The sequence below is a fragment of the Trachurus japonicus genome, chromosome 20 (assembly GCF_045865225.1).
Source record: "Trachurus japonicus isolate A0001 chromosome 20, Traja_1.0".
NCBI lineage: Eukaryota > Metazoa > Chordata > Actinopteri > Carangiformes > Carangidae > Trachurus > Trachurus japonicus.
Genome location: NC_140926.1, coordinates 26807455 through 26879543, shown reverse-complemented (window position 1 = coordinate 26879543; position 72089 = coordinate 26807455). Strand labels below are relative to the sequence as shown.

At 42.6% G+C, this 72089-nt stretch overlaps 2 protein-coding genes across 7 annotated transcripts in view; both read right to left on the bottom strand.

Annotated features, from left to right (window-relative positions):
• Positions 1–9005, bottom strand: part of LOC146967037 (sodium channel protein type 5 subunit alpha-like) — a 468832-nt gene extending 459827 nt beyond the window's left edge. Inside the window, exon 1 of the mRNA XM_085763726.1 lies at positions 8352–9005. The gene's annotated coding sequence lies outside the window, so the exon portion shown is untranslated. The remainder of the gene's footprint in view (positions 1–8351) is intronic.
• Positions 9006–20809: 11804 nt separating this feature from the next.
• Positions 20810–48853, bottom strand: LOC146967036 (NACHT, LRR and PYD domains-containing protein 1a allele 5-like). Of its 6 annotated transcripts, none has more exons than XM_085763937.1 (16): positions 48723–48853; positions 46554–46783; positions 44484–46368; positions 41584–41757; positions 41279–41452; positions 38037–38210; positions 35174–35347; positions 32231–32404; positions 32084–32124; positions 30926–31005; positions 30330–30385; positions 29990–30204; positions 27242–27513; positions 25111–25227; positions 24341–24482; positions 20811–21165 (listed from the first exon to the last, which is right to left on the bottom strand). In XM_085763937.1, the coding sequence occupies exons 2-16, from the start codon at positions 46735–46737 to the stop codon at positions 20849–20851; spliced, it is 4179 nt and encodes a 1392-aa protein (XP_085620063.1). In that variant the 5' UTR covers positions 46738–46783; positions 48723–48853; the 3' UTR covers positions 20811–20848. The 6 variants fall into 6 exon arrangements, with proteins under 6 accessions (XP_085620065.1, XP_085620069.1, XP_085620063.1 ...); XM_085763938.1 differs by having other exon boundaries at positions 44484–46365; XM_085763939.1 differs by lacking the exon at positions 41279–41452 and having other exon boundaries at positions 20810–21165.
• Between the last annotated feature and the right edge of the window lie 23236 nt (positions 48854–72089).

The following is a 72089-nucleotide window of genomic DNA, read 5'->3' as shown; positions in this document are numbered from 1 at the left end:
ATTTTGATCCATTGCTCTGACCCACAGTAGACAGTCATACACTAAATTATCATTATTGTATTATTCTGACAATACAACAAGGTTTGCAGGGAAGGCAGTTGATTTCCAACCAAATATTATCTTAAAATTATTACAAACACACACACACACACACACACACACACACACACACACACACACTGAAAGATCAATGAATTCACCATGACAGATTCCACCCTCATATTTTCCAACTGTCAATTTCGAATTCAGGATTAAAAAATGACTGTGGTTCCTTCACTTGTATCATGACGAGGTTGAATGTGAAAAACAGCTGTGTTGACATCTCCACAGATTCGGACAGTAAAATGGTGGCGAGTGGGAGCAAAAGCGTCACTTTGAAGAGTCGGTGCTGCTCGAACAGAGGAATAACAGATAATTAAGCTGTCAGCGCTCTGGGCTCAGCACTGAGAGGAGCAGAGGATCACTGAGATTAAAGCAGCAGAGCAGCACATCCGTCCATCCTGACTCAGCTGCTGGGTGACACTGCTGAGCCACCACCTCCACTCTGAACCTTCAGCTCAGGTGATCTACCAGCAGAACTGGGCCAAGCCAGGAGAACCAAAGCTAAACACAACCACTCACCCATTGGTTCTTCACTTACTACAAGAGGTTTATATGTTGCAAGAGTTCTCTGTCCAACAGAAACAATCTGATCTGACCCAACAACCTCAGATTATCACTTTACAGCAACAGGTAGGGGGTAAATTATGACCATGCCCTCACCCTAAAGATTTATTTCAATTGAAATATTCCTTTGACAAGTGGAGCTCTGCTCTCATGTGTCATGTGTTGTATTAATCTGGAAAACACATGGTCTTTAATTAATTAATTTAATTAAAATCACAATTTATATATCACAATGAATTTTTTGAAAAACAAAAAACATTTAGCCATAAACCAGTTTAATTAAGCCAGGTACAGTATTATCGGGTTCAGGACTTGGGTCCAAGGTTTAAGCTTTGGTAAATAATTCAGGAACTAACTTCCATTTTGTGTATTTCTGATGTGTATTATATTTGTGTATTGTGTATTTTAAGAGAGAAAAATAATCACATTGTCAATGCTGATGTTTAAAAGTTTGTGGGAAAGCCCCAACCACCAGCAGGAGTCCCAGACCTTGGTTTATTGCAAAGAAAGCAGCATAGCTACCATCATCACTTTGTGAATCAGACAGACAGTCTACAGTCAGTCTACAGACAGTCTACAGACAGTCTACAGTCTACAGATAGTCCACAGACAGCCTACAGACAGACTACAGACAGTCTACAGACAGTCCACAGTCTACAGATAGTCCACAGACAGTCTACAGACAGTCCACAGGCAGCCCACAGTCTACAGACAGACACAGTCTACAGACAGTCCACAGTCCACAGACAGTCTACAGACAGTCTACAGACAGTCCACAGGCAGCCCACAGTCTACAGACAGTCTGACTCTACAGTCTACAGACAGTCCACAGTCCACAGACAGTCTACAGACAGTCTACAGACAGTCTACAGACAGACACGGTCTACAGGCAGTCTACACAGACAGCCCACAGTCTACAGACAGACACAGTCTACAGACAGCCCACAGTCTACAGACAGTCTACAGACAGACACAGTCTACAGACAGTCTACAGGCAGTCTACAGACAGTCCACAGTCTACAGATAGTCCACAGACAGTCTATAGGCAGTCTACAGACAGTCCACAGTCTACAGACAGTCCACAGACAGCCTACAGACAGCCTAAAGTCTACAGATAGTCCACAGACAGCCTAGAGACAGCCTAAAATCTACAGATAGTCCACAGACAGTCTACAGACAGATCACAGACAGTCTACAGTCAGTCTACAGACAGTCTACAGTCAGTCTACAGTCCGTCTACAGTCAGTCTACATGCAGTCTACAGACAGTCTACATACAGTCTATAGACAGTCTACAGACAGTCTATAGTCAGTCTACAGGCAGTTTACACTCAGTCTACAGCCAGTCTACAGTCTACAGACAGTCTACAGTCAGTCTACACTCTACAGGCAGTCTACAGACAGTCTATAGTCAGTCTACAGTCAGTCTACACTCTACAGGCAGTCTACAGACAGTCTACAGGCAGTCTACAGACAGTCTATAGTCAGTCTACAGTCTATAGGCAGTCTACACTCAGTCTACAGACAGTCTACAGTAGGGCTGTCAATCTTCCCCCCAAATCAGGTTTGAATTTCTAACCCATCTTATGTTAAATATTCAAATAATATTTGAATATTTAATATTAATATATTCATATATAATATTCACGACACAGCAGAACGATCCTGCATAGGAGCTGTCCATGGTTACTTAACCAAAAGTCTCTTGAAGTGTTAAACAAAGAGAACTATGGAAAAATACATAAGTTATCTTAACGTGAACCATATGTTGCTGTAAAAAAAAAAAAAAAAAAAAAGGATCGTTGATTCGGTGGAAACCCGACTTCACAGGCGGGGGCGCCCCCCGCCTCGCAGGGGCTGCGGGGTAGACTATACAGCCCAGAGTAGTGGTGCAACATCCATGATCAGCACACAAGTGGTCCGCGGATCGATCAATTAAAAAAAAAAAAGGTGTGCGTGTGGGGACACATACGCGCACCGTGGCAGCCGAATGAACGGGCAATTAAAAAAACTGCTCATATATTTGAAGCTGCAGCTTTACCTTGTGCACAACAACAACTGCATTTTGTTTTATCAACATGTGTACTACTCTGAACTTCGCGACGCACTACGTTAATTTGCCTCGTTAAAAACGTTCGAACGTCAGTTTCCACCTTCGAATGTTCTCATTTTGACTAACATTCGAATTGTATTTGAATAGCGAAGTTCGTTCTAGTCTAGTCTACAGTCTACAGACAGTCTACAGGCAGTCTACAGACAGACTACAGTCAGTCTACAGACAGTCTACAGGCAGTCTACAGGCAGTCTACTCGGGGTGTCACGATTCTCCAAATCCTCGATTCGATTTGATTTTCGATTTTAGGGTCACGATTCAATTCGATTCTCGATTTTTTTTCTTTTTCTTACAGCACAGACGCCTATGCTATTTTCAGACTAGTCTAGTCTACGATCATTGGTTTTATTCATCAAATTTTGTACAGTAAATCTTATTTCAAAAGATGGGATACATATAAGTGATGCAATTTCCATAATGTATCACATTAGGCACTAATGGTCACATTTAAATAATTTATTTACAATATAAAGGTAACATGCCCCCAAAAATCATGATCCAGGTGCCAAAATTGCCCCCAAGGTTTTGAAACAAATATATTTATATCTGTACAGTGTACATTATCATAATTTTATTTTCATTAATTTACCGTCATGTCTCATTATTCTCCTGATGTATAATATAATGTAAACGAGATTGCGCTGATACACGAGAGTCATGTGACAGACAGCGGGGCAGAGCTGCAGCTGCTGTGCTGCCATGGACCTGATGATCAGGTCCGATCAGACTGGCGGTGGCCCACAGTCAATCAGTCCCGGATCCTCCGCCATCGATCCCCCAAAGCCCCCGCAAATAATACATCGACAAAAAGTGGCAAGTTGCACCTTTTCGTCGGCTTATTATTTGCGGGTTTTTTTTTTTTTAATCTTATAACGTCACTGCAACATGCGGCTCTCAGTGCTTGTGTAGTTAGAGCTGTGTCTCCCTCCTGTTCCCCAGGTAGGAGGGGGACAGTAGCCCACCAGGGCTGGGTGATAAAACGCTATAAATTGTGAAATAACTTTTCTTCGATAGAAATATGAGACGTGGTCGATAGTTTTCATTCATCCATGTTTTGGCAAATAGCCAATGATATTGAGAGTTCCGCTGCGCCGAACCAATCATGTGGCTGGAATAGAGCCATGTGCATTTGTTTGGGTTGCTGCAGACGTGCACATCAGCTGACACCGCCGTAATTTCGATCGATTTCGATAAAAAATCGAAATCGTGACACTCCTACAGTCTACAGACAATCTATAGTCAGTCTACAGTCTATAGGCAGTCTACACTCAGTCTACAGTCTATAGGCAGTCTACAGTACACTCAGTCTACAGACAATCTACAGTCAGTCTACGAGCAGTTTACAGACAGTCTACAATCAGTTTACAGTCTACAGTCAGTCTACAGGCAGTCTACAGGCAGTCTACAGACAGTCTACAGTCTACAGACAATTTACAGTTAGTCTACAGTCAGTCTACAGTCTACACTCAGTCTGCAGACGATCTACAGTCAGTCTACGAGCAGTTTACAGACAGTCTACAATCAGTTTACAGTCTACAGTCAGTCTACAGACAGTCTACAGTCAGTCTACAGTCTACAGGCAGTCTACAGATAGTCTACAGTCTACAGACAATTTACAGTTAGTCTACAGTCAGTTTACAGTCTACACTCAGTCTACAGACAATCTACAGTCAGTCTACGAGCAGTTTACAGACAGTCTACAATCAGTTTACAGTCTACACTCAGTCTACAGACAATCTACACTCAGTCTACGAGCAGTTTACAGTCTACAATCAGTTTACAGTCTACAGTCAGTCTACAGACAGTCTACAGGCAGTCTACAGACAGTCTACAGTTAGTCTACAGTCAGTCTACAGTCTACAGACAGTCTACAGTCAGTCTACAGACAGTCTACAGGCAGTCTACAGTCAGTCTACACTCTACAGGCAGTCTGCAGACACTCTACAGACAGTCTACAGTATTTAGACAATCTACAGACTGTCTACAGTCAGTCTACAGACAGTCTACAGGCAGTCTGCAGACAGTCTACAGTCAGTCTACAGTCTAAAGACAGTTTACAGACAGTCTATAGATACTCTACAGACAGTCTACAGGCAGTGTACAGACAGTCTATAGTCAGTCTACAGACAGTCTATAGATACTCTACAGACAGTCTACAGTTAGTCTACAGAGAGTCTACAGGCAGTCTATAGATACTCTACAGACAGTCTACAGGCAGTCTACAGACAGTCTATAGATACTCTACAGACAGTCTACAGGCAGTCTACAGACAGTCTATAGATACTCTACAGACAGTCTACAGGCAGTCTACAGACAGTCATGGCTTGGTTAGGTTTAGGAAAAGCTGGTGATTGGGATTCTTTGTTGTTTCACTTTAATTTAATAATTATATGAAAAGAGTTAACTTTGTGAAATGTTAACAGATTATAGAACAATGAACTAAAACTTTCTAAAACATGGACTTTGGTTCTGTCATAATTACAACAAGGTTACTTCTGTAACCTGCTGCACAGACCACCTGTGAGTTCAGTCTCAAACTTTCTTTTCTTGTTTAAGTGATGGTCTCTTTTCATGTAAACCTTTGTTATAAATACAGATGATATTACTCAGTATCTGGAAAGATTCCTGTTGTGGTTCATGCTCGACTCAGTTCTCCTATCTATATATTCCCTTTTGATCTTCTGAGAATCAGGACTCTCCCATCTGACAGGATACAACATGGAGTTTTGTCTTTCATGGGAGTCAATGGCCATGAACACACAGCAGAAACACAAAACAGAGATGAATGCAAAGCAAACGCTGAGAATTGATTGTCAGGGCTCGGGCGGATTTTTTAAGCTAAAGAATAAAAGCCTTGGAGCCGTTCTCAGGTTTCATATCGTGCCTTTACTGCACAAAGGACGCTGGTTTCAGCTGCAGGACTGATGTCAGAGCTGAAAGCCGCGGTGCTTCTCCGTCAAACAGCAGCTCGTGTTGTCTCAGTGCCCGACACAGGAAAGGTCAGGCCTGCTGCTCCGACACTGAACAAACAGCACAACACCATGAGGGGCTTTTCGGCTGCGCGGACACACACACACACACACACACACACACAGAAACACACTTCGAGAAGCATCCAGGCACACATATATCACCGACACTCAAATGGACACACAAACACACCAAATGCGGGTTTGGACACCCATGGGCTCACGTAGGCACACACGCCCACACACACACGCACACACACTGTTCCTACTCACGCACACTCACACAAATGTAATGCATGTGAGGCAGGCGGTGCAGCGCTGGGACACCTGTTGTTGGGCTGTATCAGAACGGTGTTGAGGTGTTGACACAGCAGCTACAGGCCGTTTGTTGGAGCACTGAAGACCATTTCACCATCTCCTTTACTGCACCTGGAACCTGGAACCACACCCAGTGCACCAACCATTCCATTAGTACACCCTCACATTTCTGCAGCAAGGGAGGAGCTTGACCTCCAGATTCTAGATCCTCGCTGGTGCTCAATACGGTCTCAATACAACTCTCAGTACAACAAAGTGTGTGTGTGTGTGTGTGTGTGTGTGTGTGTGTGTGTGTGTGTGTGTGTGTGTGTGTGTGTGTGTGATTGCATTGTTTAGCGCATCACGGACAGTTTTTGCCAAATGAATCACACATATATTTCGAGGTAGAATCTTTATCCAAACCTTGCACTCCTCTTCTGCATCACTGGATTCTTAAACATCATCTCAGGATTAACAAAGTGTCTTTCTATCTATCTATCTATCTATCTATCTATCTATCTATCTATCTATCTATCTATCTATCTATCTATCTATCTATCTATCTATCTATCTATCTATCTATCTTTTGGATTTTTATATTTGAAGCCATGTTGTTGTCAACATGTCATGAGCAGCAGCAGCAGCTCATTATCATAATTTTGATGATTTCATTTTAAATGATAAAATTTAAATTAAGTGAAAGCAGCACTACTTCCTTTTCTACCTAGTTTCCTTCTGTTTTCTTTCTTCCTTCCTACCCATCTTACCTCCAGCCTGTGGAGCTGTACAGGTGTTAATACAACTTTAAAACATGATTACTGCTTAATACTCCCACCAGAAGAGGGGTCAGAGGTCACAACATAAGCTACAAGACTGTCATCTTCAAGCTTGCTCAAGGACACTTCTCTGAGGTGGGGGAGGGGTGGAGGCCCAGATGTAGCTACCATGTTCTCTGTCAAGCCAACTCATCTCACCTCATCTGGCGTATAATTTACAGAGCTAATGTTTCCTTAGTACAACTTGGTCCATTTCTGTTCTCCATCTCATCTTCATCAGGTTTGTTGTTTAACAAGTATCCATCACGTGATGGTCGTTTGGTTTCTACCTGTAAAACAGCAATCATCTAAACACAGCACTGATATCTATGTTCCAAAAGGATGAAGGGTGGCAGGTCATCAGGCAACTCCAGTGATCACAGCCACAGGTCTGACTGACTTCATATTGAGCTCAAACCCACAGAAATTCTGAATCGATCAGCAAGAAATAAGACAACTCCCAAATTAACGGCTTCTTTTGTTGTAATTAAAATAAAAAATGTACATCTACAAATACAAGAATTAATTAAAAAATAAACAAATGACATGACACAAAATGAACACTTATTGTGCTATTTCCCTATGTGGATGATATAGTTTTATAGGAGATTACTCAGTGAGGCAGTGAGAATCTTTTGTGGATTATGACACATGGTCACTTCATTATCCTATAGTGGAAAGAATAAAACGTCCCTAAAACCCCCCTAAAAAAAAGTCTTGCCGCGACTCCAGCTGTTGCAAAAGCACCATGGGGGCCCAAAAGCACCATGAGAATATAATAACAAATAAAGAGTGAAAATAACTATGGTAAATAAATTATTGATTAAATTCAGACACCTGACATAAGTAAGAATGTTCTAACTGTGATTTCTGGTAATAATGTGATATGAAAGTACTGAGGCTCCACTGACGCACTTCAGCTCCCAGCAGAAATATTTCTGATAAACTGGAGGAATATTACTGTTGTTGCAAAAATATTTGCACAACCAGCAGCTTCAGCCCCAAATGTGTCTTCACTCACAGAAACAGACCCACACGGTTAATTAATGTAAAGTGATGGCACTGCTCGGTTTGGCACGCATGAGAAGGAGCGCCGTTACAAAGAAACAGAGGAAATCGAGCCTCTGGAGGACGAAGCGACTTTAAACAGGGACGGAGAGGAGAGGAGGCTCCGAAGCCCTTTAGATTTATCTTAAGAACGGGACTCAAGTCAAGAGAATCTACTGTTGTTGTTGTTGTTGTTGTTTTTCTCACTGTTTTCATTTATAGATAATGTGCATAAATAAGAGTTTTATTCACTTTTCGTGAATTTGCTGAAGTCATAATTTCCTATGGTGTTTAACTTCAAAGTTCTGTCGGGATATTTGAGTAATCTGATTTTTCTGGTTGACAGAGGATTTGTGCTCGGTGTCAGACTCCAAAGGTCAAAGTTCACTAATGAGCATATGATATTTTTCAAACATCCACAACAAAAAGAAGCTCATGGACTCACATGTGAAACTCCTGCGTTAAAAGCTGCGGGTCTGGATGTCGCTGTGCCGGTCACACCATCACCGCTGCGCCGCGTGCCGTTCACAGCTGCCAAATCCCATCCGAAGAGGAGGCGCAAAGTGGCCGATCCATGAGCGCACACCTCTTACTAAGAACAAACCTCTCCGTGGTCAAAGGAATAATAGGATGTGGTTGTTTAAATCCAGAGAGTTATGGTGAGTGTGAAATGAATGCGCAGCCAGTGTCCCCCCCAGCAGGGAGCAGGCTGTAGCGCTTCTGCCGAGCTAGGGAGGGGGAAGTGCGCACTGGGCTGCCTCACTCCGTCTGCTCCGCTTCCTCCGGCATCTTCACAACTTCAGCCGCTTTAATCCATGTGACAGCGGCTCCACTATTCCCTGTCTCCATCTGAGATCCCGGGAAACAGACTCCTCACCTAGGGAACAAGCTTTTAATTTCTCCAACCTTTCAGGTGAGATGATTAACAGGACCGCGCGCCCCCCCTAAAAAAAAGTCTTGCCGCGACTCCAGCTGTTGCTTTTTAATGTTTTGTTTAGTTTTTTTCTGTTTGAGAGATGAAGTAAAGGCGGGAATGAGCGAAGTTTTCCCGTCAGGCTGGAGTGTTTCGCTGCGTTTGTGAGTGTGGGTAGGTCGGTAGGCTGACCGGCCCAACTCCCATCATCCTCCGCTTGATCTCACTGCACGCGGACACGGAGAGAGAGAGAGAGAGAGAGAGGAGCGCGCGGACGGGGGGGGGTTCTATCGCGAGGTTGCGGCCAAAGTCCCGTTTGTCTCGGAAACACGCGCACAAATAGTCTATCTTTGCATGTATTCCCGCAAATATGAGTTACATGTGCTCACGCACGCGCACGCACACATTACATGGCCAAAAGTATGTGGACACCTTTCATCCACTTTCTTCTGTCTGTCTTTCCTGGTTTGGGAAACTTAACATTCCAAACTTCCCTTACTGATAAAGAAAATGTGTTTCTGACTCTGTGACTGTATTACAGTGAGAGTGTTGAGCCTGTGAAGAGAAAAAATAAGATACCGTAGGACAACAATAACCAAACCAACATGACAGGAATAAACCCCATCATCTGCATTAGGCCTAGCCCACACAGACTGAACTGTGTGTAGTTATTTGTCCTGGTCAACCATTGTCCTGATCCAGATCCACCTTTATTATTTATTCATTCATTCATTTTGGTTTGGTGTAGTTTAATTTTTTTTTTTTTTTTTAATTTGACAAACAGGGCAGTCATAAAGAAATTCCCAAACTGACATCTAACAACGTGAAGGTCCAGGGCTCTGGCCTAATGGGGACATAAGGATTTGGCCACAACATCTCTGCTGAGACACAGTGACAGAAATCATTTCCCAGCATGCAGCTGCTTCTAGTGAAGGAGGTGTATGAGAGTCTCCCCCTTGTGTCTGATATGAATAACTGGATAACCTGAAACACTAAAGCTGTTCTTTGTTTTGCAGGGGCATACTGTAATATTACATATACACAAGTATACATATACCTTATTTCATCAACAGTCATTAGTGTTTTGAGTTTTTGTTTGTAAGAACAATTCAGACTTAATCTGATTTTTAAGAGGCATCTCTCAGAATGTGTGTGTGTGTGTGTGTGTGTGTGTTTGTTAAATGGGTTAATGCATAATCACAGCAGGCATGTGACACTTGATCTTTATCGGCAAACTGTGTTCCTGCTATGTGCGTGCGTGCATGTGAGTGTAATTTATATGGGCAAGTGTACATGCCATTTTGTGTCTGACCAGAGTGTGTGTGTGTGTGTGTGTGTGTGTGTGTGTGTGTGTGTGTGTGTGTGTGTGTGTGTGTGTGTGCTCTGTAAACTTGACCACTTGTCAGTCTGGCCGTAAATCTTCCCTCCACCATCTGAACTCAAATTTTCAGCAGTGGGAACAACAAAAGCAACTGTAAGTTCTCATGCTCCTGACTGTTCATAAGACAACACATTTGACAGCATGTGCTTTTCGTGTATTCACACCATGTAGTATTTATAAATACAGAATTCAGGCGGCATTCCTCAAACACGAACTTCATCAGCTCATGTGCAATGTCATGTCAAAGTAATTTTACCTTTATTTAACCAGGATAATCACTCACTGAGATTAAAAATCTCTTTTACAAGAGTGTCAGGCCAAGGAAGCAGAAAAACTGCAGCTGTTTACATCCACACTAAAAACAAACTCAGACAAAACTAATTTAGGACAACTGTCTTCAGCCGTGGTTCACAGCATAGAGGGAAACAACTAACATGAACAGTGAGTGGTAGATGAAGAAGTATCTTAAAGGCACTGTTTTATATATTGTGCATCCTGTTAGATGGTCCAATAATGAAACCCAGGACAAAACTATCAGAGGTTCATATAGAATACAGAGTGTTTTGTAATCCAATAGGATGTGGGTTCATTTGTGACCTCTGTTGGTGAGGCTGTGAGTTTTTAACCCCTGTAAGTTAGGGTTAGAGTTAGGTAAGTAAAATGTTGTTTCCAATCACTGCAGCATACAAGGAGCTGAATGATATTTTTCCCCGACTCCCACTCTGCCAAATGTTATAGCCTACTACACTACAGTATAGTGTTACCGGTAGCCTACCGGTAACATACTGTATATAAAAGAAAAGCAATCCCTCTGCACTAAAGGTGCAGCACAGTGGCTACTAGCACCGTCACCTCTCAGCAATTAGGTTCTGGGTTTGATTCGGTGGGCTGGGGCTTGATGTTTTGCTTCAATGCCCTTTAAAGCAGTACTAAAGAACTTTCAGTTTTGGTTGAGTTTGGCGGCGCCAGTGGCCCAAAGCGGTAGTGTTTTGCCTGAAAGAAGACTCCATTCCCCATGAGCATTAGTGCGTAGCGCCGTAAACATCCTGATCTCCTGGTGCATGGAAATTAACAGAAGACGTCCAAACTAAGTTTCTGTTACCAGCGGATCATTTCTCAGTAAACACACATACACAATCCGACGGAAAGGTGCCGCATTGCTGCTCCCTCCTCGTCGTGACTCGCGAAAGTGAAAGTGAAACTTAAGTGAGAGCCGGTTTCCCACCATGCTCCTCGCTGCTTAGTGTTATGATTAGATGTTATTACATGTTTGACCGCTAGGCGGCAGTACTGGTTAGTAGTCAGCTTACCGTACCATATAACAGAGTAGAGCAAGACTGCATGAAGCCACATGTATGTTGTTGAGAACGGGAGACATTAAACTAAGTTACTTGCTATCAACACGGCCTCATCCTTCGAACACGAACATGACATGGTACCAGGAGTAAACTCGAATGGGCGACATGGATTTAAAACCACCAGAAAGTTTGAAACTGACGGGGAATGTCGACGAGAACTGGCGCACCTTCAAACAGCGGTTTCACCTTTATGTTGCTGCTACGGGACTCGAGGCAAAGCCGGAGGCAAGAAAGGTAGCGCTGCTGCTAACGATAGCAGGGCCACAGGCCATAGAAGTATTTAACACGTTCGTGTTTGACAGTCCTGAAGATAATGAAAAGTTGGATGTAGTGCTTAGCAAGTTTGATGCTCACTGTTCTCCGAAGAAGAACGAGACGTACGAGAGGTACGTGTTTCGGTCTCGTACACAGCTGCACCATGAGCCTTTTGATAGCTTCCTGACGGACTTGCGGCTAAAGGCGCAGTCCTGCAACTTCGGAACGCTGAGTGACTCCATGGTCCGGGACCAGATCGTCTACGGCGTAGAGGATAAAAAGGTCAGAGAGAGGCTACTACGGGAGATGGAGCTGACGCTGGCAGGAGCCATTAAGATCTGCCAGGCCAGTGAGCTGTCCCAAAGGCACGTGAGGACGTTCAGCGAGATGTCTGCAGTCGCCTCGGCGCAGAGCGACAGCGCGGCAGCGGTTGGAGCAGTGTCGTATCAGCGGAGACGACGCACACAGACCCGGCCTGCACAGCAGGAGGACGTGATGAAAAACTGCAAGCGCTGCGGCTCACAGCACAAGCCCAGACAGTGTCCAGCGTTTGGTAAGCAATGCTCCACTTGCCAAGGCAAGAATCATTTTGCTAAACAATGCTTCTCCAAACGGAAAGAGTGGAAAAAAGAAAAAACTGTAAACTTAATAGACGAGCCTGATCTCAGTGACACGTTCTTTGTTGGAATGGTAAATTGTGAAAGTGAACAAATAAATAAGCCAGACAATGTAAATGATGTCACTACAGAAGATAAGTGGATAGCTCCTCTAATGATAAATGGGACTGTAGTCACCATGAGATTGGACACTGGTGCCAAAGCAAATCTCATAAGCATGTGTGATGTGAAGGCAATGAAAGATAAGCCACAAATAAAAAGAAAAGAATCTGGACTGAAAGACTACAATGGGCGGCCAATCAAATGTTTGGGCACATGCAGGTTGAGTGTCACAGTTAAAGGAAAAGTGCACCACCTATTCTTCTTTGTTGTGAATGAGGGACGTGAATCACTTCTTGGTGACAGAGCCTGTGAAGAACTGGGGCTTGTGAAAAGAGTGCATCGCATCGTTCCAACCATAAACCCAACAACTGACTGTATGGACACAATTGTTCAGAACTTTTCAGATGTTTTCAAGGGTTTTGGTGTTTTGCCCTTCACATATAAAATACAGTTGAAAGAAGGAGCCCAACCAGTTGTGCATGCAGCACGCAGAGTTCCGGCGCCACTGAAAGACTGCCTAAAGAAAGAACTCGACAGAATGATCATGCTAGGAGTGATCAAAAAGGTTAATGAGCCTACAGACTGGGTCAACTCACTGGTCATCACAAAGAAAAAGAATGGTGAGTTGAGAATATGTATGGACCCTAAAGACTTAAATGAGAGCATAAAGCGTGAACATTATCAAATACCTACACGTGAAGAGATCATCAGTGAAATGTCAGGTGCCAAATACTTCACAAAGCTTGACGCCTCACAAGGCTTCTGGCAGCTGAAACTGGATGAAAGCAGCACCAAGTACTGTACCTTTAATACGCCCTTCGGCAGATACTGCTTTCTCAGACTGCCTTTTGGAATCAAGTCAGCACCTGAAATATTTCACAGAGCGATGGAGCAGATCATCGAGGGCTTGGATGGAGTTCGAGTCTACATTGATGACATCATCATATGGGGGTCCACAGCCCAAGAGCACAACGAGAGGCTGAACAGAGTTATGGAACGCATACAAAAGTATGGACTGAAACTCAACAAGAGTAAATGTGAGTTTGGCGTTCAAGAGATCCTCTTCCTGGGAGACAAGCTGTCTGCACGTGGTGTCGAGCCAGATAAAGACAAAATACATGCAATACAGAACATGCCAAGGCCCACAGACAAGACAGGGGTGCTACGCATCATGGGGATGGTGAATTTCATAGGTAAATTCATTCCCAATCTGACAGCAAAGACATCATGCATACGAGAGCTTCTGCACAGGGACTGTGAGTTTAAATGGACAGTGAAACATGAGCATGAGTGGCAAAAACTCAAGGACACACTGAGCACAGCACCTGTGTTGGCATTTTATGACCACACGAAGAGGATAAAAGTGTCTACAGATGCTTCCAAAGATGGTATTGGTGCCGTTCTACTCCAGGCTGAGGGTGAGCACTGGAAACCGGTAGCCTATGCATCTCGGGCTATGACAAAAACTGAATGCCGATACGCTCAGATCGAAAAAGAATGTTTGGGACTGGCGTATGGTTTGGAGCGGTTTCATAGCTACGTGTACGGCCTGCCATCTTTCACAGTCGAAACTGATCATCGACCGCTGGTCGCCATCATCAAAAAGAATCTGAATGAAATGTCTCCACGGATTCAGCGGTTAATGATGAAGATGCAAAGGTATGATTTTGAACTGATATATACTCCAGGTAAACACCTAGTCCTTGCTGATGCCCTATCCAGAGCAACTACAGGCGACAGTGTGAGTGCAACAGACGAGGACATACAGTGTCACGTGAACATGGTGTCGGCTACACTGCCTGTGTCGGACACAAAGTCAAGACAAATAGCGGAGGCTACAGCAACGGATGCTGAGCTACAGCATGTCATGAAGAACATGGATGAGGGATGGCCAGCTGGTTCGTGTCCACAATTTTACCATGTCAGAGGTGAGCTTAGTACGGTGGATGGTCTGCTGTTGAAAAAGGGCAGGATTGTTATTCCACGGGCTTTGAGAATGGACATGTTGCACAGGATACATGAAGGCCATCTCGGCATCGAAAAGTGCAAAAGGAGGGCGAGAGACACGGTTTTCTGGCCCGGACTGAACAAAGACATTGAAACACTTGTAAGTAAATGTGAAACATGCCAGAAACACAGGAACAAGCAGAGCAAAGAGCCTATGGTGGTAGCTGAGGTGCCAACAGCACCATGGCACAAAGTAGGAATGGACTTGTTTCATCTCAGAGGTAAAGACTATTTAGTGGTAATGGATTACTACTCAAACTTCCCTGAGATGGCGCTACTAGCAAGCTCAACGTCAACTTGTGTCATAACACATGCTAAATCTATCTTCGCCAGGCATGGCATCCCACACATCGTGGTGAGCGACAATGGCCCCTGCTTCAGCAGCAAAGAATGGCAGAAGTTTGCAGAGCAATATGATTTCAAGCATGTGACGTCAAGCCCACACTATGCACAGTCAAACGGGCAAGCTGAAAAAGGAGTTCACATTCTCAAGCAACTCCTAAAGAAAGCAGCTGACAGTGACTCGGATCCGTATCTGGCTTTATTGAGCTACAGAGCATCACCTCTTCAGTGCGGCCTGTCACCAGCTGAACTGCTGATGAAGAGGAAGCTACGAACAACGTTGCCGAGTCATCAAAACGACAAATTAAAGCAAAAGAATCACTCAAAGATTGAACATAAGCTACAACAACAGAAAATGATGCAAAAGTCATTCTATGACAGAACAACCAAGCATCTCCCTCCACTGACTACCAATGACACAGTCAGGATTGAGGATGCTGATGGATGGAGTACAAAAGCAACTGTCCTGCAAGAAGTTGCTCCACGATCGTACACAGTGAAAACTGATGATGGACAAATCCTCAGACGCAATCGTCGCAGTCTGCTAAAGACTCCTCAAGGGACTGTTGGAGAGCTCAGTGTAACCTGTGGTGAATCTCAGGTAACTCCCACACCCGCTATGGACTGTAACACTGACTCTCACACACCTACTCCAAGCGAACCTGAGTTAAGAAGGTCCACAAGAGAAATCAGAAAGCCTGATAGACTGAACTTATAAACAAAGAAAATTCAATATGCATGTTAAAGATGTTGAACAAAATGTATATTGATTGATGTTGTGAATGTGTTCTAAATGGTCTAGTAGTGGCTTAGATATGAGTTATGCAATCTGATAAACTGTTTATACTGCTTATGTGTTGCAGAGTTATGCTGAATGAGAAATGGTTGAAATAACTGACACAGCTAATGTGATAATGCATTTTACCTTAGAAAAGGGGGGATGTTATGATTAGATGTTATTACATGTTTGACCGCTAGGCGGCAGTACTGGTTAGTAGTCAGCTTACCGTACCATATAACAGAGTAGAGCAAGACTGCATGAAGCCACATGTATGTTGTTGAGAACGGGAGACATTAAACTAAGTTACTTGCTATCAACACGGCCTCATCCTTCGAACACGAACATGACACTTAGTGCCAGTTAAGGCGATACAGACCCCCTCAGGCCATGACAGAGGTGTCATTCAACATGTTGTAAGTCGATGTACCATCACAAAAGTTATGAAAATATTATATGAAGGTTGAAAAGTTCCTTAGTGTTGGTTTAAGTGAGCCTTTTGTAGGTAGGTATTTATCAGTTTTAGACTAGCTGAAATGCATCAACTCTTCAACCAGAGCTCCCAGCTTTGATAGGCTCCACTCAGGTGGAGTCAGATATGCTATGCAATCAGGAAGTAACTACAACAAAACAGGATGGACTGCTTCTTGCTCATTACACACACAGAGATAGCTATAACATCATTTACTCACCCAGACAACTTTGCTGTCATTACAAGTCGTTCAGACGAAATTAGAGCCGCATATATCCGTATGCCTCTATACAACACATTATCTGCAGTGAAACTCCTTCATTTCACCAATATTTAGTTATGATAGGCTAGTGCTATTCCCCTCTGAGTCCGGGGTTAGCTGTTATCAACATCCGTGGTCTGTAGGTTGACCTACTAACCTCCAACCGACCTGAAAGTTGCTACTGCTAATACTATAGTTCGTTTCTGCGCGTTTCCGAATTGTCAGAACAAACCAGATTAGGTCTGATGACTTTGTGATCATCCGTGCAGGGTATTCCAGAAAGGAAGTTCAACAAACTCTCAGTCTATCCCTGAACTCTGAGTTGACTTACTCTGTGAAGTGAGGTTTCAGTTCCAGAACAGCTGATCTAAGTTAGGTAAGTCCACTCTGAGTATGTTGAGCTCGCGCCTGACTACTAGTAAAAAGCCATCATCAATGGAGTTCCGATATTGTGATTCACCATGGCAACAGGGGAGAAAACAGGAAGCAGACATGTTCTGAAAAAGAAAAAAAAAAAGTAACATGGCTGCTGCCGTAGAAAGAACCACTGAGTTTTTCATTTTAAATTTAACATCACTTTCTTTTAATATTGAGGAAGAGGTTGGGTGTTGCTCAATGTTTTGTTTTATTTTATTTTATTTAAAGGATCATAGGGCAGGATGGGGGGGGGGGGGGGGTTTACTGTAGGTTCTCTCTCTCTCTCTCTCTCTCTCTCACACACACAGACACACACACACACACACACACCTGCTTCTTAACTGTGCTGCAGCAGGGGGCTGCTTGTCTGTTCCTCTGAGCTCCTATGCATGGATCTGTATGGGCTCCTACATGCCGGTACTGAGAATTAACGCGCCGGGTCCGGGTGTCGGACCGCATCTGTCAGGGTCCGCGGTCCCATGAAAACCAATAAACACCGGACATATTCATGATTTCATATAAAAAATTTTTAAAAACGGACGCGTCGCGGACACGCCAGCCAGGACGTGAAAAGTTGACGTGTCCGGGCAAAAGAGGACGTTTGTCCACCTGCCTGATAACGTTGTTGAAGTTATAACGTCGGCTTTTAACCGCTAGCTGCAGCTAACGGCTAATAATAAGACAGTAGTGATGAGGGAGAGGGTGTGTTAGTGACCTGCCTGCTGCTGTGTGCATGTGTGAAGGGAGGGGGAGAGAGAGTGGCGGCGGGGGGGGAGAGGGGGTGGGGGGGGTAACAGGGCTTTCAGTTGTGCTGGGTCGTTTGCTGGCAGTAACAGTAGGCCTAATTTGGATCCACCGTGGTTCAGAGCGATTGAACAGGGAGTGTCGCCACTCTGTTCAATGGCTCTGCCGCGGTTGCCCTCTTCATGTATCCATTCCATTGATCCATTCAAAGGCAGTCGTGGACGCGCTGACGTCAGGTCCGCCGGCCAGCGCGCGAAATTCACCCCCTGAATTGCAGCGCATTTTGCATCACAGACCCCGTTCAGAGCAATGGAGAGATATGTGGGTGGGCTCGTTCTTTTTGGTTTTGAACGCTTCCTTACCCATTATTATTTAAAAAACGTAAAACGCATGGGTATTTTCTCACAAATCCTGCCCTATGATCCTTTAAATGCAGTCACGTTACCTCTCTTCCTGGAACTGAAAACTCAGAGTTTCCCTCATCACAGGGTTCACGTACTCTGAGTTTTCACATAACCTGCTTTCTGGAATAGCTCCCATGCTCATCCACACCCATGGTCATGTTTGCCTGCAGTCCTCTCTTGTGGAGGACACTCTTAAAGCAGAAGTAAGTGGAATGTTTGTGTTAATATAAGTCTTAAATAGTTCTATCTTCCGACAGCAATCACTTCTATACAGTGTTTGGTCTGAAACACGGGTCTGTCAGTCACTCTGCTCTGCTGTAAGCCGAGGAGAAAACTTTCCTTGTATCTAGAGCACAGGAAAAGAGAGTAACGACACCACCATTGACTCCCGTGGTAAGGGTTTTGCGCCCCTAGTGGCAGGATATGGGTATTGCAAAAGCGCCCAGAAAACTCATTCACTCCAATGTATGTGTGTTGCCCACTTGCTTGTAAATTGATGAAAACGGCCGTGTTTTTAGGTGTCTTGGTCATATCAAATTATACTTATAATTTGTTTATTACAAAATGTAGATTGAAACATTAAAGGACAATTCCAGGCGAATTCAACTCGGGGGTGTATTTTCATATCATTTTAGGTCTAAAAGAATGAATCTGAAGATTTTCAGTTTAATCGCTCCTGTTTTGCGGTAGTTGCGTCTGTCCCCGCATCGCCACGGCAGCAATGAATGGGAGTGGATGTAAGTTCCGCTGTTTACAGCCCTCAAAGCCGCAATTTTTTTCCACAGACAGCGTCAGATGGCTACTCAAACATGCACCGAGAAGTTTATTTACTTCAAGCAAGCCGACATGTTTGTAAAACTAGATCTAATTCAAAGTCTCCCGGAGTCTCGCACGAGACCCAGTTGCCGTGCTCGGTGTGTTCACATGCAGTGGGAAAAGCTACCGTTTGTGTCATAAACACAGGAATATCAACTCTTTACTTGCTTCAAGTAAAAAAAGCTTCTTGGCGCATCTTTGAGTAGCAATCTGACGCTGTCTGTGGAAAAAAATGTACACTTCAAGCAAGTAAAGAGTTGATATTCCTGTGTTTATGACACAAGCGGTAGCTCCTACTGCGCCTGAATACACCAGCACTGCAACTTCGGGCTCGCGCGAGACTCCGGGAGACTTTGAATTAGATCGACTTTTACAAACATGTCGGCTTGCTTGAAGTAAATAAACTTCTCGGTGCATGTTTGAGTAGCCATCTGATGCTGTCTGTGGAAAAAAATTGCGGCTTTGAGGGCTGGAAACAGCCTAAACAGCGGAACTTACATCCACTCCCATTCATTTCTGCCGTGGCGATGCGGGGACAGACGCAACTACCGCAAAACAGGAGCGATAAAACTGAAAATCTTCAGATTCATTCTTTTAGACCTAAAATGATATGAAAATACACCCCCGAGTTGAATTCGCCTGGAATTGTCCTTTAATGTAGACAACTTTTTTTTTTTCCTCGCCTACAGTATGTGTTAATGTTTATCTGTAAAGGGTCCTCAATGATGCTATTAACGTGGGTGATCTATTGAAAATACCACACTTGCTCATTCACCAACAATGCAGAGATGTCAGTTCTTGGGCGCTTTTGCAATTCCCATATTCCACCATCAGGAGGCTCTTCCATTGAACCAATGCGTGTCGTTACTCTCTTTTCCAGTGCTCTACTTGTATCCTACAACCTTTCAGTGAGGAGAGAGAACGGCATAAAGGGGCGGTCCTCTCTGTGTGTGCAGCCAAGGGATGTGCGTGAATGTGGTGACGTAGGGACGAGGGCGGGGACTGCTAACTCCATCCTTTTATAAGTCTGTAGTGGCAAGTGCTCTTTTCTTTTGTGTGGTGTGTTGGGGGGCCGGAGCCCGTACTTCTGACCGGAATCGGCTGAACAAGCTCATCAAAAAGGCCAGCTCCACCATTGGCACCCCCCAGGACAGCGTGGAGCAGGTTGCAAACATGAGGATGTTGAGGAAATTGAACTCCATCCTGAACAACGACAGGCACCCACTCCACGCCCTTGAGGCCTTCAGACTGAGCTCACACAGCAACAGGCTAATCCCTCCCAAATGTAGAACTGAGAGGAACCTCAAGTCTTTCTTACCAGCTGCCATTAGGCTTTTTAACTCACAGTAATCATGTGCATATGCCATCTAGCTTTTCTTAATCATGTGACAGCGTCTCTCCCTCCTTTTTAAAAATCTTATTTTAGACTCTGCCACTTTTACTTCTTTTTAAATAGCATTTAAATAGCATTTTAGACTTTGCTGCTCTTATTCTCTGACATAAGTGTGTAACGGGTTGTGCAATATTGTTGTTATTGTATTATTGTTATTCTTTTGTGCATGATGATGCGTGCTTGTGGTCTTGTGTTGTCTTCTGCTGCTGGTAACATTGTAATTTCCTGCAAAGGATTAATAAAGTATCTTTAACTTAACTTAATCAGCTGACAGGAAGTTAGCCAAAACCACCGGATCGCTTACTTCTGCTTTAAGGTCCTTTATCACAGTCTGAATGAGCTGTTTTAGGCAACACTTAAAATGCTCATCATTTTTATTTTTGTTCTCTGATTTTAAATTGTGTGTTAAGGTGCTGTATCTATCTTTATTCTGTGTAATATTACCCTCTACAAATTATTACATTTGTTACATTTGTGTTAATTTTCAATCTCTACACCACACAATTTCACAAACATTTATACTTATGTAATCACATACACAAAATGGTGAACACTAAATAAACTTTACAAACAAATCACTTTCAGAATCGAAGTTCAATTACAAACGTATACGTAAGTGTTGGCCTTTAAAGATTACAGCAGGTAATGAGAGAAACTCACTTCACAGCTCCTGGTTTTGCCTCATCTTAAAGTGAGCACTCTGGAGAGGCACTGGTCCACCTCGTAGAGAGCAGTGATCAGAGCTGAGCTGGCTTCAGTCCCTTTCCTTCTCACAGTGTCGATCACATCTCGTGCCTTCTCTGCTCTTGTTTTTGTCCTGGCGGACTGCATTTCTTCATCAGTTACCACACCACGCTCTAGAAGTTTATCCAGAAGCTGGTTTAGAACAGCTTCAGACACTCTGTTGATGAACTGCGTCCGAACCAGGAGTAGACTCTCCTCTGCCAAGAGGTTGTCATCTAGTAGGAGACTGGACGTAACTGTTTCCCTTTTTGGACCTGAGAAGAATGCAGAGAAAGCTGTTAAATATCTTCAATTATTGATGACATCTATGTTGTAATTGTGTTTTTGTGTTCTTTAGTGTTTTAAGGGGTTTGATTGTAACAGTGGCTGCTGTAAACCCAACTGCCCCTCGGGGACTTTAATTTCAATTCAATTCAAAGACTTGTTTCATAATTGTCATGATCACTTCCCCATCATGATCTAACAAAATGAGAGTGGCATTTTTTGTCTACTGCAGTATAGATCAATGGTGAGAAATGTATGTTTTATATTTTCTGGTCTGTCTTTTGTTCTCTGCAGTGACAAGCTGCCAGCTACCTAAGCTAGCTGAGACAAAAAGCAGCGTTGTCATTGTCATTATTCCTTTTAGGCTCTGTCTCTTGATGCACTTTTAGACATTGCAACAATTACATGTACATTCATGTCACGTAATACTGTGAAACTGGTTTTAAATATTGGTCTGACTCAGTTTCCCTGTGGCTGACAGATTCTGTGAATTTTGCCTCTACAATTCAAAACTGATTATACACCTGACCAGTGAACCCTGAATCACTTTATGAGTGGTCGGTTTACTGATGTGGTACAAAGCAACCACACACTGAAAAGATTTGTCTTTAAATTTCCAACTCTTGACCGAGGGGCCATTTGTACCACATAGAAAAACAACAACAAACTGAACAATCCCTTTAATATGGTAATTTTGATTAAAGTTAACTTAATTATTAATCAAGGCTCCAAATCCGGTGCCCCAAGTTGGATTTAATGTAAATTAAATTCTATTAGTAAATCTAGTAATTGTAGATATATATACAGTCAATAGTATATTGCTTGCCAACTGTGAATACACTTGAATTGTCTGTATGTTTTTTTTTTTATTATAATGATTTTCATTTTTTTTTATATGTAGACATGAAAAATTAATAAAAAACTGTTCAAAGGAAACTTCGTTTTTTTGCAACCTGGGCCCTGTTTTCATATGTTTCTCTGTATATGTGAGTGATGGATAATACTTTTATTGAGGTGGCTCCAGTATGGAGCAGGGCAGGCGGCCTGCAGCCCAGCTAACGCTCTTCAACCGGGCAAGTGGCTCCCGTCAAAGTTCACCCTATAAACCTGCATTTTTTTCACACTGACAGACTCAGATAGTGAGTGTCCGACAACATACTAGAAAGGAGAAATGAACGTACGTCTCTCTCTATATATACAGTATAGTATATCCTATATATCCTCATGAGGATATATGCCCATATATGAAACCTATATGCAGTTTATCTGTGCATATATGCACAATATATATATTAGCATATGCGTATATATGGAAACAGCCAATTTTATGTATGTCACATATATTCAAACCTATATTAAAACCTATAGGTTCTGTCCATGTGGGAACCCACCCTTTCATAGGCAAGATTCTTAACAACTATGATAGCTTCCGACCAAGATTCTAGTGTTTTATCCTTTGCCCCATGAGACCGTGCAACAGAAAGCTCTAGTTGTAGAATATCAATCACAATCCTAACAGGTGCGACATTTGAGTATTTCTGGATGTGGCAAGACTCAGAGTTATTTTTAAAGTCAGTCATATAGAGGGGGGACAGGAACAGACCAGTCCCCCGAGGAGCCTCACTGTTGTTCTTTGCTGTGCCTGAGACAGAGTTACCACCTAGTGGTCATCTTGTCACATACAGTAATCTACAGTCCAGGACGTAAAGCAGGATCCACCCCCATCCCTTTGAGCTTTTCTCTAAGAGTGGGGGGTTGCATGGTTTAAAGGCATTTCAAAGAAAGAACACAATCAAAGAACATTATTCTCATGCAACTGCCTGGCTGGTCGAAGAAAGAATGGGCCCAGTGGAGCATATAAAGGATGACATCATCCACTCCAATGTGCTCCTTGTAGGCAAACTGTTTATGTTCAACCTGTAGCTTCAGAAGATGAAGAATGAGCAGCTCCGGGGTCTTGTGTGTGTGTGATGTGAAGGATCTTCTGTCCTCTCCAGGCTTTGAGCTGCACCAGTGCGCCTTCAAGGAGCAAACCATCCTGAGCCACTGGACATGTAGTCAAATTCATCACAGTGTTGACGGATGCATCAAATCAGCTAATATGAACGTTAGAGAGGAACTATGCAGGATTTGTATCTTAATTAAGCTTTGGAGTAATTGTGATGGTTTAATAAATGGCTTAACTAGTTCCAGGGAGAATGGAGGCTCTCCTTCCACCGAGCGTCTCTTGGCTGAAAACCAACCTTGTAAGATCAGAGCCTCCGACCTGGTGTTCCAGCTCTCGTCTCTGTGGCACAGCCACACAAACGCATCCCGTAACCAGTAATCTCTTGTTTATGGCAGATTAAACTACGCAAATATACACATGGTAACATCGTATATGATAGATAATCTACCGCTCTATTGATTGCTTTCTCGCCAGCTTCATTGTAAACAAATGCACATGGCCGGGAGGAGGGTTAGCAACACAGCAGAAAAGCAACCGGACTTGCATAGTTCCTCTTTAACACTAAAAGATTAAAAGAGTCTCTATTTTAATTCAAAATGTTTTTTAAATAAATCACACAAAAGGCAAAGAACATATGGTCACTTTTACCTATTTCGGCCTTATGATCATTCTGGCCATATGGCCATTCTGACCGCACAGATTTTCCCACGGTTAATGTTGCAATTTTGGTTGCTCGGCAACTACCATTGTTTATGTCAAGTGCTGGTCTCGAGTGATTGTATTTATCAACATTGGAGTGACTTCAGACAATGGCTGCAAATAAATAGGAGAAGAGAAATATGACGGCTGCACTGCAAACCAGGTGAGCTCCGCTGTCCTGTCCTGATCACCAGCTGAGCTGCACAATGTCCCACTGATAGATTCTGTCCTGTGCTGAGTAGGGCTGTAGTCCTAGTCGACTGGTCGATTTATTGGTCGATATTTGTGGCTCATCTTCATCTTCCTCACATGCTGTCCTTGCTGTGCTGTCGGACCTGGGTCTCAGTCTCCGTTGCCGGGCTGTAGCGCTTCATGTCAATCAGAGCATTTTTGCTGACACAAACATTCCGCTTACTTCTGCTTTAAGGCTCCATTATCAGATAAAAATCAATGCAGAGCAAAACATTGACAAATAATATTCTAAGGACATTGCCACTTCAAGTGGCTGATGCTTTTACCTGGAAGAGGAACAGTACGTTTCCAGACTTCTGTCTTCTCTTGATCTTGGACAGACACAGTCACTTTCTTTGCGGTGGTAGTCAGGAAAATTTCAAATGTAGGAAAGAAATTTGGCCCACACTTTGAGCGAAACTCTGCATGCTGTAAACCAGGGGACAAAAGGGACAAAACTTAGGCTATTAATTGTAAATCTAGGTTCAACATGAAACCCAAACCAAAGGGTTTTCTATGGAGTTTTTCCTCAGTCGATGTGAGGGTCTAAGGACAGAGGATGTTGTTATGATGCCATGTAAAGCCCTTTGAGACAAACTGTTTGTAAAAACGGGCTATACAAATAAAATTGCCTTGCCTTGCCTTGCCTTGCCTTGCCTTGCCTTGCCTTGCCTTGCCTTGCCTTGCCTTGCCTTGCCTTGCCTTGCCTTGCCTTGCCTTGCGTCTGTCTGAGTACTATTTTTCAGAACAGCTCGGACACTACAGTGACTCAATATCAGAAAGTGACTAGATGGCACTACCTGATTATAATGTTAACTTCTGTAGAAGAAAAGTAGTGGTAGGAGTAGGGATGTAAACAATTAATCGATTAATCGACAAGCGAATTTAATCGATTAAATTAAATTAATTGCAATCACTACCGGAGCAAAATTAAAAAAAATTAAATAAGTGCTCGTGGCGGTGCAGCTGCGAACAGCGGAGTTTCCTCTGCTGCAGCTGAACAGCTGACATGTGGTCAAGACGAAGCTACAGACCAAGAGTGTTAGACATGATTTACCCCAGGCTGTATTTCCACATCCTCAGGTTCACAGTGGACGTTGTAATTTTGACCAATGCTCAGTGTACAGTCAGAGGAGCTTTTGATGTATACAGCATCTCCTTGTTGGGCGGCAACCTGCAGCAACAGGACATACTTATCTTTTTGCCCAAAGATTTAAGTCAATTTTGTTTATTCAGTACTTTTGAAAACAACACAGTTTTAAAGATATCAGAATCTAAAATGTATTAATTCTATTCAGTGAAGTATGTCTGTTTGTCTGCCCACCCGCCTGTCTGAAAAAAAATGACAATATTCTGGAGTCATGGTTGATGAAGTTTGGCAAATATCTGAATTTTAATTCAAAAACTGAATTTTCTAGAACATTTTGAATTCTGCTCTCACGGGAACAACTGCAGCCAATGTGAGTGTGGAATTTTTAAACATCATATTTTCTCTTATGAAGCAAAACACTTATCATTAAAAACAAATCACCAACATTTCCATGCTGTCAAGATGCAATTTATGTATTATCAGATTTTTGTTTAGATGACTGAATTATTGACATTTTGACCATTTCATCACAACAGCTGCCCGGGCACTGGCTCACCTGAGTGGATAAATGAGGCTACACAGCAGGTTTCACTACCAGCTAATTAGCTCAGCGAGTTAGGAGCTGGTTCTTGCTGTCAGAGATTGTGAGTTCGAGACCCAGCGCGGGTGATGATGATCAAAATGTCAAATGTCCTCAAGCTATTTTGCTGTCTAAATGCAATTTATGTATTAACAGATTTTTGTTTAGATAACAGAAATCTGCGTTCACAACTGCTGCCCGGACACTGACTCCCTGAGTCTATTTGAGAAGACACACACCATGTTTCACTTCCAGATAATTAGCTCACTGAGTTAGGCGCTGGTTCTTGGTGTCAGAGGTTGTGAGTTCGAGACCCAGCCAGGGTGATGATGATGACAGATCAAAATGTCAAATGTCCTCAACACAAAACACAAGACAATTGTCCTAATGGTGGCATCACAGCAAGCCTCTAAATTTAAAAATCCAAATAGCTTGGACTGGACCATGTGCGAAGGCTCCTAACATCTTAGACTCATAGTAGATGTTTGACAAATACATATCATTATTTTACCTCAAAAACTGATTTTTCTTTTTCTGCCTACATGACACTGAATGGCTTACTCAATTTGTGAAGCCACTGTTGAACTGCCACTTGTCAATTAGCTGCGATTAGTGCGATAGACACTGGTCTTTAGTTCCCGAGGTTGTAGGTTCAATCCTCAACTGATGCAAATTGGACATTATAAGGACAACTGTCTTGTCTTCCTATTCTCCTGTTTGTTGCTCAGAATTGCCTAAATTTGCCCAAAAGTTGCCCGGACCCGACCCATCGCTGCGCAGCAGCTATAATCTTCTTCTTCTTCTTCTTCCGAGGAAATCCTTTGCACAAAGGTCCAAAGTCCCCCCCCCACAATAAATGTTTAAATTTAAAAACTTTTACAGTTTTGAAACCTCACCACAATGTAGCCCCAATACTGCTGAAACTTGTGTCCACTTAAACTCATTACAAATTGTGAAGTCCATCACTCTGTTTTTTTCAATAACTGTAAAACTTTTAAAATGTATCTCCTCCCACAATTTTTGCTCAATTGGCACCAAACTTGCTACAGAGCATCTCCAGACAGTCCTCCACAAAACTTGTTTCTCAGATTTTTGATTTATCAAAAATTGAGCCTACAGTGCATGAAAATGTATGACTGTAAACACTACTGTAAAAATATACCATCCAATTCCTGCTAAATACATTTTCAATCTTCCTGAAAAAAATAGAGAATATTTTGCCTATCCTCCTGTTTGTTGCTCAGAATTTGCCTAAATTTTCCAAAAAATAGCCCGGACCTGACCCATCGCTGCGCAGCTACTGTATAATTAAATTTGGATTTGGCTACTTTTTAAACTGCCTGGCAGAAATAACACATATGATACTAGCAGTCAGAAATTGATAGTGGCAGAGAAACCAAACCCAGAAAAACAAATAAAATACAGTGAGCAACTTTTGCAGGTTTACAGTTCAGATGTTCAATTTTAAAGATTCCCAGCATGAGAAAGTTTGATAGAATAAGAATTTGATAGCTTTACCTCAGTCAGAGGGATGTTGCTTGGCAGGAGAAAAAGATCAAGAACCTGAAGCCCTCTATTTGGAGGTCGAAGGAAGAGTAGAACTACACCAGTAACTGGTTTGATGTTGTTCCATATCCTCCCTAAGATCTCTAAAGCCCAGACGAGGCCATAGGCAGAGAGGTGAGGCACTCTGACAATCACATGAGTGTCTGTGATCTCCAGGGGTTGGACGACACTCATTCCATCATCAGTGATGTGGACGACAGACAGCAGGCCTTCAGCGAGCAGAGCTGTGGACAGATAACAACACAGGAAAAACTTCAGTTGAAACTGACAGCGATGGAGGCCTACTCGAGAAGGGAGACACTCAGACTGTACGGGGTCCCGGAGGGAGCCGAGTCGGGGTCACAATCTATGATCCATTTTGTGGAGAAGCTACTCCGGGAGAATTTAAACATCCCTTCGTCAACAGCACTACAGATCCAGAGGGCGCATAGAGCGTTACCCCCCCCCCCCCCCCTCCCGGCTCTCAGCCCAGATCCATCCTGGTAAAGTTTCTGTGCTTCACTGTTAAAGAAGAAGTGCTCAGGCTGGCCTGGCAGAAGAAAGGCTACACATGGAACAACAAGAAGATAAACCTGGACCACGACTACCCTCCAGAGATCATGGCCATGATACACGGAGACGCGGAGGATCCTGAAGGAGAAGAACCTGCGGTTCTGAACTCAAACAAACACTGTGAGCAGCTTCGATACCTTGTGGGACAAGCATGGCTTAGCATGGATCGAATTCCACAGATGCCTTCAACTACGCTCCTATATTGACCATGAATGTAATTTCTCAAATGTTGAATTAGAATTTTACCACATTCTGAAAAATGCTATGACCATGATCCCTTCTAAATCAATTTCAAAGCTATACATAGCTCTCTCCAATGCTAACAATAATAACACTCAATACATTAAAAATAAATGGGAAGCAGAATAGGGGATTGAGATTTCTGAGGAGGCTTGGGATAATATCTGGTCCTTTCAGTGGACAACATCCAGCTCTATGGACTGGAGAGAACATTGCTGGAAGAATATTATTAGATTTTTGAAAACACCGTATCAGGAAAGGTATAAATGTGCAACTATGCCGTGCTGGAGGCAATGTGGCTCGGCTGCTTCTAACCACTACCATATCGTCTGGGATTGTCCCAAGTTAAAAGCCTTCTGGAGGGATATCCAGGTTTCTTTAAGCACAGTCTTTAACACTCAAATACCCCTGAGCTTTGATGTCCTGTACCTGGGTCATGTTCCTTTTTTCCAATGTGGGAGAGAGATAAAGCTGCTGCAAATTCTCTTGGTGACAAGTAAGAAATCAGTTACAAGAAGATGGTTAAGCCCGATTCCGCCTACTCAAGATGACTGGATTGGAATTATTCTGGAGATATATAGAATGGAAAAATTGACTTACCAAATAAGACTTCAAAAGGACAAATTTTACCAAATCTGGAACAACTGGATTTCATTCATTGCCCCCACGAGAGCAGACTTTATTTGATCTCACTGGTAATATTGCTTTGCAATTCGCTCATTTAGTTTTTGACAAATATTTATATGAAGGCGGCGGCAGGGGTCCCCCCCATGGGTTCTGTGTATAGTTACCTGTTCTACTCTTTATTAAATTGTACGAGAATTTTCCCTTAGTGATCTAGTCTGGGCAACGTGACAACATGGGCCTAAAGAAGATAACTGTGCTCCCACTGATGTGACTATAACACCAATCTCACATAGTTTATGTTACTACAGGAGAGTGGGATCTGCAAAGTTCAAACAGGGTCTGACCCCCGATTTGTGCTTGTACATTCTTTGGACTTATAAGCCCTGATGACTGATGTTGCACATTTTCTGTATATAAAACAAAAAACTGGAATGGCATTTATTTCTGCTTTACTGTTGATGCCATGTGGATGTACTTTTCTGTCCATTCCAAATAAAGATACAGTTAAAAAAAGCAAAAAAAAAAAAGTGTTTAACTCTTCTTTTTAGATTTGTTTTAGGTCCTTTATCTACAGAGCTGTTTTGCCACCCAGGTAAAGTTGTCTGACATGTCTGTTAATTAATCAGTTTTGTGAATAACAAATCCAACAAAGTTTGAGAATTTTTTTTATTCTTGTTGGGTCTGTAGTTGATAAAGTGAGATGGACATCATTTGAAGTGTTCTTTAGTTTCTTGCAACATGTTTTATTAAGCCAATTTAGGCTGGCATCACTGACTAGAAGTGTCTTTTTGTTACAGCAGGCCTTCAGAGCCTCAGTCATATGATCTAAATAATCTTGGACAGTAACTCAGACAGTAACTCTTCATGTTGTTTTGTTTTAGATATGATATATCTAACATTAATGTGTCCACAACAGGCTCTTTCATGTTTAATTGGGTATAGTTGTTATTGTTTCTTGGGCCTGTATTTCTCTTCAAGTTAAATGTAGGAAAGACACTTATAGGGCCAATGTCTATATTTCTCAGGTACCTTTGGTTTCTATAGGAAAACCTAACCCTAACCCTAACAAGTTCAGTAACTACGTTCGTATGAACTAAGGACCAGTATAATGATTCGTTTTTGTGACATCCCTACAGGAGACCCCCATGTGACATATGAATTACACCATTCCTCGCAGTTCTGAATGATTGATACTTGATCAACTCTGTGGAAATTAAGAAAACTAACAAAGATATCTGATCATGTGATCACTGTCTAAATAAAGCCTAATAATTTGCTTACCGGTCTTTGTTTCACAGTGTGGGAGGTGGAGTTCACTGACAGCATCCTCACCACACTGGATACTGAACAGTGGCCCTGCGGGGGTCTTTCCAGCTGATTGGAGGAGGCTCTCATCCCATTGGACAATCTTGTAGAGCAGCTCCGCCTCCTGATCCATCACAAACACCAGTCCAGTCGAAGTACACCTGAACCCACCTGGACCAGGACACCTGAACCTGCAGGACACAGAAAGCTGAATGTTAAACTCCTCCCAGGTCAGACCACTAAATGACTTCAATTTTGTTTTTCTGGAAAACTCTGACATTTTGAAAGAGTCAAGTGGTTTTATATTTATGATTACCTGTATGAAACATGTGTAGATTCAGTTTGGTGTTCAGGCATGAAGTTTGATGGAGGCTGTGATTCAGAAATGAACAGCAGTTTGACTTGGAATAACCAGTGTATGCTCAGTGAAGGGAATGTTTACTCACACAGGCCACACTATACTGAAACAAAGTGTGTACATCAAAGAGCAAATTATGTCTGAAAGGACTGACTAGTATGGCACAAGTGTATGTTGCCATTGTAATTTTTTACATGAATGTTTTTTAGCAACCTTTTCTGTAGTCTTTGGAGATAAGCTACAGTAAGGAATTTCAACACCTGGAAAAGGAACAAAAGACATCAAATAACTGACCCTAACCCTAACTGGGACATGGAAACATGGAAAAGAAAAAGTGTCTGAGGATAAGGAGATAGGAAAGGTCCAACTGTGAGAAAGTAGTTGGAGTGTCATAATGGAAAGGATACATGGTAATAGCTAAAATTAGTCAGAAACTAGCTCAGTTGCATGCAGAGATCCAAAGATAAAGACTGGTGGAAGAAATGATGCATGCTGGGAACACCGTGACTAAGACATTTTTCCAGAATGTCAGGACACCACGTTTGTTCTCTTACCTTTATCAGCTTTGTGCCATCCACAGATACATGCAGCTTTGTGTCTGCTGTGTTTGGGCCTAGTTTGATATCAGAGTCACCTGATGGGAGAAGAGACACAGCTGTGTCACATCGGTAACTGGTGTGTATGGTTCCTATCATCATCGTCAGATCTGACCCCAACTGTGGCAGTTCAAAGCATCCTGTCATGATTTTGATCTCAGATGATCCTGGTTTTCTATAATAGCTGTTTGCTAAAGCTTTTAAACAGGGGGGAAATCACTTTGTCTCTCAAGTAGCACTGCATGATCCACTTGGGTTGGGTGGCAGCAGGTTAAGGACACATCCTTATCAGATGCCCATATACTTGTATAGCTATACTTTAAAGGTACATTGTGTAAGAATTACTCCCATCTAGCGGTGCAGTTGTATATCACAAGCAACTCAGTCGTATTTTTCATGCTGCATTCACGTGAAATTGGGCAGACGGCAGACAGACAACAGCCGCTGCACGTAACGGCATAAACAAGCCTCTATGTAAACAAGTGGTTCGTCAGGACGAAGCAAAACAATACACGTGACAATATGTTGTCATGGCGATGTGGTATTGTTGACCTGACCCACGTTTTACCGGCTTTCTCTGGACTTCTGTGACTAAAATGACATCTGGTTTGTTAGCGACGGCCGTCTGCCGGACTGCAGGTGAATGCAGCATCAGTGTAACGCTCCATTCCTCCTCACTGCGTTACCGCGGTGACTTTTCACAGACGCCACCTCCACCTGAGCCGACAGCTCCGGTGTCTCCGCTGAGTTTCCGTGGTTTCCTACCGTCACGCTGCCACTGAACGTAAAAACATGGCGACACCACATGGCAGCCAGCACCGAGCTTACCCGCTCCATGGAGATATGAATGATATGAACGGCTAATTCAGAGCTGAAAGGAACACTTCACTTTGTTGATGGGGGGATTATTTATGAATGAAAAATGTACTTTTGAACGAAATAATCGATTTTCGTGAATAGATAACAGAAGAACTTACACAATGTACCTTTAACTATAACTAACTAACTTAAAAATACCTGCAAAGTTATTTATATATTTACCCAAATATAAACCCAAACTCTCCTCTCCTCTCTCCCTGCCTCCCCTCCCCTCTCCTTCCTGATTCCAGTGCTCACAGGCTCTGTCTCTGGGATTTTTAATGACCCTGTTGTTGACCCTGTATGGACAAATACAAGCACAAAAGTTACAAAATGAGTGGAAAATTACAAGGAACCAGTCACCCAACTGTGATATACATAGTTACTGACCAACCTGCAACTCACCTCAGAGTCTCCAGTCTACAGTCTGGCCTCTCCAGAAAACCACACAGATCCTTCACCCCTGAAACCCGCAGGTTATTTCCATTCAGGTCCAGTTCTCTCAGATGGGAGGGGTTGGACTTCAGAGCTGAGGCCAGAGAAGAACAGCTGATCTCTGACAAACTGCAGGACCACAGTCTGAGTAAAGAACATGGAACACGTCAATTAGCAGACAAAGTACCTGCTCAAATGATGCAGATGATGAAACTGTTTACAGTCAGTCAGAAGTTTAGAGAAAGGAAACCCCAAAGACCTTAACCAACAGGATGTGGGTTAAGAGAAGTAAAATACAGGAAGTGAAAAAAAGCTCTCATAGATAGATAGATAGGTAAACTTTATTGTCTGTCACGAGTGACAGAAATTCGTCTTTGACAGGCTCGTATAAAAAACACTAAGAAACAAACAAACATTAAAAACAACAATGTTGTGCAATCATGCTAAAAAGAGAAGGGGGGGGGGTTAAAAGCAGCGTGTTCATTTTTTATTGTTCAGGATGGTTATTGCAGAGGGGATGAAGGATTTTTTGTAGATGTTTTTCCTGGCCAGTGGAACCTTATGGCGTTTGCCTGATGGCAGCAGCTGGAAGCAGTGGTGGAGGGGGTGAGAAGAGTCTTCTGTGAAAGACTCAATATCAATCAAAACATGCTGCTGCTTCCATAAGCACAAAATGACTTCAACCTGCTCCATCTATGCAAATTCATGTTATGCTGTTAAACACAAGTAAAATTATAGCTGCTTGCACAGCCGAGGCCTGGCAATTTTTTTTTTCCTTTTCCCAAAAGTTTCAGCAGTATTGGGACGACATTTTGGTGAAAGTTGCAAACGCTGGTTTGGTAAAAATTGTGAGTTGAGTAAATCTTGCTTCTGTAAAGTTTTTTTTCCCACTGTTTATGCATGGGAAGTAGGATTTCCTCGGAAGAAGAAGGAAAAAGAAGAAGATTAAGGAAAACAACATGGTGGTGGTTGGCACTGGGCAAGTTTTTTTTTTTTTTTCCTTTTTAAATTAAAAGGCATGCTGTGACACCACCATTGAGGACAGTAATTTGTGTCACTCTTACTGGGACTTGAACCCTCAACCTCTGACAACAACAATCAGCACCTAACTCACTGAGCTAATTGTCTTGAAGTGAGACCGGTGTGTTGCTTCTCAGATAGACTCAGGGACCGGGCAGCATCTGTCATAGCAGTTGTCGTAGCAGATTTCGAAAATTGTCAAAATGTCACAAATTGTATTATCTAAACAAAAATCTGATAATACATAAATTGCATCTTGACAGCATGGAAATGTTGGTGATTTGTTTTTAAAGTCCCACTCCCGCGACCCTTTTCGGCCATTTTAAAACCAGCTCATTAGCCATGCACATTAGCAATGTACCTCTGGGGGGTGGGCGGAGACTGCGCTGCTCTGCACCCGCCCAGCCACCTCCTCGCACCCCACCCCCCCGCTTGCTGACAGCTGGACATTGTACAATTACAGATTCAGCGCGTTTAGCGTAAAACTCCACACTGGGATTCGATCCCAGACTGGAACATAGTCCTTGCTCATGGTGCAAGCTGCTCTACCAGGTGAGCTATACCTATTATACCTAGACAGCTACACCGAGCTGTGAAGGCTTTCACCTCTGAGCCAGATGCAGAGCGGGGCGGGAGCTTGTAGCACTAGTGCCCTCCCCTGGAGCTGTGACACCCTCAACTCCAGTCTTCCTGAAACTGCCAGTTCGCGTCTGCCATTGGTTCACAGCAGTTTGAAGGCAGAAAAACTCTGAAATGCAATTTTGCACTTCCTTCTCTGCTGATAAGTGCTCTAACACAAGAAAAATGCCACAGGAACATGTGAAAAGCTCAGAAAACACGATTTTCACGGGAGTGGGTCTTTAATGATAAGTGTTTTTCTTCATAAGAGAAAATCTGATGTTTAAAAATGTCACTCTCACATTGACTGCAGTTGTTCCCATGAGAGCAGAATTCAAAATGTTCTCAAAATTTAGATTTTGAGATAAAATTCTGATATTTGCCAAACTTCATCAACCACGACTCCAGAATATTGTCAATTTTTTTCAGGAAGATTGAAAATGTATTTAGCAAGAATTGGATGGTATATGTTTACAGTATTGTTTACAGTCAAACGTTTTCATGCACTGTAGGCTCAATTTTTGATAAATCAAAAATCTGTGTGGATCGTTTGTGGGGGACAGTCTGAACTCTGAAGATGCTCTCTAGCAAGTTTGGTGTCAATTGAGCAAAAATTGTGGGAGGAGATAGGTTTTATAAGTTTTACAGATTGAAAATAACAGAGTGATGGACTTCATAATTTGTAATGAGTTTAAGTGGACAAAAGTTTTTGCAGTATTGGGGCTACATTTTGGTGAAGTTGGAGTTGAGTAAATCTGGCATGGGGTCGAACATTTCTGTGAAGTTTTTTTCACTGATTATGCATGGGAAGTAGGACTTCCTCGGAAGAAGAAAGAAGAAAGAATAAGAACATTGAGGAAAACAATGGGGTCCTGGCAGCTGATGCTGCCCGGCCCCTAATAAATCCACAGAAATCTATCTCACATTCTACTCAGTTCCCAAAGGTACTTCAGAGCTGTGGCCAGAGAAGGACAGCTGATCTCTGATAAACTGCAGGACTATAAACTGAGTTAACAATAAAACATGCAATTTTAGAAGAGCATAAAAACATGTTCACTTCAGGGAAAGATTTGACCATGTGTAGTTGAGCCATTTCCTGTTTCTTAGCTAAACTTGAAAATTTTACAAGGGCATTTACACCACTTAGCTCAAGCTCTAAGAAGAAAATGTGGACCAAAAAACACTTACCATTTTATCAGTATAAATTAAATTATGAACATTGATAAATGAAATATATAAGACATACACTATAATAGTTTTAATCATTTAACTGACCCCAGAGTCTCCAGTCTACAGTCCGGACTCTCCAGAAAACCACACAGATGCTTCACTCCTGAATCCAGCACCTTGTTTTCACTCAACTCCAGTTCTCTCAGATGGGAGGGGTTGGACTTCAGAGCAGAGGCCAGAGAAGAACAGCTGATCTCTGACAACCTGCAGTCACTCAATCTGAATGAATACATCATGAAGATAAAAGTATGTGTAATTCAATCACATATACTGTATATAGGTCATGATAAATGAGCTTCTCTCTAAAATGCTCTTCCGTTATTATGGATGATCATATTATCAGCCTGTATAAATATAAGGATATTGATAGAGAAATAGGCTGTGATCTGTGTGTGTTGTGTGAAGAAATCAATCCTGTGTAAATATGTGATCTATAAAACACACATGTAGAACAATACCTTCTGGATTCAATTAGAAATTTGATTCACAAATGTCTTTGAAAGTTTTAAATGTTAAGATTATGTAGAATGTATGATACTGTATTACTGTATATTTGTGAGTTCGCTAATTTTGGTCAATTTTGAATTTGTGGAAAGTGTATTTTATTTACAGATTACAGATGGAGATATTTTTATTTTGTTGTACAATGTGCAATGACAATAACAGCGTTTTGTGTTATTTGTATTAGCAATGAATGGTTTTGGCAACAAATGATTGTTCTGTAAAGCAGGTTCCACTCTGTCAACTTGAAGATTCTTACTATTTCCCTTTTAATGCTGGACACTGTAAATTATTTGTATGGTATGAAGTATAGGTATATTAATACAGATCCTTTACATTTTCACAGTGTGTTCACCAAAACCATAGCTTTGACTGTCAGTTTGTGTCCACCTACACAGAGAAGTGTGCATTGTCTATTGACTACAGGCTACATTCAGTACAATACAAAAAAGAATATGTAGACAAAAGACATTTGTGGATGTAAGTTATGTACATTTATTACGGTTAAGTTCCAGTCTGGCTTTCGTCCCCTCCACAGCCCCGAATGGTAGCTGATTCTGGTTTACTCACTATCCTCATCCTCCTCGACCTGAGTGCGGCCTTTGATACCATCAGCCACCCCACCCTCCTCAATAGACTACGTTCCATCGGCATAACCCACACTCCACTAAACTGGTTCAGATCCTACCTCTCAGACCGCACTCAGTTCATTCAACTCAAATCCTTCACATCCCAGCCTTCTCCCGTCACTTCAGGTGTGCCCCAGGGCTCTGTCCTGGGGCCCCTCCTTTTCATCATCGACCTTCTTCCCCTCGGCAATATCTTCCGTAAATACAACATCAGCTTTCACTGTTACGCGGATGACACCCAGCTCTACATCTCCAGTAAACCCACCTCCACCCTCCCACCCTCGTTCCTTGCTGACTGCTTAACAGACATAAAATCCTGGTTCTCCTCCAATTTCCTCAAACTAAACAGTGACAAAACCGAGGTTCTCCTCATTGGTTCCAAATCAACACTATCCAAAACCGACAGTTTCTCAGTAGCCATTGACAACTCCACTGTTTCCCCCTCCCCACAGGTCAAGAGTCTGTGTGTCATCCTCGACAGTACTCTGTACTCAGTACTCTTTTCATTCTGCTTATTTTCACCTACGCAACATCAACCGCCTCCACCCCTCCCTCACCCCCCATACCACTTCTATTCTTGTTCATAGCCTCGTCACTTCTCGCCTCGATTACTGCAATTCTCTCCTCTCCGGTGTCACTCACAAATCCCTCCATAACCTCCAGTTAGTCCAGAACTCAGCTGCCCGCATCATCACAAGGACCCCATCCATCCACCACATCACCCCTGTCCTACAACAGCTCCACTGGCTCCCAATAAAATTTCGAATCGACTTCAAAATGCTCCTCCTAACATTCAAGTCGATTCACAACCTTGCCCCTCCCTACCTGTCTTACCTCCTTCACGTTGCCACGCCCTCCCGCACTCTCAGATCCTCCTCCTCCATCCACCTGACTGTCCCACCTGAACTGACTGTCCCACCTGCCCGCCTCGCCACCATGGGGAGCAGAGCATTCAGCCGTTCTGCTCCCCGTCGCTGGAACAGCCTACCACCGGATCTCAGAAACACTACCTCACTCTCTCACTTCAAATCCCAACTGAAAACCCATCTGTTCAAGACTGCCTTTTCCCTTTGACCTCATTTGCACTGTGTTGTTGTTGTTGTTGTTGTATTTTAACCTGATTTGATCATTTGTTTACTCGTTTGTTTTTATTATTGTTTGTGTTGCACTGTTTTTAACGAATGTACGGTGTCCTTGAGTGTTTAGAAAGGCGCCCACAAATAAAATGTATTATTATTATTATTATTATTATTATTATTAAAGCAGAAGTAAGTGATATATTTGTGTTAATATAAGTCTTAAATAGTTATATCTTCCGACAGCAATCACTTACATAGAGTGTTTGGTCTGAAACACGGGTCTCTCAGTCCCTCTGCTCTGCTCTGAGCCGAAGAGAAAACATTTATCGTATCCTACAGTTTTTATCCAATGAGGAGAGAGAACGGCATGCAGGGCTGTGTGTGCAGCCAAGGAACGCCGTGAATGTGGCGACGTAGGGACGAGGACTGTTATGGTGCATTCAAGGAAACTCGTATTTTTCCGACCGTGAAGTGGTACCAGTTCGATCTGGTACGAGTTCACCGGTCGGAAGTTACGAGTGGCCGTTATAGTGACTTTCACTGGTAAAACAGGTCGGAAAAACACGAGTGGGTTGCCTGGAACGCTACAAAGTCGTAAGTTGTGACTTGAAGCTGTAATTTACGATTTCAAAAGCCTGCCTGGAACGCAGCATTAGCGAAAACGACCGGACCACTTACTTCTGCTTTAAGTAATCTTACCCTAGAGTCTTCAGTCTACAGTCTTGACTTTCCAGAAAAACACACAGCTCCTTCACTCCTGAATCCTGCAGCCTGTTGTAGCTCAGCTCCAGGTCTCTCAGATGGGAGGGGTTGGACTTCAGAGCTGAGGCCAGAGGAGAACAGCTGATCTCTGACAAATTGCAGGACCACAGTCTGAGTAAAGAACATGGAACATGTCAATTTAGCAGACAAAGTTCTTGTTCAGTGTTTCATCAAGTGAAAATGTATGTCTATGTTATGGAATGGTGCAACCAACCAAAGTAAGTTAGCAGTAAGAATAAATTGAGCTGATTATTCTTTCATTCAACCAAGTATCCAGTTTAATAGTATTAGTAAATCTCCAGGGACTGAAAAAATGTCTGGTATTGTCCTATATCAATGATTTTGTCAAATGCCTGTATTTTACAATTAATAATCTCTTGATTCAAAGCCCCCTTATGAAAAAAGTAACAGCAAGGACGTGTACGTCGCCCGGACTGGCGTTACCGGGGCCCCACCCTGGAGCCAGGCCTGGGGTTGGGGCTCGCAGGCGAGCGTCTGGTGGCCGGGTCTTGGCCCACGGGACCCGGCTGGGCGCAGCCCGAACGAGCGACGTGGGCCCGCCCTCCCGTAGGCCCACCACCCGCGGGAGGGTACATAAGGGGCAGGTGCCGTGTGATATGGGTGGCAGCCGTGGGCGGGGGCCCCGGCGACCCAATCCCCGGATGACGACTCTGGCTTTAGGGACATGGAATGTCACCTCGCTGGGGGGGAAAGAGCCTGAGCTTGTGCGGGAGGCTGAGAGGTATCGACTAGAGATAGTCGGGCTCACCTCCACGCACAGCCTGGGCTCTGGAACCAAACTCCTTGAGAGAGGTTGGACTCTCTTCCACTCTGGAGTTGCCCATGGTGAGAGGCGGCGAGCTGGTGTGGGCTTGCTCATAGCTCCCCAGCTCAGCCGCCATGTGTTGGAGTTCTCCCCACTCAACGAGAGGGTCGCTTCCCTGCGCCTTCGGGTCGGGGATAGGTCTCTCACTGTCGTTTCGGCCTACGGGCCAAACGGCAGTGCAGAGTACCCGGCCTTCCTGGAGGCCCTGGGAGGGGTGCTGGAAAGTGCCCCAACTGGGGACTCCATCGTTCTGTTGGGGGACTTCAACGCTCACGTGGGCAGCGACAGTGTTACCTGGAGAGGTGTGATTGGGAGGAATGGCCTCCCCGATCTGAACCCGAGCGGTGTTCTGTTATTGGACTTCTGTGCTAGCCACAGTCTGTCCATAACAAACACCATGTTCGAGCATAAGGGTGTCCATCAGTGCACGTGGCACCAGGACACCCTAGGACGGAGGTCAATGATCGACTTTGTAGTCGTGTCATCTGACCTCTGGCCGTATGTCTTGGACACTCGGGTGAAGAGAGGGGCTGAGCTGTCAACTGATCACCACCTGCTGAGGACTCATTCATCACCCAAGCTAAAGTCACTGAGGTAGTCCGGAAGCTCCTCAGTGGCAAGGCACCGGGGGTGGATGAGATCCGCCCTGAGTACCTCAAGTCTCTGGATGTTGCGGGGCTGTCGTGGCTGACACGCCTCTGCAGCATCGCGTGGCAGTCGGGGACAGTGCCTCTGGACTGGCAGACCGGGGTGGTGGTCCCTCTCTTCAAAAAGGGGGACCGGAGGGTGTGTTCCAACTACCGGGGGATCACACTCCTCAGCCTCCCGGGGAAAGTCTATTCCAGGGTGCTGGAGAGGAGAATGCGGCCGATAGTCGAACCTCGGATTCAGGAGGAACAATGCGGTTTTCGCCCTGGCCGTGGAACGCTGGACCAGCTCTACACCCTCCGCAGGGTGCTCGAAGGCGCATGGGAGTTTGCCCAATCAGTCCACATGTGTTTTGTGGATCTGGAGAAGGCTTTCGACCGTGTCCCACGTGGCATCCTGTGGGAGGTGCTCCGAGAGTATGGGATCGGAGGCCCTCTGCTGAGGGCTGTACGGTCCCTGTACGACCGGAGCAAGAGCTTGGTTCGCATGGCCGGCAGTAAGTCAGACCTGTTCCCGGTGCGTGTTGGACTCCGGCAGGGCTGCCCTTTGTCACCGGTTCTGTTCATTATTTTTATGGACAGAATTTCTAGGCGCAGCCAAGTGCTGGAGGGGGTACGGTTCGGGAGCCACTTGATTTCATCTCTGCTTTTTGCGGATGATGTGGTCTTGTTGGCTCCCTCGAGCCAGGACCTTCAGCATGCACTGGGGCGGTTTGCAGCCGAGTGTGAAGCAGCTGGGATGAGAGTCAGCACCTCTAAGTCCGAGGCCATGGTTCTCGACCGGAAAAAGGTGGCTTGCACCCTCCAGGTCGGGGGAGAGTTCCTGCCTCAGGTGGAGGAGTTTAAGTATCTTGGGGTCTTGTTCATGAGTGAGGGGAGAACGGAGCGTGAGATTGACAGGCAGATCGGTGCGGCGGCCGCAGTAATGCGGTCATTGTATCGGTCCGTCGTGGTGAAGAAGGAGCTGAGCCGAAAGGCAAAGCTCTCGATTTACCGGTCGATCTACGTTCCCACCCTCACCTATGGTCATGAACTCTGGGTCATGACCGAAAGGACAGGATCCCGGATACAAGCGGCCGAAATGAGTTTCCTCTGCAGGGTGGCAGGGCGCTCCCTTAGAGATAGGGTGAGGAGCTCTGTCACCCAGGAGGAGCTCGGAGTAGAGCCGCTGCTCCTCCACATCGAGAGGAGTCAGCTGAGGTGGCTTGGGCACCTGTATAGGATGCCCCCTGGACGCCTCCCTCGTGAGGTGTTCCGGGCATGTCCCACCGGGAGGAGGCCCAGAGGAAGACCCAGGACACGCTGGGGTGACTACGTCACTCGGCTGGCCTAGGAACGCCTTGGGGTCCCCCCGGAAGAACTGGAGGAAGTGTCCGGGGAGAGGGAAGTCTGGGGATCCCTGCTCCGACTGCTGCCCCCGCGACCCGGACTCGGATAAGCGGCGGACAATGGATGGATGGATGGATGGAATCTCTTGATTGGTTCGATTTAAACAAATATTCTCTACTTAATTTACATGGAACTGAAAATGTCAAGACGCACAGTGATATTTTCTACAATCTATCTAGGATATAGCCTTTTGTGAATGTGCACTATGTTCAGTAAAATACATTTCTGGCTTCATGAACATAGATTAAGTTATGGATGTATGTATGCAATTGAAATTTAAACATTAGATGTACAACAGGAACAATAAATCAGCTGACCTTAGACTCTCCAGCTTACAGCCTGGACTCTCCAGAAAACTACACAGCTGCTTCACTCCTGAATCCAGCAACCTGTTTCTACTTAGCTGCAGGTCTTTCAGATGGGAGGGGTTGGACTTCAGAGCAGAGGCCAGAGAAGAACAGCTGATCTCTGACAACCTGCACTGACTCAATCTAAATAAAATAAGATTGTATATTTAGAGTGTGTAAATACGTATTAAAATATATTAAAGTATTTGAAAAACAAGAGATGCAAGACAACAAGCAAACAAAAAAAACCTTTAAGGTCCAGTAAGTGAACTGACCTCAGAATCTCCAGTCTACAGTAGGGACTCTCGAGTCCAGCAGACAGTAGTTTCACCCCTGGATCTTGCAACTTATTTCCATTCAGGTTCAGTTCTTTCAGATGGGAGGGGTTGGATTTCAGAGCTGACGCCACAACTTTGCAGTGAATCTCTGAGAGTCCACAACCAGGGAGTCTGTCATTATAAAAAAAAAAGACATTATATTTACTTGAAATATTTGCTTGCAAGTTAGACATTCTGTGTTGATTAAAACTTGCTATTCAACATCACTAGTTCAGTAAATTTTCTCTCACTGTCTCAGGTATACGATGATGATTCTCATCACTCTTTTGCCTAAATACTGACCAAGAATCGTGCAGCAAATTGCAGCATTAGACTACTGTTGTAATCCTGAATCAAGGGAGTTTAAGATATAAAAGTAAAGTAAATATTAAAAGTCCAGTTTGTAAAATGGAAAGGAATAGGGAACCGTGGCATCTAGCGTTCAGATTCTAGATTGCAGCACTCACTCGCTCGCTCGTGCTCACCCCTCCCGTCGGCAAAGTGACGGTGGCCTCCGAGGCCAGACTAAGATGACTGGGAGTAGTTCAGGATCATCAAGCGGTGAGGTGGATTATTACGATATGTTATAGGTTATCAGTGAGAGGTTAGGAGGGTTTCATTGCTTATTGTAGAGTTGTTCCGATTCCGAAACCAGTATCGGAAATGACTCCAATAGCCTACTGCAGAAAATGCCGGCATCAGTATCAGTGGTAGCTCTGTTAAGCCATTAGCACTGTTAGCTCTGTTAGTTCTGTTAGCGCCGTTAGGTATGTTAGGACCGTTAGCGCCATTAGCTCCGTTAGGCAAGGCAAGGCAATTTTATTTGTATAGTCCGTTTTTACAAACAGTTTGTCTCAAAGGGCTTTACATGGCATCATAACAACATCCTCTGTCCTTAGACCCTCACATCCACTGAGGAAAAACTCCATAGAAAACCCTTTTACAGCGAAAAATCTGAGAAACCTCAGGGTGAGCAACAGAGGAGGGATCCCTCACCCAGGACGGACAGACGTGACATAGATGTTGTTACAGACAAGAAAACAGTTTACAACAGAGAACGTGAGAAACATGGAAATGTTAACAGCAGCTGAAGGAGGAAGCTTCTGGTAGGCAAGGGAGGCAGGGAGAGCAGGCCAGCTTAATGGAAGGACTGGATGGCAGACTGGTTCATAGGAAGGGAGGGCAGGCCGGTCTAACAGCAGGGGGGAAAGGGGGGGGTAGGGGGCGGTCTAAGCAGTCTACACCCTAGACCAGTGATTTTCAACCACTGTGCCGCGGCACACTAGTGTGCCGTGAGCTTTCGCCAGGTGTGCCGTGGAAAATTACCAAATTTACTTAATTGATTCAAACTAGTGATGCACATTTTGATTTTTTTTTTCAGACCGATAACCGACGCTCAGGCGATTATAACCGTTAACGAGTGAGATTCAGCACTCCACTGAGTGTCTGTGACTATAGGCTCGTGCCGACCGGCCAGTCTCATTTTGTTTGTTTTTTATTTTTATAACACACGCGCGCTGCTCCCGCTGTGCTGCGGCTCATCCACGCCAGAACAGCGGAGCGCTCCTCTGCTCGTCTGTGCAGCTGCAGGTGAGTGACGGGGGAGCCGGCTAAGCCCCTCCTTTTGATTTTAGGGGCACCGTCCTTATTCGTATTCACTCTGTTTTCCACACACACACGTAAACATGTGTGTGTGTCTCGTGTGCAGACGGTCAAACGGTCAAATATGTATAGACGGTCAAATATGTATAGACGGGGACGAGCAACAACTTAATTAATCATCATTTAATTCTTTTATTTTGAAAATTGACCGGATTCTCTCGCCTTTTCTGTGCCCGACTTCCTGTCTGGTACGACCTGATCTGGTCTACCCAGCTTGACAGACGGCGCTCTCGGGGCTCACGGCTCGCATGAAAAATAGAACTGAACCGATTTGAAGCGCTGCAGCTGCATGCACTGCGCTCCACAGCACGAGATGTGCGACCAGGCAGAGTGAAGCACGTGTTGCAGGTTGCACTCAGTTTGTTCTGACTTTCTATCACAGGGAATGCACAACATAAGTTTAATGTTTGCTGTGAAATATGGCTGAAGGCACGAGTGGAAGTGTGCACGTGTTGACAAGCTCCCATGAGTTGATTGACAGCTAGAAAAAAAGGCTTTGTTGAGCTGTGTCTGCAATAGTGACTGTCTGGCAGAGTTGGCTAATAAAATAGGACTTTTTTATGTCAATGAGTGTAGTGGCAGAAGCCTGCACAATGACCATTACTGAGTCAGAACAAACTAACTACAGTGTAAGAGACAAAATTTGTATTATATTTACTGCATTAGGCTGCACTGTGTCATTTTCTAACATTTTTGGTTAGTGGTGTGCCGCGGGATTTTTTTAATGAACAAAGTGTGCCGTGGCTCAAAAAAGGTTGAAAAACACTGCCCTAGACGCACTGCACGCGGAAGCTGAGCGCGCACACTGCGTGCGCCTTCTTGGGCACTTGGGTGGTCGCCAGGGCTGACCCAAAAAATTTGAAGCTTCGAAGCTTCGTTCGTTGCCATGGTAATCGATCATGAAAGTCCGTGATAGATTTTTTTTCCCCCTCCTTTTTCCCTTTTTGACACCGGTTCTCATCGGCAATTGTTACATTAAAATGAGGAGGCTACTTGGTATCCTGGAAACCTGCCTGATTTTGGAGATATGCAGTGTTTGTTTGCCATTACTTTCATTATTTCCGCTCGCGCTTTTGCCAAGCAATTAAATGCAAACAGGTGGAAAACATTTCATGAATAATAACTGTAGAGTTTATATCTGAACTAAGCTACTATCTACCCAAACTGATTATGTCAATGATCATGTCTGAACTTACACAGCCTTCCTGCAGTTCCTCACAGCTGGGATCAGTCTTCGTTGTCCCTCCTCTGATGTGTTGTACTTGTCCAGGTCCAACTCATCCAGAACCTCCTCTGACATCTGCAGCATGTAGGCCAGAGCTGAGCAGTGGATCTCAGAAAGCTTCTTTTCTGATCTGTTCTCTGATTCCAGAAACTCCTGGATCTCCCGATGTACTGACTGGTCTTTCAGCTCCATCAAACAGTGGAAGATGTTGATGCTTCTGTCAGGAGAGATATCATCAGTGCTTATCTCCTTCAGGTTGTTTATGGCTCTCTGGATGATCTCTGGATTGTTCTTTGTCTGACCCAGCAGACCTCCTAAGAGTCTCTGGTTGGACTCCAGAGAGAGGCCATGAAGGAAGCGAACAAACAGGTCCAGGTGACCATTTTTACTCTGAAGGGATTTCTTCATGGTGCTCCTCAGAAAGACATCCAGAGATGGTTCATAGCCATCATTCCTTCCAACAATCTGAAAAAATCTCCCCCAAAAAGGCACTCGGTGTGAATCCTGGTATTTGTAGTTTTCTCCCAGGAAGTTCTCCAGAACCTGTGTGTTCCTGTTGGTGAAACAGTGGAACATGTAGACTGCAGCCAGAAACTCCTGAACACTCAGATGAACAAAGCAGTAGACTGTTTTCTGGAAGATCACACTCTCTCTTTTGAAGATCTCAGTACAGAGTCCTGAGTTCACCAAGGCCTCTGTGACATCCAGACCACACTGCTCCAGGTCTTCTTGGTAGAACATGATGTTTCCTTCCTCCAGATGTTCAAACGCCAGCCTCCCCAACTTCGGAAGAACTTCCCTGTCAGCCTCCATCAGCCTTGCCTTTTGTTTCTTCTTTTTCCACTTTTTTTCCTTGTGTGCTTCATCATACTTGTTGTTCTTCCTCTTTGTCTGGACCAGCAGGAAGTGTGAGAACAGGTCAGTCATTGTCTTGGGCAGCTCTTCTTTCTGGTCTGTGGTCAACATGTGCTCCAGAACTGTAGCACTGATCCAGCAGAAGACTGGGATTTTACACATAATGTGAAAGCTTCCAGACATCTTCATGTGTGAGATGATTCTGCTGGACAGATCTTCATCATCAAATCTCTTTCTGAAGTACTCCTCCTTCTGAGCGTCAGTGAAGCCTCGGACCTCTGTCACCCTGTCAACATATGTAGGAGGGATCTGATTGGCTGCTGCAGGTCTGGAGGTGATCCAGACCAGAGCCGAGGGAAGCAGATTCCCCTGGATGAGGTTTGTCAGCAGCACGTTGACTGATGATGTCTGTGTGACATCAGACACAACCTCCCTGTTGTTGAAGTCCAGTGAGAGTCGGCTTTCATCCAGGCCGTCAAAGATGAAGAGGAGTTTACAGACAGCCAGCTGCTCTGCTGTGACCTTCTGTAATGTTGGATGGAAAACATGGAGCAGCCCGAGAAGACTCAACTGCTGATCTCTGATCAGGTTCAGCTCCCTGAAGGAAAGCAGAACCAGCAGACTGACATCTTGGTTCTCCAAGCCCTCGGCCCAGTCCAGAGTGAATTTCTGCACCGAGAAGGTTTTTCCAACGCCAGCGACGCCGTTGGTCAGAACCACTCTGATGTGCTGGCTCTGTTGGTCAGGTAAGTCTTTAAAGATGTCGTGACACCTGATTGGAGTTTCATGGAGGTTCCTCATCATCGAAGCTGTCTCCAGCTGCCTGGCCTCATGTTGGGTATTGACCTCTTCACTCTGTCCCTCTGTGATGTAGAGCTCAGTGTAGATCCTGTTGAGGAGGGTTCCACTTCCTGTTCCATCAGTTCCTTCAATAACATGTTCACATCTGTTCCTCAGACTGATCTTATGTTCATCTAAAACCTCCTGCAGACCGCTACCTGCTGAAAGACAAGAGACAACCTCAGACTGAAGAGAGATGATAATTTTTTATCAGCTACACACAAACACTAAAGACAATAGAAGGTTAGTTAATGTTGTGTGGATGAAGAACGGACACTGCATCAAACAGCAGGCTCTGGTTTCAAAAATGAGGACATCAGCAGGCACATGTACAGTACAATCTTACTTTGTACGGTGCTGGTCTGACTGGCTGTCTGAAGTCTAGGTCTTGTTCTGAGTCTTTGTCCACACTTCTGACAGGAGTCTCCTGATGACCGAGACCAGTCCCAGTTTGAGGTATTGCAGCTGGTAGAGACTGGATCCTCCAGGATATCCTCACACAAAGCACAACAGGACAGCTGCTCCTCCATTGAAACAGCACTCGCTGTCCTCACCCCGTGGACATGAACATATGTCCTGTTAAACAAAAGATATTTCACATATTTCAACAACAATATTTTCACCAATACTCAATAATCAGTAAGTTACTCTTTGACCATCTGGGGAAGGTGTCTGGGTGGAGCTTTAATACAAGATTTACTAGCCATTTAAGAAGCTGGACGTCACCGTGGCTATTGGGGCCGCACAGACTATAGGAAGGAAACCGTATTTATTGTGTGATTTATTATGAATGGCTCCTCCTGGTATGAATGTTTTTGAAATTGTTCTGTGTTTTGCCAGAAGCAATTTAGGGGCCGGTATGTGGGAGCCATTTTAGCTTTTATTTTGGTGTTTTGTATGTGGCAGGTTTTATTGTTGTAACCTCCGTTGACACCGGAAGTGGCGTCATGCACTTGGGGTCATGGGGGTGATTTAAACAGGTAGGACAATCAGTGCCAGGTGTTGCTGGTCAAGGCATGAACATATAATTTGTTATTTTCTTATCTTGGGGTGGAGAGCTTATTATTGGTTTGGGTTGTTGGATTAAATACCTCTGAAAATACCTTTGAAGTGGTGTTTTGGGAATTGCTCCAAGCTCAGCAAATTCAACTGGAGATGTTATTGGATTCACTGTCACATCTGTGTTTTCCTGGTAAGTATTCATTCATGCCATCCCCATATTGTGCTTGTGGTACAGTACATGTGTTGGTAAGTGTTGTTCATTTTGAGATTCAAAGTTGTCCAGCACTTTTAATTTTTAACTTTTAATTCAGCCAGATTCATTTCCAACTCCATTTGTTCCATTTTGGTTTTTAATTGAGCCTTGTCCATGTCCAGGGCATGTTTCCTTTCTAAAGCTGCTCCCCGGACCAGCAGAGCAGCTCTTTCTGTGGCAACTTTAAGATGTGCTGAGGCAACTGAATAAGAAGTGGTTAATTCTGATTCTGCACGTTTTGAGACTCATGACCTCTTTGAAACGTTGGAAATGCTGTCCTGAGGTCCAATTAGGGTCTGAGGATCTGTTTGAGAAGTTTTCCACTTTTCCACATCCTCAAGGAAATCCGCAAATGTGGACAATTTTGGTTCATACCAATCAATTCTCTCATCTCACAGGTTGGCCCAGCTGAACGTTGGGCCTTGGGTGTGCACAAGAACACCTGCAGCGAGGCAGATGTGTGATGTGTGAACGTGAACTGTTCTAGTTAAAAAATGGAACAATGTATTGGTTTCCTGTCTGGTGCATGTGTGGTGGGTAGGGGGTAGGTGGGGGGCTGTTGGCTGACCTAGGCTACATGCACAAACAAATCTTTATATTCATATTAAGAGATAGTGAATTGAAAGTCCTGAGTATCTACTGTCAGTGAATCAGTAGCTTTTGTCTGTCTTGCTTCAGTAAAGGAAATGAATACCACAACTGAAAGTGAAGTAATGTCAAAGAGGTGAGAACTGCTGTTGTATCAGAGAAGGAACGAAGACAAGTTTGAACAGTACTAACTGTTACAAGAGAGAACTAGTCAGACATTGTGCCTTCAGGGAACTGCAAATTATAAGACATGGGCACAGACTGAAAAGCAAGAGTAACAACATGAACTGCAGAATCTACTGAAGAGTATTAGGGCCACTCACAGAGAGGTGTGAGATTCTTTTAAATTATGCACATAGAGAATAAAGTCGAAATGTCGAGAATAAAGTCAAAAATAAAATGTCTACACATAGAAATACACACACATGAACATACACACACGAACATACACATAGACTAAATTGTGGACTCCCAAATAATTTGTATAATGATAAGATTTGTTCCTCTTGTTCCTTCGACTTTAGTCTCTAAGTACATAATGAAAAAAAAAATCTCCCTCCTCTCATTTGGATGTCATCCCCTCTCTCATTTTCATTTCATATCCTCCTACTATCATCAAACATGGACACAAAATGCTGCAAAGATGTTAAAGAAATATGCAAGTGCTCTTACCTTGAAGCTAAAGGTCCAGGACTGAGTGCTCAAGGTTGATCAATGGACCAGTCAGAGTTGAAAGAAATGCTCTGTCCTGTTCCTCAACACAATCACTCATCTTCTGGTCTTCAGTCAGTCTGACAGTAAAATCACTGACACTGACTGTCAGTTCAGAATCAGATATAGGCTACTACTGGAAAACACACAGAAAAACCACACCCACACACTCTGAGGCAATTGTTTAACTTCCTTGTTTGATTGCTGTCACCAAAAACCGCCTTGGGTGAAATGTATAAACCATGCGTACACATGAAACGTGTGAGTACGCCACTTTCCACTTATTTTTTCCAAATGTATAAAAATCTACGGGCAGTGAGAATGTGCGTGCATGCTTCAGACCATGACAGCCTCCCGTCCACACAGCCGTTTCAGATTATTGTGATGTTGCGAGATGGCAAAAAGGATAATAACTGTGTGAATTTGAGAGACATTTAATTTAGATCAGCTTTTTCTTTCATTACATTGTGTTAATAATAGGCTAATTACCAACCAGCTGCAGCAGCTGTCCAACTACGTCTTGATGTGATGCAGTGACTGTAAGCATGGTAAGTGAACAGTGGTTTTTTTTATGAAACAAGATGAAATGAAAAAAAAACTTTATTTCTTTTGATGATTTTCGCAGTATCACTTCAAGTTCCCTCACTTCCACCGATACAGTTCATAATAATCTCATTTTGTGATTATAGGACACGGTCAGTACGGACACGTGCGCGAGTCGCACTGGCACCGGAGGCACCAGGGTCTTCATCACTATCTATGAATAAAATAATGTATATTGCAACAAAGAACCAACTACTAGTTGGTTTTCATTGCATGTCTGATTGGCACAATGTTTCTGATGGCTGTTTAGACATGCAGACGCACAGTAAGCGGAGAGAGTGCTGGGGTTTCCGGTCCTCCTGCAGTAGCTTGTGCTTCTTGGCCTCATGTTTTTTAGTCAGACCACTTTTTTTTCTTTTTTAAATCTCCAGTGTCCGTGGCTCAGAACTTACCGTTTACTACACCCTGCCATTCATCTTGCTTGGTTTTATTTGTCATGTCAGAGCTTAGGATATGTTTTCTTTTATCATTTTCTTTAACCATGACTTCTAATTTCACAATCTGTGAAATGGCGCTTCTTCTTCAACTGTTTCATTATTTTGGTTTTCCATGGAGTTTTTCCTCAGTGGATGTGAGGGTCTGAGGACAGAGGATGTTGTTACGATGCCAGGTAAAGCCCTTTGAGACAAACTGTTTGTAAAAACGGGCTATACAAATAAAATTCCCTTGCCTTGCCTTGCCTTCCGCTATTTCTCCTCTAATTAAATCCCAGTCTTGGAAAACAGGTAACTTGGGGGGTGTTGGAAGCCATCTATGATGGATGGGCATGGTCAAAGGACTCGTGCACGTGCGCACAATTTCAGGATGATTGAGATGTATGAGGAAAAAAATATACATACGTGGGGTTTATACAACTCCCCCCTTTTTTAAATTATTATTATTCGAGCATGGTATATCAGCTTGATTAATGAAGTCATAGGCTATGTGTGCCGGCTGAAAAGCAGAACATAGGCCTAGTAATAATGAGTTGTTCTTTGTGTGAACAGGCGGTGTTGTTTTGGATTGCATTAGATTCCTGTTTTCTACTTCCTTCCCTTACGAAAGAAAAATATATTGCAATATATTAGAAAATATCATGTGATATATTAGGCAATATATTCCCATATATGGGATTTAATTTTTATATTTTCCAATATATTGCAATATATGCATGGATCATATATGTGTATATATTGAAAAATATATTGAAATCAAGGCCAAAAAGGCACTATATTTTTTTAATGTTTTATATATTTTCATATATATATATATGCATGGATCATATATGTGTATATATTGAAAAATATATTGAGATCAAGGCCAAAAAGGCACTATATTTTGTAAATGTTTTATATATATATATGTATGTGTGTGTGTGTGTGTGTGTGTGTGTGTATATATATATATATATATGTGTGTGTGTGTGTGTGTGTGTGTGTATGTGTGTGTGTGTGTGTGTGTGTGTGTATATATATATATATATATATGTATATTTATAACCCCCCCCCCACCCCCCACTCTGTTTTCAAACTGTATTTTACATTTCCTATATCCTATATTCCTATATCCCCCCCCCCCCCCCACTGAGAGAGTGGAAGGAGCCTCCAATCTCCCTGTAACAAGTTACAAGTCATTTATCTAACATCACAATTAGTCCGAAGCTGAAGGTAAAAATTAAATTAAAGTAAATATCCTGGCATAGTTCTCCTCCTCTGTGTCCTCTGATCAGAGCGGTGACCCTAGCAACGGTGTTGTAAATGACCTTTAATATGAGCATAGTATTCTTATAAATGTGTTTTTATGTTTACTTATTGACATTCTTTAAGGCCGCTTTGAAAGCGTCTCGCCGAGACCTCGTACACATCCGGTGCTTCGGACTTTACCGGCAGTAGGAAAAGTGTGTCTGCAAGGCTAAGAGTGTGTCTTCAATGCTAAAAGCAAGCAAAGTGTGTCTAAAGGCTGGTTTATGCTCGACGCAGTCGCGAGTGCGCGAGGCTCGCGCGCCACAAATGACGTAAATGCGCACCTCGCGACGGCGTCGCGCGCTGGCGCGTCGCGTCGCGCACCTCCAGGATTTTGTAACTTGGCGCGCGCCGCGCGAGTGTCGCTCGGTTCAAAATGGATGAATTTGAGGGAAGACTGGCTGAGCTGGTACGCTCTAGCATTTGTACAACTCGTTATTAAGTTATAAAGACCATCAAATGACCCAGAACTCGAGGAACTATGCAAATCCGGTCCCTCCTCTCCTCCATGTGCATCTGTTTACAACAAGCCGGCGAAAAATCAATACATGGAGCGATCGATAACGTTATATAACTACTGATGTTGCAAGGACGGTTGGTTTTCAAATCATGTAGTTAAAGGGATAGTTCAACATTTTGGCAAATTGGCCCATTGCCATAATCGCTATAGTCATAGCAGTAGGTTCGTTACCTTTATTTGTCGGTGTAAGCTATTTTTAGAACGGCGGAGCGAAGCAGCAGGCTGCTCAGAGCTACGCTATGGAGGCTAAAGGAATTTCTTGGTGAGCAGCCTGCTGCTTCGCTCTGCCGTTCTAAAAATCGCTTACACCGACAAATAAAGGTAACAAACCTACTACTATGACTATAGCGATTATGGCAATGGGCCAATTTGCCAAAATGTTGAACTATCCCTTTAACAATCACAATTACACCGGAGCTTTTTAATTAAGGTAAATAGTAGAGCTACAGGAGAAATCCTGCTTACTTCTCTGTTTTTAGTTGCTTCTACTACTTCCTATTGTATTTTTAGGGCCACGGGCAATCGCACCGGGCACTACTGTTATTGTGTGGATTAACATGCTGGAAGCATTCACACTATTGTTATTCAAATCTTTATACTTATCTCATTGAGTGCCAACCACGTAATTTCTCGTTTTTCGTTCCCATGCGTTGAGTGCCAAAAACGAAATTTTTCGTTTTTTGCTTTTTTTTTAAATTATGAAAATAGACACTTTAATACACATTATATGTAAATTTGGGGACTCTACGACGAGGAGAACTGAAATAGATGACGATCAAAGTCACATGACAGCTCATGATCTGGAAGTTTTTATCATAACTCAGCTTCTGCAAACGGAGGTCTGCATGTGGATGCAGCGCAGCTGCGCCGCAGCTGCTCCGCTCTCACCCGCGAGGCTGCAGCAGCTGGGAGCTGAACCAGGAAGCTCTCAGCCCACTGTCCCGCCCGGTCTTCATCTGGAGCAACACCGTGTCCTCCCCAAAGTCCTCCCGCGGTAAAATCTGATGGTCTCTGGGCCAAAGCAGACCGGCACCACCGACCCGTACCACAGACGGACCGCGACCACCGGCGGGACCGGTGTTCGCGAGCCGCTGTGGCCGGCAGAGCCTCACGTTCCGCGGCGAGAGGCTGTGACACGGCACGGTGCGTCTGTGTTATTGCTGTTTAGTGGCGCCCCCCCCGCCCCCGATGGTGGTTTTGTGAATAGAACAACAATTGTTGTGTATATTTATCTTATACGAGCCCTTTGATCCAGAAATGCGAGTGTCAGAAGAGCGACAGACACAAACAGCGCACCTTTCATAAAAGACGCTCTATCTCCTTTTCTAGAAAAAAAGGAGGGATTTTGGTGAAACCCAGCCATGTTTAGCTTGACTTTTCTCAGGAACGGAGGCACGTAGAAACAAACGGTTTGTGGCCATTTGAAGGATAAAGTTAAACCTTTCAAATGAGCTACAGTATGTGTTGGTGGCAATAATATAGAATACACTATGGCTCTAAAATAAAAAGTCAAATATGGTCTAATTTGCCGGTACACTTGACTAAAACTTTGGAAAGGAGCGCGGCACTCAATGAGTTATTAGTGTGAATGCTGAAAGCATTCACAGTATTGTTATTCTGTTCGGCCATTTTATTTCTTTAAACTTATTAGTGTGAATGCTGGAAGCATTCACACTATTGTTATTCGGTTCGGCCATTTTCTGCCTTTCTTCGTCATGTAACTAGTCCTTCATACTTTGTGCTATTTCAACAATTCAAATATCAAAATGTTCAGCCTTTTCGGGACAGGTGTGCTATGTCTTTTCTCTTTTCAACTATTCATACTTTTTGCAATATTCAACTATTTCTGATTTTTTTTTCCCCATAGAGAATGCATTGGAACAGTCTTGAAACTCTTCAAATCTTCTTACTTCTTTCAGCCTTTAAAGCGTCCACATACTTTCAGCTAGAGACTTCATTCAAATCCTGAGCTGTAGACAAACTTCTAATGTATTCATCCTGTATTTACAACTTTTTCATAGCTTGTACCGTTTTTGAGATAAATCCTTTAAAAGCACATGAGGATTTCTGACAAATTTCACACTTTTCAATGAGTGTGTATGGGGTTGGGTCAGAGTGAGTGACATCATCGTTAGAGTGAGAGGGATCGAAAAAACATTCAGGATTTTTTCTGGATAAATTGCCAGCACGGCCACAAATTAAACTCTAGACACATGATTTCCTCACTGGTTTGTAGCCACACTTGTCGTGTCTCATCTGATGTGCTCAAAACAGCAGACACACTTACAGAATTGTCTCTATGAGCCTAATTGTCCAGCTAGACCCGCTCCAGTGGCTCATCCACTTCAATAGAAAAGTAGGAGCTGATTTTTTTAGAAAAGCAGAAATGCCCCCCTTTTCTACCTTGCGACCCTGAGAAAAGTTTTTGCCCTACAAACATTTAATGCACATCAATGTGCTCAGGAAGGTCTCCTTGCCCAGATGGTCAGGAGGACCACATTCTGATAAGAGGTATGGTTCTCTTTTTCTGGGCTGTTTTGGGAAGCTGCACTGAGCTCAAATCTCTCTGCTCTGCTCTGTGTGCAGTTGGTCCAGCTGTAGTGGCCAGCTCGTTATCAAAGTCTATAAATAGAACAAGTGCAGGTGCAGCCTGGCCGCTCGTTAAGATGTTTTTAAACACAGCCCCACACACACACATGATAAACCAGACTGACAGAGGATGTCCACGCACAAACACAGGTATCACACTCACACACAGACACACACAGACACTCACACACAGTCACACATGCACGCATACACAAACAAACAATTCCATTCCATTCTTCATTCTTCCATTCTTAGATAATAATTTAAAATATTTTTTAAATGCAGCCAGGGAGCTCTCTGCTCTCATGAGCAGCAGGAGAAGGAGCTCAACTTTGTAACTTGCTGTTAAGTGCTTTTTAATTCATTTTAATTCACCAAAAAATAGTCACAGGTCACAAAAAAGTCCTCTTCTTGCTTGGTGTGGCTAATTTCTGCACTTTCCTTACTTTTTTTTTTAAGCATCATTGAAAAATCTCTCTCATAGGTTCGATTCCTGCCTCAGGCATTTCACATCATTGCTTGAGTTTTGATTCCAATTATTCAGCTGTCATTGGACAGTCTTTAATTCCTCATAGTATAAAGCTCATTGTAACTCAGGTTCTCTGTGGCCGTATGGTTAGTGTGTTAGGTTACCACTCATGGAGTTGTGGGTTCAATTCCTTCCATGGACATGTTTCTTGTATGCCATTCCGCATGTCTTTGTCAATTTATTCTGCTAATTCAGCATGGTTCAGCATTGGGTTTCAGCATTCACACGCATGTTCCGTTAGGAAATGCTGTTTCTAGTTATTCTGAGTCTTCTTCCCTTTTTCTGCGTTTAACTAGTCCTTCATACTTTGTGCTATTTCAACAATTCATATATCAAAACGTGCAGCTTTTTCAGGACATTTATGCTATGACTTTTCTCTTTCATACTATTTATACTTTTTAAAATATTTAACTTTTTCTGCAAATTTTTTCCCCATAGGAATACATTGAAAACGTCTTCAAACTCTTCAAATCTTCTCCTTCTTTGAACTTCAACTGCTTCAACATACTTTCACCTACAGACTTCATTCCACTTTTAAAACGTTCACAAAACTTTCAAGTATTCACCGTTAATTCAACTTTTTCATATCTTCTACCATTATTGATCAGTACACTTCAACTGTTCATGATAATTTCTGACAAAATTCAGATTTAACATGAAAGTCAATGGGACGGAATGTTCGGGCGTTGGCAGTTGGCAGAGTGACAGAGGGTCTAAAAATCCTCTCACATTTTTCTCTCTATCCTGTCAGCACGGCCACAGATTACACTCTACACACATAATTTCGGCCACGTTTGTAGACAAGCTCATCCTTGATCTCTTCATGTGCTCAAAAAAACCAGAGAGACGAACACAATTTAAACTGGGAGCCTCCGAGTGCAGCCAGTTCCCTCTCTCCTCTCATTGACTCCCATTCAAAAGTAGGCGCTGATTTTCTAAACGTACCAAAGTTTCCAACCTGCGACACAATCAACAATTTTTACTCTAGAAACACCAAAGTGACACGGACGCGTTCAGCAAGGTCTTATGGTTCGGAAAATGTAAACCTTTTGCTCGTACTAAGTACAGATTTGTCATACATTAGATCTGTTTGAGGGTGTCACAGAGCAGTTAAAGCCTATGGTTAAAGCTGCCACCATACCTTAAAGCCACCAGCCAACAGTTACATGGTAACCTCAACATGGCAACCTCACCATGGTAACCTCACCATGGCAACGTCACCATGGCAACGCACACATTCTCTCTGTCTGACTGTCTGTCGGTCATACACACACACACACACAAATGGACACACACTAACTACCACACACACACATCCAACACACACACACACACACACACAAATGGACACACACTCACCATACACACACATCCAACACACACACACACACACACACACAAATGGACACACACTAACTACCACACACACACAAACACACACACCCAACAAACATACAACCACTTACCAAACACATACACAATTTACACAATTACACACAAACAGACACACATGCACACACAACAAACACACACACAAATGGACACACACTAACCATACACAAACAGACACACATGTCCAACACACACACATTTCATACAGTTGTCAGGTCAGAACTTTTTGTATATCTTCCTCACTCACTCACACACACACACACACACACACACACACACACACACACACACACACACACACACACACACACACACACTTTTCCTACAGTTGTCTGACTGTTTTGTGTACGCACAAACACAGGCATCACACTCACACAGACAGACACACACAGACACTCACACACAGTCACACATGCACACATACACAAACAGACAAACACACAAACACAACACTGTTCCACACAGTAAAACATAAGCATGGTAGTCGCCATGGTAACTTCTGAGGGCAGGCTGCCACACAGGTGTAATCAATCAGATCATTAGGGAGAGAGGAGTTCTGTGGCGCTTATCAACAGTTTTACTTTCTGCACATGTACACAGTAGACAGAGAGACCGCCAGACTCACACACCCAGACACACACACACACACACAGGTTTTCAGCTCAAATTCATCAGGCTCTCAATTATTTTATACTTTTGATGTAAACATCTCCAACAATTTATATTTTTCTCATGAATTTAAGTTCAGACGTTTAGTCTTTCCAACTAGTACTCCAATAGTAGTACAATTACAGGTGGAGCCTGGGACATAGGATGCAGCTTTTAACATGTGTCCTATCTATCTATCTATCTATCTATCTATCTATCTATCTATCTATCTATCTATCTATCTATCTATCTATCTATCTATCTATCTATCTATCTATCTATCTATCTATCTATCTATCTATCTATCTATCTATCTATACCCCTCCCTATTTTTTAACCCCTCTGTCTCCTTTTTTTCTTTCTTTCTTTCTTTCTTTCTTTCTTTCTTTCTTTCTTTCTTTCTTTCTTTCTTTCTTTCTTTCTTTCTTTCTTTCTTCTACTCCTTCATTTGTATTTTACGTAACTTTTTCTATCCTTCCCTCTCTATCCATCCATCCATCCATCCATCTACCTCTTTCTATCTATCATCCCCCTCTCTCTTTTTCTTCTTTCTTTCTTTCTTTCACTCCATTTCTGTCTTTTTACTTCTTTGTTTGTTTGATTGTTTCTTTCTTTCTTTCTATTCCTTTTCTCTTCCTTTGTTTTTACTCCATTTCTTTCTTTCTTTCTTTCTTTCTTTCTTTCTTTCTTTCTTTCTTTCTTTCTTTCTTTCACTCCATTTCTGTCTTTTTACCTCTTTGTTTGTTTGATTGTTTCTTTCTTCTTTCTACTCCTTTTCTCTTCCTTTGTTTTTACTCCATTTCTTTCTTTCTTTCTTTTTTCTTTCTTTCTTTCACTCCATTTCTGTCTTTTTACCTCTTTGTTTGTTTGATTGTTTCTTTCTTTCTACTCCTTTTCTCTTCCTTTGTTTTTACTCCATTTCTTTCTTTCTTTCTTTTTTCTTTATTTCTTTCTTTCTTTCTTTCTTTCTTTCACACCATTTCTGTCTTTTTACTTCTTTGTTTGTTTGATTCTTTCTTTCTTTCTTTCTTTCTGTCCTTTTCTTTTTTCTCTCTTGTTTCAATCTTTCTTTCTTTCTTTCTTTCAACAATTTCTTCAGCTCATTCAGCATTGCTGGAAGCATTCACACCATTTCCATTCTTGGAAATGTTTTTTCTAGTTATTAGTGTGAATGCTGGAAGCATTCACAGTATTGTTATTCTGTTCGGCCATTTTGTTTCTTTAAACTTATTATTAGTGTGAATGCTTCCAGCATTCACACTATTGTTATTCAAATCTTTATACTTATTAGTGTGAATGCTGGAAGCATTCACAGTATTGTTATTCTGTTCGGCCATTTTGTTTCTTTAAACTTATTATTAGTGTGAATGCTGCAAGCATTCACACTATTGTTATTCAAATCTTTATACTTATTATTATTATTCTTACTTCTTCTTCCCTTTTTCTGTGTTTAACTACTTCTTCATACTTTGTGCTATTTCAACAATTCATATATCAAAACGTGCAGCTTTTTCAGGACATTTATGCTATGTCTTTTCTCTTTCATACTATTTATACTTTTTAAAATATTTAACTTTTTCTGCAATTTTTCTCTCATAGGAAATGAATTGAAACAGTCTTCAAACTCTTCAAATCTTCTGCTTCATTCAGCCTCTAATAGCTTCAGCATACTTTCAGCTACAGACTTCATTCAACTTTTAAACTGTTCACAAACCTTTCAACTATTCAGCTATATCTCAGCTTATTGATATCTTCAACAGTTTCAGATATATGTATAGTTTTAAAATCATTAAAATTTCTGACAAAATTCAGATTTAACATGAAAGTCAATGGGACGGAATGTTCGGACGTTGGCAGTTGGCAGAGTGACAGAGGGTCTAAAAATCCTCTCACATTTTTCTCTCTATCCTGTCAGCACAGCCACAGATTACACTCTACACACATAATTTCGGGCATGCTTGTAGACAAGCTCATCCTTGATCTCTTCATGTGCTCAAAAAACCAGAGAGACTTACACAATTTAAACTGGGAGCCTCTGAGTGCAGCCATTTCCCTCTCTCCTCTCATTGACTCCCATTCAAAAGTAGGCGCTGATTTTCTAAACGTCCCAAAGTTTCCAACCTGCGACACAATCAACAATTTTTACTCTAGAAACACCAAAGTGACACGGACGCGTTCAGCAAGGTCTTATGGTTCTGAAAATGTAAACCTTTTGCTCGTACTAAGTACAGATTTGTCGTACATTAGATCTGTTTGAGGGTGTCACATAGCAGTTAAAGCCTATGGTTAAAGCTGCCACCATACCTTAAAGCCACCAGCCAACAGTTACATGGTAACCTCAACATGGCAACCTCACCATGGTAACCTCACCATGGCAACGTCACCATGGCAACGCACACACATTCTTACTGTTTGACTGTCTGTCGGTCACACACACACACACACACACACACACACACACACACAAATGGACACACACTAACTACCACACACACACACACACACACAAATGGACACACACTCACCATACACACACATCCAACACACACACACACACAAATGGACACACACTCACCATGCATACACATCCAACACACACACACAAATGGACACACACTAACTACTACACACACACACACACACACACAAATGGACACACACACACACAAATGGACACACACTCACCATACACACACATCCAACACACACACACACACACACACAAATGGACACACACTAACTACCACACACACACACACACACACACACACACACACCCAACAAACATACAACCACTTACCAAACACATACACAATTCACACAATTACACACAAACAGACACACATGCACACACAACAAACACACACACAAATGGACACACACTAACCATACACAAACAGACACACACGTCCAACACACACACATTTCATACAGTTGTCAGGTCAGAACTTTTTGTATATCTTCCTCACTCACACACACACACACACACACACACACACACACACACACACACACACACACACACACACACACACACACACACACACACACACACACACACTTTTGTATATCTTCCTCACTCTCTCACACACACACACACACACACACACACACACACACACTTTTGTATATCTTCCTCACTCTCTCACACACACACACACACACACACACACACACACACTTTTCCTACAGTTGTCTGACTGTTTTGTATGTACCTCTCTATCTTCCTGTTGTAGTTAATGGACTCGTTGCTGTTAATTTTGTTCTTTAGCTATTTAAACTGAAAATACACATTTCCCCATTTTGGTCATGTTGAACACATTGTTTTACACGTATCCTAAACTACTGAGGCTCTTCTCAACCATTTCACACCATTAAACCCGCTGTTTACATGTTCTACTCCTCAGCTAATGCTCCATCTATATTCTTCAACAATGTTCTTCTGCTGTCAGTTTACAATGTATTTCAGTAGGCATTAACTTTTTTCCTAATTCAGGAATTTTTCAAACTCTTCTTTGACAATTCAAGTAATTTCCAGCCATTTCATACAAAGTCTCACATCTTCTACTTTTAAATATATTCTCAGCCATTGCTTCGGCTATGTTAGTGCTGGTTCATCAGTTGTCCTTCCTGTCAGGTTAGCTGCAGATTTCAACTATTTAACCATTACATTTAAACATGCAGAATTTCAATGTTTTCTTCTCACTTTAGCATTTCTACTGCTTTTTACCTTTAAAAAGGCATTCATCTCACACTACAAGTTATATGTTTCAGCTTTTTCCCTCCTAGGGATGAATAAAGTATTCCTCTACTCTCTACTCTACTCTACTCTACTCTAGCATTAGTCTTTTCAACATTGCTTTAGCAGTTTCGTCAACTAATTTAGCATTGATTCAACAATTTCTTCAGCTCATTCAGCATTGCTTCAGCAACAGCGTTCAGCTGCTTTCAGCATTCACACGCATTTTCTGCAGGAAATGCTATCTTTTTCTAGTTATTATTATTATTATTATTCTGAGTCTTCTTCCCTTTTTCTGTGTTTAACTACTTCTTCATACTTTGTGCTATTTCAACAATTCATATATCAAAACGTGCAGCTTTTTCAGGACATTTATGCTATTATTTTTCTCTTTCATACTATTTATACTTTTTAAAATATTTAACTTTTTGTGCAATTTTTCTCTCATAGGAAATACATTGAAACAGTCTTCAAACTCTTCAAATCTTCTGCTTCATTCAGCCTCTAATAGCTTCAGCATACTTTCAGCTACAGACTTCATTCAACTTTTAAACTGTTCACAAACCTTTCAACTATTCAGCTATATCTCAGCTTATTGATATCTTCAACAGTTTCAGATATATGTATAGTTTTAAAATCATTAAAATTTCTGACAAAATTCAGATTTAACATGAAAGTCAATGGGACGGAATGTTCGGACGTTGGCAGTTGGTAGAGTGACAGAGGGTCTAAAAATCCTCTCACATTTTTCTCTCTATCCTGTCAGCACGGCCACAGATTACACTCTACACACATAATTTCGGGCATGCTTGTAGACAAGCTCATCCTTGATCTCTTCATGTGCTCAAAAAACCAGAGAGACGAACACAATTTAAACTGGGAGCCTCTGAGTGCAGCCATTTCCCTCTCTCCTCTCATTGACTCCCATTCAAAAGTAGGCGCTGATTTTCTAAATGTCCCAAAGTTTCCAACCTGCGACACAATCAACAATTTTTACTCTAGAAACACCAAAGTGACATGGACGCGTTCAGCAAGGTCTTATGGTTCGGAAAATGTAAACCTTTTGCTCGTACTAAGTACAGATTTGTCGTACATTAGATCTGTTTGAGGGTGTCACAGAGCAGTTAAAGCCTATGGTTAAAGCTGCCACCATGCCTTAAAGCCACCAGCCAACAGTTACATGGTAACCTCAACATGGCAACCTCACCATGGTAACCTCACCATGGCAACGTCACCATGGCAACGCACACACATTCTCTCTATTTGACTGTCTGTCAGTCACACACACAAATGGACACACACTGACCATACACACATATCCAACACACACACACACACACACAAATGGACACACACTCACCATACACACACATCCAACACACACACACACACACAAATGGACACACACTAACTACTACACACACACACAAATGGACAAACACACACAAATCCAACACACACACACACAAATGGACACACACTAACTACCACACACACACAAACACACACACAACAAACATACAACCACTTACCAAACACATACACAATTTACACAATTACACACACACAGACACACACGCACACACGTCCAACACACACACATTTCATACAGTTGTCAGGTCAGAACTTTTTGTATATCTTTCTCACTCTCTCTCACACACACACACACACACACACACACACACACACACACACACACACACACTTTTCCTACAGTTGTCTGACTGTTTTGTACCTCTCTATCTTCCTGTTGTAGTTAATGGACTCGTTGCTGTTAATTTTGTTCTTTAGCTATTTAAACTGAAAATACACATTTCCCCATTTTGGTCATGTTGAACACATTGTTTTACATGTATCCTAAACTACTGAGGCTCTTCTCAACCATTTCACACCATTAAACCCGCTGTTTACATGTTCTACTCCTCAGCTAATGCTCAATCTATATTCTTCAACAATGTTCTTCTGCTGTCAGTTTACAATGTATTTCAGTAGGCATTAACTTTTTTCCTAATTCAGGAATTTTTCAAACTCTTCTTTGACAATTCAAGTAATTTCCAGCCATTTCATACAAAGTCTCACATCTTCTACTTTTAAATATATTCTCAGCCATTGCTTCGGCTATGTTAGTGCTGGTTCATCAGTTGTCCTTCCTGTCAGGTTAGCTGCAGATTTCAACTATTTAACCATTACATTTAAACATGCAGAATTTCAATGTTTTCTTCTCCCTTTAGCATTTCTACTGCTTTTTACCTTTAAAAAGGCATTCATCTCACACTACAAGTTATATGTTTCAGCTTTTTCCCTCCTAGGGATGAATAAAGTATTCATCTACTCTCTACTCTACTCTACTCTAGCATTAGTCTTTTCAACATTGCTTTAGCAGTTTCGTCAACTAATTTAGCATTGATTCAACAATTTCTTCAGCTCATTCAGCATTGCTTCAGCAACAGCGTTCAGCTGCTTTCAGCATTCACACGCATTTTCTGCAGGAAATGCTATCTTTTTCTAGTTATTCTTACTTCTTCCGCTCTTTTTCTGCATCTAACTAGTCCTTCATACTTTGTGCTATTTCAACAATTCATATATCAAAACGTGCAGCTTTTTCAGGACATTTATGCTATTATTTTTCTCTTTCATACTATTTATACTTTTTAAAATATTTAACTTTTTGTGCAATTTTTCTCTCATAGGAAATACATTGAAACAGTCTTCAAACTCTTCAAATCTTCTGCTTCATTCAGCCTCTAATAGCTTCAGCATACTTTCAGCTACAGACTTCATTCAACTTTTAAACTGTTCACAAACCTTTCAACTATTCAGCTCTATCTCAGCTTATTGATATCTTCAACAGTTTTAGATATATGTATAGTTTTAAAATCATTAAAATTTCTGACAAAATTCAGATTTAACATGAAAGTCAATGGGACGGAATGTTCGGACGTTGGCAGTTGGCAGAGTGACAGAGGGTCTAAAAATCCTCTCACATTTTTCTCTCTATCCTGTCAGTACGGCCACAGATTATACTCAACACACATAATTTCGGCCACGTTTGTAGACAAGCTCATCCTTGATCTCTTCATGTGCTCAAAAAACCAGAGAGACGAACACAATTTAAACTGGGAGCCTCTGAGTGCAGCCATTTCCCTCTCTCCTCTCATTGACTCCCATTCAAAAGTAGGCGCTGATTTTCTAAACGTCCCAAAGTTTCCAACCTGCGACACAATCAACAATTTTTACTCTAGAAACACCAAAGTGACACGGACGCATTCAGCAAGGCCTTATGGTTCGGAAAATGTAAACCTTTTGCTCGTACTAAGTACAGATTTGTCGTACATTAGATCTGTTTGAGGGTGTCACAGAGCAGTTAAAGCCTATGGTTAAAGCTGCCACCATGCTGTGGCATGGTCTGTCTGTCTCTCTCTCTCTCTCTCTCTCTCTCTCTCTATCTATCTATCTATCTATCTATCTATCTATCTATCTATGGGTGTGTGTCACCCTCTCTATCTGTCTCTCTCTCTTTGTCCGTCTGTCTGTCTGTCTGTCTGTCTGTCTGTCTGTCTGTCTGTCTGTCTGTCTGTCTATCTATCTCTCTCTCTCTCTCTCTTTCTCTCTCTCTGTGTCACCCTCTCTATTTGTCTCTCTCTCTTGTTCTCTCTGGGTCTGTCTGTCTGTCTGGAATGATATTATTCAATACTATATACTTCTAAATAATAATAATAATAATTATAATCCCTCCCTTCCTCCCTCTCTCTATCCTTCCCTCTCTCCCTCCCTTCCTCCCTCTCGCTATCCTTCCCTCTCTCTCTTCTGTCTCCCTCCTTCCCTCTCTCCCTCCCTTCCTCCCTCTCTCTATCCTTCCCTCTCTCCTTCCCTTCCTCCCTCTCTCTATCCTTCCCTCTCTCTCTTCTGTCTCCCTCCTTCCCTCTCTCCTTCCCTTCCTCCCTCTCTCTATCCTTCCCTCTCTCCCTCCCTTCTTCCCTCTCTCTATCCTTCCCTATCTCTCTTCTGTCTCCCTCCCTCTATCCTTCCCTCCCTCTCTCCCTCCCTTCCTCCCTCTCTCTATCCTTCCCTCTCCTTCTCTCTCTCTCTCTTCTCCCTCCCTCTCTCTCCCTCTCTCCTTCTCTCTATATCTATCTATCTATCTGTCTGTTTGTCTATTTATCTATCTGTCTGTCTATCTATCTACCAATCAATCAATCAATCAATTTGTTTATTTCGGGCATGTCAATTTAAATCATCATCATCACACTTCATCATCAAATAATACAATACATGGCCGAAAGGGAAAGCGGGAGAAGCAAAAGCTTATCTAGTCCCGCCCCCATACCTGTGTGTGTGTGTGTGTGTGTGTGTGTGTGTGTGTGTGTGTGTGTGTTTCACTCTCTGCCTCTCTTTCTCCCTCTGTCACCCTCTCTATCTGTCTCTCTCTCTCTCTTTGTCCATCTATCTATCTATCTATCTATCTATCTATCTATCTATCTGTCTATCTATCTATCTATCTATCTATCTATCTATCTATCTATCTATCTATCTATCTATCTATCTATCTATCTATCTATCTATCTAACTTATTAGTGTGAATGCTGGAAGCATTCACACTATTGTTATTCGGTTCGGCCATTTTCTGCCTTTCTTCGTCATGTAACTAGTCCTTCATACTTTGTGCTATTTCAACAATTCAAATATCAAAATGTTCAGCCTTTTCGGGACAGGTGTGCTATGTCTTTTCTCTTTTCAACTATTCATACTTTTTGCAATATTCAACTATTTCTGATTTTTTTTTCCCCATAGAGAATGCATTGGAACAGTCTTGAAACTCTTCAAATCTTCTTACTTCTTTCAGCCTTTAAAGCGTCCACATACTTTCAGCTAGAGACTTCATTCAAATTCTGAGCTGTAGACAAACTTCTAATGTATTCATCCTGTATGTACAACTTTTTCATAGCTTGTACCGTTTTTGAGATAAATCCTTTAAAAGCACATGAGGATTTCTGACAAATTTCACACTTTTCAATGAGTGTGTATGGGGTTGGGTCAGAGTGAGTGACATCATCGTTAGAGTGAGAGGGATCGAAAAAACATTCAGGATTTTTTCTGGATAAATTGCCAGCACGGCCACAAATTAAACTCTAGACACATGATTTCCTCACCGGTTTGTAGCCACACTTGTTGTGTCTCATTTAATGTGCTCAAAACAGCAGACAGACTTACAGAATTGTCTCTATGAGCCTAATTGTCCAGCTAGACCCGCTCCAGTGGCTCATCCACTTCAATAGAAAAGTAGGAGCTGATTTTTTTAGAAAAGCAGAAATGCCCCCCTTTTCTACCTTGCGACCCTGAGAAAAGTTTTTGCCCTACAAACATTTAATGCACATCAATGTGCTCAGGAAGGTCTGCTTGCCCAGATGGTCAGGACCATTCTGATAAGAGGTACGGTTCTCTTTTTCTGGGCTGTTTTGGGAAGCTGCTCAGAGCACAAATCTCTCTGCTCTGCTCTGCTCTGCTCTGTGTGCAGTTGGTCCAGCTGTAGTGGCCAGCTCGTTATCATGTCTATAAATAGAACAGGTGCAGGTGCAGCCTGGCCGCTCGTTAAGATGTTTTTAAACACAGCCCCACACACACACATGATAAACCAGACTGACAGAGGATGTCCACGCACAAACACAGGCATCACACTCACACAGACAGACACACACAGACACTCACACACAGTCACACACACACACACATACACAAACAGACAAACACACAAACACAACACTGTTCCACACAGTAAAACGTAAGCATGGTAGTCACCATGGTAACTTCTGAGGGCAGGCTGCCAATCAATCAGATCATTAGGGAGAGAGGAGTTTTGTGGCGCTTAACAGTTTTACTTTCTGCACATGTACACGCAGACAGAGAGACCGTCAGACTCACACACCCAGACACACACACACACAGGTTTTCAGCTCAAATTCATCAGGCTCTCAATTATTTTATACTTTTGATGTAAACATCTCCAACAATTTATATTTTTCTCATGAATTTAAGTTCAGACGTTTAGTCTTTCCAACTCTATTAATAGTAGTACAATTACAGGTGGAGCCTGGGACATAGGATGCAGCTTTTAACATGTGTCCTATCTATCTATCTATCTATCTATCTATCTATCTATCTATCTATCTATCTATCTATCTATCTATCTATCTATCTATCTATCTATCTATCTATCTATCTATCTATCTATCTATCTATCTATACCCCTCCCTATTTTTTAACCCCTCTGTCTCCTTTCTTTCTTTCTTTCTTTCTTTCTTTCTTTCTTTCTTTCTTTCTTCTACTCCTTCATTTGTATTTTACGTAACTTTTTATATCCTTCCCTCTCTATCCATCCATCCATCCATCCATCCATCCATCCATCCATCCATCCATCCATCCATCCATCCACCTCTTTCTATCTATCATCCCCCTCTCTCTTTTTCTTCTTTCTTTCTTTCTTTCTTTCTTTCTTTCTTTCTTTCACTCCATTTCTGTCTTTTTACTTCTTTGTTTGTTTGATTGTTTCTTTCTTTCTTTCTATTCCTTTTCTCTTCCTTTGTTTTTACTCCATTTCTTTCTTTCTTTCTTTCTTTCTTTCTTTCTTTCTTTCTTTCTTTCTTTCTTTCTTTCTTTCACTCCATTTCTGTCTTTTTACTTCTTTGTTTGTTTGATTCTTTCTTTCTTTCTACTCCTTTTCTCTTCCTTTGTTTTTACTCCATTTCTTTCTTTCTTTCTTTCTTTCTTTCTTTCTTTCTTTCTTTCTTTCTTTCACTCCATTTCTGTCTTTTTACTTCTTGTTTGTTTGATTCTTTCTTTCTTTCTTTCTTTCTTTCTGTCCTTTTCTTTTTTCTCTCTTGTTTCAATCTTTCTTTCTTTCAACAATTTCTTCAGCTCATTCAGCATTGCTTCCAGCATTCACACCATTTCCATTCTTGGAAATGTTTTTTCTAGTTATTAGTGTGAATGCTGGAAGCATTCACACTATTGTTATTCAAATCTTTATACTTATTAGTGTGAATGCTGGAAGCATTCACACTATTGTTATTCAAATCTTTATACTTATTAGGGCCACGGGCAATCGCACCGGGCACTGGTCCCAACAGCTATGAAATAGCTGCAGGGACCAGTGCCCGGGCGAAGCCCGGGCACTACTGTTATTGTGTGGATTTTTTCCTAGTTATTATTATTATTTTTCCACTTCCGGCCAGATTTCGATGTGCTACGTGCGTCTTGATCGGGATCGCTGTGCTATTACTTTTCTCAACAGTTTACGAATTTTTCGCGACGTAGTCGCGAAAAACTGCGCAAAAATTTTGCATGTAAGTCAATGGGACGGGCGAAAAAAAAAGACCGAAAAAGACCAATCATTGGAGTTTAACAAAAGTCTACTGCTCAGGCATACTTTCACCTAGAGACTCCATTTAAACTTTAAACAGTAGACACAAGTCTTGTGTATTGTCGTATTACTCCACGTTTTGATAGGTCATATAGTTTTTGATCAATCCCTGATCAATGACCATGATCATTTTTGGAGAAATTATGAGTTTATAATGGGTGTGTATTGCATGGAATGTTCGTGTCAGAGTGCGTGACATCATCGGTTAGAGTGGGAGAGAGTGAAGAAACATTCTGTATTTTTTCTGGATAAATTGCCACCACGGCCACAATTTACACTCTACAGACATAATTTTTTCAGAATTTGTAAGACAAACTTGTTATCTCTCATGTCATGTGCTCAAAATATCAGAGAGACTTACAGAACTTACAGAATCAGCCTCTGAGTGCGGCCACGTCTGTCCCTGCTCCTCATTGAGTCCAATACAAATATTTTCTGAGAGGAGCAGAACGGCCTGATGTTTTAAAACTGCCAGCGTCGCCAAAATATTTACTGTAGAAACACCAAATCGTACCGAAATTTTCAGTAAGTCCTTAGAGCAACGTTGATCTGTGTTTTGTTCTGATAGGAGTTACCGTTTTGTCATGCTAAGCCTAATTGTGAGGCCGGTTTAGAGGCAGAAAATGGCTGTTTTTCTCCACGTTTCTGTCTGCCTCAGCCTGCGGGGGCCCCTATCGCCGTGGTAACCTCTTTGATCCTCAGGCCAGAGCTCGTTAACTTCATAAACAATCCACCTGGCGCTCGTTTAAATGTTTATAAACACAGACACAGCTAAATCAGACTGACACAGGATGCAGCTACTAACTAACTATGTGACAAGTCAGTCACACACACACACACAGACTCTAGAGCCAGCTTCATGTGATTACAGTCACACACACACACACACACACACACACACACACACACACACACACACACAGGTAACCTAATGTGGTTACAGCTCCTCCATATCAGTGCTTATAGAAAGATGATCATGTGTCTGTCTGATCAGCTCTGTCTTGACCTTAAGATCGTGGGTTTGATTCCCATGTTGACAGAGATGGCACAACCCGCAGTAGCTCCCGTGGCCCATTCAAAATTTCCCGAGAGGAAATTTTCTAGTTATTAGGGCCGCGGGCAATCGCACCGGGCACTGGTCCCAACAGCTATGAAATAGCTGCAGGGACCAGTGCCCGGGCAAAGCCCGGGCACTACTGTTATTGTGTGGATTTTTTTTTCTTCTTATTATTATTATTCTCCTTCATCTTCCGGACGAATTTCGATTCGCAACTAGTCCTGCAACTCGAAGAGTTGCAGGACATATTATATATCAAAACGTGCGGCTTGATCGGGATCACTGTGCTATTACTTGTCTCAACAGTTTACGAATTTTTCGCGACGTAAGTCGCGATTTACTGCGCAAAATTTTGCATGTAAGTCAATGGGACGGGCGAAAAAAAAAGAGCGAAAAAGACCAATCATTGGAGTTTAACAAACGTCTACTGCTCAGGCATACTTTCACCTAGAGACTCCATTTAAACTTTAAACAGTAGACACAAGTCTTGTGTATTGTCGTATTACTCCACGTTTTGATAGGTCATATAGTTTTTGATCAATCCCTGATCAATGACCATGATCATTTTTGGAGAAATTATGAGTTTATAATGGGTGTGTATTGCATGGAATGTTCGTGTCAGAGTGCGTGACATCATCGGTTAGAGTGGGAGAGAGTGAAGAAACATTCTGTATTTTTTCTGGATAAACTGTGACCACGGCCACAATTTACACTCTACAGACATAATTTTTTCAGAATTTGTAAGACAAACTTGTTATCTCTCATGTCATGTGCTCAAAATATCAGAGAGACTTACAGAATTGACAGAATCAGCCTCTGAGTGCGGCCACGTCTGTCTCTGCTCCTCATTGAGTCCAATACAAATATTTTCTGAGAGGAGCAGAACGGCCTGATGTTTTAAAACTGCCAGCGTCGCCAAAATATTTACTGTAGAAACACCAAATCGTACCGAAATTTTCAGTAAGTCCTTAGAGCAACGTTGATCTGTGTTTTGTTCTGATAGGAGTTACCGTTTTGTCATGCTAAGCCTAATTGTGAGACCGGTTTAGAGGCAGAAAATGGCTGTTTTTCTCCACGTTTCTGTCTGCCTCAGCCTGCGGGGGCCCCTATCGCCGTGGTAACCTCTTTGATCCTCAGGCCAGAGCTCGTTAACTTCATAAACAATCCACCTGGCGCTCGTTTAAATGTTTATAAACACAGACACAGCTAAATCAGACTGACACAGGATGCAGCTACTAACTAACTATGTGTCAAGTCAGTCACACACACACACACACACACACAGACTCTAGAACCAGCTTCATGTGATTACAGTCACACACACACACACACACACACACACACACACACACACCTTCATGTGATTAAAACACAGTTAACGTGCAACAGAATTTAAACTTAAACCATGATTTAATCTGGTTTTAAAGTTAAACCTTGTTGGTGTCACACACACACACACACACACACACACACACACACACACACACACACACACACACACACACACACAGGTATACTTATGTGGTTACAGCTCCTCCATATCAGTGCTTATAGAAAGATGATCATGTGTCTGTCTGATCAGCTCTGTCTTGCGCTTAAGATCGTGGGTTTGATTCCCATGTTGACAGAGATGGCAAAATCGGCAGTAGCCCCGCGGCCCATTCAAAATTTCCCGAGAGGAAATTTTCTAGTTAGTGTGAATGCTGGAAGCATTCACAGTATTGTTATTCTGTTCGGCCATTTTGTTTCTTTAAACTTATTATTATTATTATTATTATTATTATTCTGAGTCTTCTTCCCTTTTTCTGTGTTTAACTACTTCTTCATACTTTGTGCTATTTCAACAATTCATATATCAAAACGTGCAGCTTATTCAGGACATTTATGCTATTATTTTTCTCTTTCATACTATTTATACTTTTTAAAATATTTAACTTTTTGTGCAATTTTTCTCTCATAGGAAATACATTGAAACAGTCTTCAAACTCTTCAAATCTTCTGCTTCATTCAGCCTCTAATAGCTTCAGCATACTTTCAGCTACAGACTTCATTCAACTTTTAAACTGTTCACAAACCTTTCAACTATTCAGCTATATCTCAGCTTATTGATATCTTCAACAGTTTCAGATATATGTATAGTTTTAAAATCATTAAAATTTCTGACAAAATTCAGATTTAACATGAAAGTCAATGGGACGGAATGTTCGGACGTTGGCAGTTGGTAGAGTGACAGAGGGTCTAAAAATCCTCTCACATTTTTCTCTCTATCCTGTCAGTACGGCCACAGATTACACTTTACACACATAATTTCGGGCATGCTTGTAGACAAGCTCATCCTTGATCTCTTCATGTGCTCAAAAAACCAGAGAGACGAACACAATTTAAACTGGGAGCCTCCGAGTGCAGCCATTTCCCTCTCTCCTCTCATTGACTCCCATTCAAAAGTAGGCGCTGATTTTCTAAACGTCCCAAAGTTTCCAACCTGCGACACAATCAACAATTTTTACTCTAGAAACACCAAAGTGACACGGACGCGTTCAGCAAGGTCTTATGGTTCGGAAAATGTATACCTTTTGCTCGTACTAAGTACAGATTTGTCGTACATTAGATCTGTTTGAGGGTGTCACAGAGCAGTTAAAGCCTATGGTTAAAGCTGCCACCATGCCTTAAAGCCACCAGCCAACAGTTACATGGTAACCTCAACATGGCAACCTCACCATGGTAACCTCACCATGGCAACGTCACCATGGCAACGCACACACATTCTCTCTGTCTGACTGTCTGTCGGTCATACACACACACACACACACACACACACACACACACACAAATGGACACACACTAACTACCCCACACACACACACACACACACACACACACACACACACACACACACACACACACACATCCAACACACACACACACACACACACACAAATGGACACACACACACACACACACACACAAATGGACACACACTCACCATACACACACATCCAACACACACACACACACACAAATGGACACACACTCACCATGCATACACATCCAACACACACACACACAAATGGACACACACTAACTACTACAAACACACACACACACACACACAC

Excerpts from the sequence above, each read along its gene's own strand:
- LOC146967036 (XM_085763937.1), bottom strand. The coding sequence starts at position 46,737 with ATGGAGGAGCAGCTGTCCTGTTGTGCTTTGTGTGAGGATATCCTGGAG. Across the intron at positions 46,369-46,553 it reads TCAGACCAGCACCGTACAAA|CAGGTAGCGGTCTGCAGGAG; the intron begins GTAAGATTGTAC and ends CTTGTCTTTCAG. Across the intron at positions 32,405-35,173 it reads TGTAGACTGGAGACTCTGGG|ACTGTGGTCCTGCAGTTTGT; the intron begins GTCAGTTAAATG and ends TTCTTTACTCAG.